At 43.5% G+C, this 72089-nt stretch overlaps 1 protein-coding gene across 1 annotated transcript; it reads left to right on the top strand.

Moving 5' to 3' along the window:
• Positions 1-27251: 27251 nt before the first annotated feature.
• LOC137519463 (piggyBac transposable element-derived protein 3-like) lies at positions 27252-53789 on the top strand. The gene is made up of 3 exons (XM_068238418.1): positions 27252-27463; positions 30416-30544; positions 52001-53789. The coding sequence occupies exons 1-3, from the start codon at positions 27252-27254 to the stop codon at positions 53787-53789; spliced, it is 2130 nt and encodes a 709-aa protein (XP_068094519.1).
• Positions 53790-72089: the final 18300 nt, after the last annotated feature.

Below are 72089 nucleotides of genomic sequence, written 5' to 3'. Positions count from 1 at the left end.
CGCTTTGTGAATCAAGCCCATGGGGTTTCTAATGTGTGTAGGTAGGTACCTTAAATCCACAGAAGAACTCTGACTAGTTTACTCAAGCTACATGCACACCTTAGATTATAGTCAATTATTGGGGACTAGTAAAAAGGCCCGCCCGTTAACGGGTGCTAGGCCACGTCTGCTAGCCCCCCATCACCCACCCAATGCGTGCACACATCCCAATTGCCCATCCACCATCACTGTCCAAAGTATATACAGACACGGAGATGTTGCTTGCTCGGCAGTTGGAAAAAGCTGTTCTTTCCCACAATGCAATGAGGTTCACAGACAGCAAACTGTCAGGTCTGGCAGCAGGGACTCACACACAGGGACATGGGACGCAGAGACACTTGCAAATTGTTATATAGGATAGGGGAATTATGCCTGGGGTGACAATTTTTATGCCAGATGGTCTACAGAAACATTGCTAGCTTTCAGGCTAGAGATGTGTTCTGTTGCAATGTAGGGGAAGTAGGAATAATGATCGTCATATGATGAAATTTAGGACATCTAGGGAAATCTATGGGCTCTCCAACCAGACTGCCAAGCTTCATTCTCCAATTTTCAAGAACCTGGCTGTCAAGATGCCTACCATCTCCCAGGTAACATCTCTACAACAGGGAGGGTGAGTGACAGCTTGGCACACACCATGTAATGATTGTGGAACTTTCTCCGTGATCAGCGCACAACGCGTGCACTGATACGGCGGAAATCCTCCACAAGCGTATATTTGCAGGCACCCAGCAAAAGGTGCTACGCACCCGTAGAGGGAAATTCCTGTCGGCAGATGGTGCTGGGGAGTGCAGAGGAACCAATCCTCTGTACCTCCACAAATGCCAGACAGGAATTGTACGAAGCGCAGAACGCAATCGCAAGAGAAGCGATTGCGAATGAGAACGAGCAAAGGGACAGATTGTATGTGTGTGCGCCAATCTAGTCGCCACCCCGCGACCGCGCACACACAACAGCAGATACGAAATAGGAACGCGATCGCGAGAGGTGCGATCGCCAGACGTGACACAAGGCAGATCAGAACAGAATACGAGGATAGCAAAGGCACAGCAAATCATACAATGAGGAGATACGAAAAATAACAAACGCTAGCTAACCGCGAACACTGCACTCATTCGCAACAGCGCACGCGGTTATGCGCGGTCTCCACATGATAAGCACAATAGAGACAAGCACGCCTAACTAACCATCGACAGACAAACATGAAACAGAGGACGTGAACGCTTGCTTAACGGTTACCTCACCGAGCCTCCAGCAAGCGTCCGTAGCAGACAAGACAGACACACGAAAACAGGGACAAGCGAGAGATAGGATCCACAGCACTAGCGAAAGTGGCTAGCACGATCCAGGTACAGAGTAGCAGAACAGAAGGATCCACAGCACTAGCGAAAAGTGGCTAGCGCGATCCCAGGAGACAGAACAGAAGGATCCACAGCGCTAGCAAAAAGTGCCTAGCGCGATCCCAGGAGACAGAACAGAAGGATCCACAGCGCTAGCGAAAAGTGGCTAGCGCGATCCCAGGAGACAGAACAGAAGGATCCACAGCGCTAGCGAAAAGTGGCTAGCGCGATCCCAGGAGACAGAACAGAAGAGATAGCTGGTAGTAACTGCTGCACCAGCTATACTCCAAGAACAGAGATCAGAACCATTTCCTGTCGTCCACCGCTGGGACATGACAACAGCAACAGAACAAACAAACAGATAAACAATCCTACCTGCATTAGGGAATCTGCCTAGCACAGTTTCCAGGAATTACTCTAGGCTGATCTTCAAACAAAGAGCATGGCTGACACTCTCCAGAGTGTTTCACAGGAAGACTCCTTATGACCAGCGAAGCATTGTGGGAAAGACATAGTACTTATAGTACACGCCTCCAATGAATGTGGCCAGGCAATTTGCATGACAACGTATGCAAATTCCTCTGCAAGCACAAGCTGCAAAACTGACAGAAGCTCTTCTTTCCAGAGTCCTGCAGCATGCAAACCTACACAATGGTCAAAAAACTGCCTGCCTGCACAGGCAGCTGAGCAAATCATCACACCCCATGGGACAAATAACTCTGCAGGACAATGAGAGCCCCGGAAAAACACATCTTCTTTTGTGAAATCCAGACAGTGTCATGTCTAATATAAGTTTAGGTTTTTAAGTCAATTTACTCATTATTTTCTATTTTGTATATTAGCACAGAACTGTTCTACAAGAGACCTGAAGGGCCCATATGCAATAAGTTTTCTTCTAAGTGATAATTTTCCATCTTCTTTTTAAAACAACGTTTCAGCATTTTGCAATTTAAAAATAAATAAATACCAAAAGTAGTAGAAAAAGTACAGTCAGAAAGATGCATTTACTTGCTTGCTGGGGGTTTACTGGGCATTTTATTGACAAGGAGTGAAAATATCCCCTATGAGAAAATTTAGGAGAAAACATGAATTTGATAAGGCCCAGAGAATCCTCAAGATGACATCTTGAATCACTAAAATGCACCACAATGACTTCTTGCACCACCTGAGGAAGGGCTCCGCCCGAAACATTGGCCGCAATTCACTCAGCTTATCTCCTGTCCTTAATAACGTTTCTAGAGTTATCACCATGGTGATAAGGCATATAGTATTCAGGAAACATTTTACCTCAGGCAAACCTAAAGTTAACTCTTCTGTCTTTAAGTTAAGGTTAGATCTCTAAGGAGGTAACTTAAGGACTGAAGAGATAAGATAACTCTCTCACTGTTAAAAACTAGAGATGGCCCGAATGGTTCACCCGCGAACGGTTCCAGGCGAACTTTAGGTGGTTCGCCGGCGAAGGTGAACTTTTGCAGAAGTTCGAATCGCCCCATAATGCTCCATTGAGCAGAACTTTCACCCTCTACATCACAGTCAGCAGGCACATTGTCACCAATCAGACTACATTCACTCTTGGAGCCCCACCCCCCCCTTATAAAAGGCAAGGTTCTCCTGTCGTTTTACTCACTCGTCTGCCTACAGTAATTAGTTAAGGGACAGCTGCTGACAGACTCTGGTAGGAAGAGTTTAGTTAGGCTCTTGTAGGCTTGTTCCTAGCTGATTGTTATTCCTTATATTACCCCCACTCCCTCTCTCTCTCCTCTCATATTCCAGGGAATTGTAGTATTTCAAAAGCCAGCTTACATACCATGGCTGGGAATTGAACCCAGGTCTCAGTGTGTAGCTGGTAACTCACTTAACCACTATACCACCACCAACACTACATGCTGAAGCCAGCCTAGCATGTACCATTATGATCAATCCAAGAGAAAAATTAGTTTGCTTAAGGATTTGTAGCATGTCAAAAGCCAACTCACATTGGCTGGGAATAGAACCCAGGTCTGAGTGTGTGTGTGGTAGGTAACTCACTTAACCACTATACCACCACCAACACTACATGCTGAAGCCAGCCTAGCATGTACCATTATGATCAATTCAAGAGAAAAATTAGCTTGCTTAAGGATTTGTAGCATGTAAAAAGCCAACTCACATTGGCTGGGAATAGAACCGAGGCCTACCGCTCTGTAGGCTGCTATCCTAACCATTATACCACCAACACTACATGCTGAATCTTCTTGGAGCAGACTTACTTCCTTCCTCCAAAAGACACACATACATCCCCATAAAATCATTCAACAGCAACTGCATGCACAGTCTTTGTAGTACACAGTCAGTGTGGCACAATTGGTTAGTGCATTTGGCTGTTAACTGCAAGGTTGGTGGTGCAAGCCCACCCAGGCATGGCCTGGCCTTTTGTGTTCAACAGTTGTCCGAAGAGAACCCCAGATAGCCAGGTAGATTCATCTCTCTCTCTCTCTAGTAGGGATGGTCACCGCTTTCTGCGGAATTGTATTTTTCGCAATTTTAGGTGGAAATTGGTCATTCTGTTCCATTTGGTCGGAATGGAATTCCTTTTTCAATCTGGCGGAATTCCAAAATTGCCTGTGAAATTCTGCTGGTATCCATTGATGGTTTTAAGCTGAAAATTCACTTCAATGGCATCAAGTCCTACAGAGAGAGAGAGAGAGAGAGAGAGAGAGCTTATTTTTCTCTTGGGTATATCATAATGGTACATGCTAGGCTGGCTTCAGCATGTAGCATTGTAGTGTGTTATGTTGGTGCTATAATGGTTAGGATAGCAGCCTACAGAGTTGTAGGCCTGGGTTCGATTCCCAGCGAGTTGGCTTTTGACATGCTACAAATACTTAAGCTTGCTAATTTTTCACTTGGATATATCATAATGGTACATGCTAGGCTGGCTTCAGCACGTAGTGTTGGTGGTGGTATAGTGGTTGAGTGAGTTACCTACCACACACTGAGACCTGGGTTCAATTCCCAGACATGATATGTAAGTTGGCTTTTGAAATACTACTAATTCCCTGGAAGACAAGACCCTCCTCCCTCCGGGAGGGAGTCCTGATGTCATAAAGCAGTGTAGGCCTGCAATTGAACATTCAATAAGATTTCTGACCTTAAAACACTGCTTTGTATTAAATCCAGATTTTTTTTCTGGGACTTTTGATGTGTATTTCACTAAGCTATGTCTTCCTCCAGGTATTAGACCCCTTGAAACATCGTTTCTATCATTTTTCCAGTTAGCAAAAAATTTTCAAAATTTTTAAGTTCGCCTCCCCTTTGAAGTCTATTGCGGTTCGCGAAAGTTCGCGCGAACTGAACTTTCCGCGAAAGTTCGCAAACGGGGTTCGCGAACCAAAAATCGGAGTTTCACGACATCTCTATTAAAAACGTATCTCTACATCTTAATAAGGTAAGATGGATGTGTGGTGGTAAGTTTTTTTTTGCCTTATTATCACCAGCATGATCTTAGTGAATTGAGGCCGTTGTGTGTATAACCCGTTACTCCAATACAGCTTGTTGCGGTTCACAGCCTTTTGAGTGCCATGTCCTGTGTTCAATTTGCATGTATTTCCACCTTTGGTGAAAATGTCACTGTAAAAAAAAAAGTCCTTAAAAAATGCCTCTATAGTAGCAGTTTTATTCATTATGTTATTATGGATACAATTCCTCTTTAGTTGTTGAATTATGACAGGGCTCTATGGTATACGTCTCCCACATTTATTGGGCTATTGCTTATGGGCCAAGCTGAGGCCTGAAACATGTTATGTCATCCATTTAGTCTGTTGTGGTGGTAGCAATAAACATTGTTATCTGAGGTGGGCTGTAGCAAACTCTTTGGATGCTGTTTAGAATATCACTGGAGACTGACGTAAAGCCATATGCAAAAAATATATAGTAATAGAAAAAAAAAATAAATAAATAAATAAAAGATACCCTACCTTAACCTCTTGAGGACCGCAGTGCTAAACCCCCTAGTAACCAGGCCATTTTTAGTAAAACAGGCCATTGCAGCTTTAAGGCCAAGCTGCAGGGCCGCACAACACAGCACACAAGTGATCCCCCCCCCCCTTTTCTCCCCACCAACAGAGCTCTCTGTTGGTGGGGACTGATCTCTCCCAATGTTTATTTTTGTTTAAATAAATATTTTTATTATTTTTTTTTAATAAAAATCCCTGCTACTTTAAATATTTCCCCTCCCTCTCTCCCCACAGCCGGCCAATCATTGCGATCGGCTGTCATAGGCTTCTTCCTATGAGAAACATGTAAAGGACGTGCTTGCATGAGACGCCGTCTCCTCCCGCAGCACCCGCCGCGGCCTTCCTGCATAGGACTTGTTCGCTTTTCCCAGCCTGGCCATAGATTGACGTCCACTCCTGCAGGTAATCTGCATCTTTTGGAGCCAGTCTCTGTTCACATGGACTGCAAATGTCAGTTTCCATACAGCCAGCAAAGAGGGAATCTGGAGACTACTCCTCTGGTTGGTCAGATGTGACGGTGGATTACAGCGCAAAGGGATCCAGGGAGTTTCTTCATTACATGTGGACTACTCAAGCTCCTTTCCCAAGACGGTGGAGTGGTGAGATAATCCTGTTGTGATTTCCAATGATGGGAACTGTTGCCTATATTAGCTGCTGTATCTAACTTGAACCCTGCTTGTGCTGCTTTGCTTTCTAACCCACACCCATAGCGGCTGCTGGATTGAACTGCACTATCTATCTAACATATAGATTTGGAAGAGGCTATAGCAAGTTAGTTCATGTTGTCATCTACACAGTTCTATCCTGGCCAGGAGCATGCTTGTTGGTATGGGTGACTGGTGCTAGCGTGAGGGGATGGCCATCTCATGGGTTTTTAACATACATTCTTTCAGTATTTATGGTCTTCAATAAACGTTATTATTTTACAAACTTCCTTGAGATTTTTCAGATTATTCCCGTAGATTGGTGAGCACCTGTAGTCCAAAGATCGCCCTATTTATGTGTAGATTCTTCCTATGAGAGCCGATCGCTCTCCAGTGTCCCAGGGGGACACGGCTGTCCCCAGTACAGCACTGCTGCTGAACAAAGCGCTGTGCAATGTAATTAGATGGTGATTCCGCTGTTTAAAAGTCTCCCGAGCATCGATGACCGCTCGGAGACTGAAGGAGGGGCAGAGCTCCGCCCCCCAAGCAGGAGATGCGCACACAGCGCGTGCGATCTCCTGCACTGCGAGCCCCAAGGACTTTATGCCAATCGGCGTTAGGCGGTCCTGGGGCTGCCACTGCGGCCACGCCCATGGACGTGACGCAGTCGGCAAGCAGTTAAATAAGTAGTTCTCACATATTAATTTTTAAAAAAGATTATTTTCTTTATTGTGCACTTATAGACAACACATTTCATGGTGTAAGCCGTTTCCTCAGGTCAAATGTCATGCCTTTCGATAAGAAGAGTTGTCCTGTCCCTGTGTTCTTTTGTCTCCACAAGTGTGAATCTACTCTAACGACCTTCTGATAATACACCAGATTGGGCTCCTGGTGTCCCTGTGTTCTTTTGTCTCCACAAGTTCGATACTACTCTAATGACCTTACGATAAAACACCAGTTTGGACTCCCGGTATCCCTGGGTTGTCTTGTCTCCACAAGTTCAAATGTTCTCTAACGACCTTCTGATAATACACCAGATTGGGCTCCCGATGTCCCTGTGTTCTTTTTGTCTCCACAGGTTGGAATCTACTCTAACCACCCTATGATAATACACCAGATTGGACTTCTTTTGTTCCACAAGTTCGAATTTGGATGCTGTTATCCTTCCGGGAAATCTGGCCTGCCCGCATCTCCACATCCCCACAGATTCCCGTACTTGGGTTCTATGAGAGGTTTTCCTTTGGAGTAATGGTGGACATACACTTTTCAAATGCCCAAAATGTCAGCTCAGGTTCACTTTTATGCTGTGAATACACCATGAGATTAGATAATTGGTTCGATAGATAATTTCCAACATGACTGATCTGGTTTTTGATTGTTTTTCTGATCGATTTCTCATAGAAGTGAATGGAAATCGATCAGAAAAAAAGATCGGAAAATTGATCGGACAGTAAATCTGCTGAAAAATCTCATTGTGTATTCCCAGCATAAGACTTAATTTTCCACTTTGATTGAAGCATACCTTGATGCATCTGCAAGTGATGGACAGTCAGATCTCGGAGAAGAGTCTAAAACACCTTGCTTAATTAAGTGTTCTTTGTGATTCAGTAGAGCAGACTGCATTCATCAACTATCATTAAGATCTGAAAGCAGATTATAATTATGTGTATTCCCTTGTCATATTGGGTAGCTAGCAGCTTTCAGTATTCTTTCTGTAGAATTGCTTATCATAATTATATAAGCAGTATTTAGACTCATTTTGAGGACGTGGAACAGAACACAACACAGCCTTTTAAAATTTTCTTACAAGATGGATGTTGTGTTTCATGCTCAGATACAGTCCTTAATTTACCAGGATGAATAATGTTACATCTTTTTAAATGTTGAAGCTGAAGGCAACAATTTTGGTAATTTATCAGCAAAGCGGTTAAGTTTTCTGTGTATATATCATATGTAAATATCATAAAACAAAATGCAAAGTGTAAATCTTACAGAGTCATTCTGTACTCGCCTGCTATTGCTTCAGTTTTTCATTCATGAGACGTAATGGGGTTTATTTACTACGGTTTGAAAAATGCTGCACATAAGCAATTCAAAAATTTTACAGTGGATTTTTTTTTGGTTAAAGAGGAACTTAAGTCATGGACTAACTTTATTCCAATCAGTAGTTGATACCCCCTTTCCCATGACGAATCTTTTCTTTTTTTCAATAGATCATCAGCAGGGTCTGTGAGGCTGATATTGTGGTGAAACCCCTCCCACAATGTGATGTCATGAACTGACAGTTTGCTATCTATGACCCTATTTGCATTATGGGAAATAACAGCTTTTTCCAACTGCCAAGCAAGCAATATGTGCATAGAATTCTCAGTAACGAACATTCCATCAGACACGTGCAGGGTGGAGGGGGGGGGGGTATCTCTGGGTGCCCTAAGCATCCCCCTTTTTAAATTCACATAAAAGCCCCGGCTGCTGCCCATGGGAAGCCCCACCCACCCCCGCAGAAACCCACCCCTGCAGAAAGCTTCTCCCCCTTCTTGGACACTTTGGAGTAAAGAGGTGCCATACAGGAATCCTATTGTAACCAACCCTATGTGGGAGCAGGTAAGATAGTCCCCCATCCACCTAGGACCCGCACTGACCTCTCCCTCCACAGCACCCACACAGACCTCTCCCTCCCCCACCACCCACATTGACCTTTTCTTCCCTTAGATGCCCCAGCAGAACCCATAGTGACAAACCCAGTATCTAAACTGACTTCTCTCTCCCCCAGCACCAGTGACTTCCCCTTCCTGCTGCACCCACACTGATCTCTACTTCTCTCAACATCCACCAACATCCATTCCCCCATAGCTGGCACCTGCACTCAGGCCTGACTTTGCACCCAGTGCTCATACCTGCACACAGCCTCCGCATGGCCCCCACTATCTGCACCAGGCACCCACTTAACCAGAACCCACACCCAAAGAACCTGCATTTAAAACTCACGTGACACCCAGTGCCCACCCATATAGCCAGCACCTAGTACAGGCATGGAACCGAGAATTCTCACCCATGTCACACCCAGTACCTGCACCTGGCACCCACATGACATCCAGTACACGCAATCAACACCTGCATGACATTCGATACTCACCCATAGTCAGAACCCACATGACACCCTGTACCCATAGCCACTAGCCAGAACCCACATGACACCCTGTACCCGCACCCAGAACCCACAAGGCACCCAGCACCTGCATTCAGCAACCACGACATGTCAACCAATACCCACTAGCCAGAAACAAGGAGGGGGAACCATGCGGACACCGGTGACAAGTTCGACTGACTCCACACCAGGAAGTGCAGCCAGCTCTCTGTGAATAAATGTATGTGTTGAGCAGAGGAGCTTGGGTGATGGTTTGGGACAGTTGGAGAGCCAGGGAGGAGAAAGGGGGTGTGAAGGTCACAAGTCATTGTAGGGAAAGCGGGTTGGGGGGAAGGTCCCCCACCATTCGTGTAGGTACTACTGAGCATTTCGGGGGGTGGGAGTTAGTGATGTCGCGAACCTCCGATTTTCGGTTCGCGAAAAGGGTTCGCGAAAAGTTCGGTTCACAAAAAAGTTTGCGAACCGCAATAGACTTCAATGGGGAGGCGAACGGAGGAGGGAGGAGGGTCACTTCTGCCAGGGAATTCCAGTATTTCAAAAGCCAGCTTACATACCATGGCTGGGGATTGAACCCAGGTCTCAGTATATTGTAGGTAACTAACATATCCATTATACCACCAACACTACTAGCTGAAACTAGCCAAGCATGTACCATTTATGCTCAATCCAAGAGAAAAATTAGACAAGACAAGTAACATTTATATCACACTTTTCTCCTGGCGGACTCAAAGCACCAGAGCTGCAGCCACTAGGGCACGCTCTATAGGCAGTAGCAGCGTTAGGAAGACTTGCCTAAGGTCTCCTACTGAATAGGTGCTGGCTTACTGAACAGACAGAGCCGAGATTCGAACCCTGGTCCCCTGTGTCAGAGGCAGAGCCCTTAACCTTTACACCATCCAGCCACTGCTTAAGGATATGTAGCCAGGCATGGCCTTGCCTTTTGTGTTCAACAGTTGTCCAAAGAGAACCCCAGATAGCCAGGTAGATTAATCTCTCTCTCTCTCTCTCTCTCTCTCTCTCTCTCTCTAGTAGGGATGGTCACCGCTTTCCGCGGAATTGTATTTTTGAGCATAAATGGATTGAGCATAAATTGTACATGCCAGGCTGGCTTCAGCATATAGTACAGTGCCACTGTACCACCAACACTACATGCTGAAGCCAGCCTTGCATGTACCATTTATGCTCAATCCATTCATGCGCAAAAATTCAATTCCGTGGAAAGCGGTGACCATCCCTACTAGAGAGAGAGAGAGAGAGAGAGAGAGAGAGAGAGAGAGAGAGAGAGAGAGAGAGATGAATCTGCCTGGCTATCTGTTGTTCTCTTTGGACAACTGTTGAACACAAAAGGCAAGGCCATGCCTGGCTACATAGCCTTAAGCAGTGGCTGGATGATGTAATGGTTAAGGGCTCTGCCTCTGACACAGGAGACCAGGGTTCGAATCTTGCCTCTGTCTGTTCAGTAAGCCAGCACCTATTCAGTAGGAGACCTTAGGTAAGTCTTCCTAACGCTGCTACTGCCTATAGAGTGTGTCCTAGTGGCTGCAGCTCTGGCGCTTTGAGTCCGCCAGGAGAAAAGTGTGATATAAATGTAATTTGTCTTGTCTAATTTTTCTCTTGGATTGAGCCTAAATGGTACATGCTAGGCTAATTTCAGCTAGTTTCAGCTAGTTTCAGCTAGTTTCAGCTAGTAGTGTTGGTGGTATAATGGATATATTAGTTACCTACCATACACTGAGACCTGGGTTCAATCCCCAGCCACGGTATGTAAGCTGGCTTTTGAAATACTGGAATTCCCTGGCAGATGAGACCCTCCTCCCTCCGGTAGGAGGTAGAAGGTAGGAGGGAACAGGGAGGAGGGAGGAGAAGTCTACAAGAGGCTAATTGTACTCTCCCTAGCAGAGTGTGTGTAGCAGATGTCCCTTAACTAATTAGTATAGGCAGACGAGTGAGTCAAATGGCTCAAGGACCTTGCTTTGTATAAGGGGGGTGGGGCTCCACCAGTGAGTGCAGTCTGATTGGAGACAATGGGCCTGGTGGCTGGATTGTGTAATGGTTAAGGGCTCTGCCTCTGACACAGGAGACCAGGGTTCGAATCTCGGCTCTGCCTGTTCAGTAAGCCAGCACCTATTCAGTAGGAGACCTTAGGCAAGTCTCCCTAACACTGCTACTGCCTAAAGAGCGCGTCCTAGTGGCTGCAGCTCTGGCGCTTTGAGTCCGCTAGGAGAAAAGCGCAATATAAATGTTATTTGTCTTGTCTTGGTGACTGTGATGTAGACGCAGTGTTCCCCAACCCTGTCCTCAAGGCCCACCAACAGTGCATGTTTTGTGGAACTCCACAGAGGTAGTTAATCAGCTCTGCTGAGACACTAATTACCTCACCTGTGAATATTTGTGGTTTCCTGCAAAACATGTACTGTTGGTGGGCCTTGAGGACAGGGTTGGGGAACTGTGATGTAGAGGGTCAAAGTTTTGCTCCATAGAGCATTATGGGGCGAATCAAACTTCCAGGAAAGTTCGCCTTTGGCAGGCAAACGCGAACCACCAAAGTTTCCCGGGAACCGTTCGCCAGCGAACCGTTCGGGACATCTCTAGTGGGAGTAAGGCACGGCCCCTTTTTAAAGTGTAAGCACTTAAGGACCCCACTTAAGGACCCTCTGCACGGCCCTGCATGCCATACAGATCACCTTCCAGCAGTAAAAATGTCACCATATGGTAAATGTCAGAATGTAAATCAGGGAGAGGAAAGACTTTACAATGGGCAAACACTGATTAACCTCCCTGGCGGTAAGCCCGAGCGGAGCTCGGGCTATGCCGCGCCGGAGGATTTCTCAGGGACTGCTGGGGCGATTCGCCCCATTCAAAGTGCTGTGCACGCAGCCAGCACTTTGCTAGCCGCGCGCACAGCTCGGCGACGATGCCGGCGACGATCGCACTAGAGGGCCACATGCGCCCTCTAGTGGTGTTTCATGTAGCTACCACTCTGGTAGCTTTACATGAAACAAAAAAAAAATACAAAAAAAAGGATTTTTGCCCATTTTTAAAAAAAAATTAACCGCCAAGGAGGTTAAATACTCTATAAATTATTACTATAAACATGTATATACCAGGAGTCTGACAATATTCCCCAGGTGCTGAAATCAACAATGTACTAATGTACTATTATTAATTAATATTCCACTATCAGCTATTCGTCCCTAACTCCTCCTACCTACACCTCACAATAACTTTATTTTATGTCACTTTACATTCTAAAAGTTTTTCCTAAAAGACTCGAGAAATTCCATTCTCTTCTGGGTTTTAAAAAGCCGTTTCCAAAGTTTAACTTACATTTTCACACAAGCTACTTTTTTTTTTACATTTTTTAAACTTGACCCTACAACTCCCCCTGATCTCTATAGCAAACCTGGTGGCAATACTATGTCTGAGGGCCAGTACCACAAACCTCAGTGCAATATCCTTAGATCTCAGAAGCATGAAAACTATAAATAACCAAAAAACATGGTACATACAGGTAGTCCCCGGTTCTTAACCAGAATCTGTTCTTTAGTCGGAACATTGTGCCATCTCTGTCCCCTGTACCTCCTCTGTGCCCCCTGGGCCTCCAGTGTCCCCCTCTGTGTCACTTCTACCCTCTGCACTCTCTACCCTGCTTATACAAGTTTAAAAGCCATTTTTTCTTTGAATTTTTTAAAATCAGTTTTCTCAAAAACTACAAGTCCAATTTGAAAACATTTTTTTTTTACTTGTTCCCATGGAAACACAGAATCTATTCCGCTGGTATCGGCGGGTCGTTCGTAAGTCAGGCGTTCGTATGTCAGGGACTACCTGTATTTCAACTCACAAATAGTGATTTCCGCTCGGAGAATAGATGCAAACACTACCATCCACTACAGTGCACTCACAGCTGCATATTGAATACATTTTGTTTACAATATTAATCTGTAAATTATTTAGTCAGTGTTTGCCCATTAATTATAAAATACAGTTGTTCCTCCCCCTGATTTATTTACTGAAATGTATCACAGGCACCTACACCTTTAGTACTGGCAGGTGCATCACTGCAGAATGTTCATGTATTGAGAGTTCTAAAGCTAAAGAGGTCTTTGCTCTCCTAGAATGCCGATGGGGGGGGGGGGGGGATTCCACATAAATAACAAGCTAGGCTGCACATTGGGGGGGGGGGGGGGGGGGGCAGGGCTGTATTCAACATACAGCAATATATAGCTATAGAAAGTGTTTCTGATGCTGAAACCAGAGTATTTAATATAAAATCCAGTCTACAGAATCATTTATTGCATTCTACTATGTGTTGTTACAGTTAGCTGCCATATTATTTAGAGGCGTGCAAGTGCTCTAAGCCAGTTTATTTTAGCACTTATTTTATGTCTTCTTTGTTAGATTTCCTAGCTTCTAATTAGTATTGCTGTAATGTGTATTTATTGCTACTTGTCACTTGGAGGCAGTGTGAGAAAACAATTTCTATGTTTTCTGCTTGGAGAGTGGGGTATTAAAGCATTCCAAGAATTTACAGCTCAATGAGTTGACAAAAGCAGTGCATTATCTTAAAGTGAACCTCCAGACTAAAAATCTACTCAGCAGCACTGAAAAGGCTTGGTGTTTCTTAAACAGTTTCACAGCATCAGTACTTTGTTTTTCATACCCAAGCCTAATTTTTAGCTGCTTAGAAGCTGAGCTCCGCCCCATCAAAGAAAACTGTCCGGGCATTTTTCCCCTGATGCTCTGCAAAGCATGATGGGATTTCTGATGTTGTTGTTCTCATTGCCTAGCAACTGGGAGGGGTGATCAGGACACAGGACAGTTGGAACTGTGTCTCATGCTCCCTGTCACCTCCTCTCAACCAAAAAGATAGCTTCCCTCATGAAATCACAAACCTTTGCCTGTTCTTTTAAAACAGGGTGGGTAAGAGATTACTGTATATTCTGGTGTATAAGACTACTTTTTAACCCTTGAAAATCTTCTGAAAAGTCAGGGGTCGTCTTATATGCTGGGTGTCATTGAAGCCAGGTTATACGCCCTATCCTGTTACTGAATTCCAGATCTCGCTGCTGAGGACTGTAGTGAAGCAGCGCAGGCCACATGTGATGTGCGAGATCTGAGAGGCAGAGAAGGGGTAAATAGGATACAAGGGTGGGCCAGAAGGGTGAAAGAGGCGTGTTTTATTGGCACAGCGCAATTCCTTCTTCCATACCGCTCTGATAAACAGGGAGAGGGAGAGCTCACCAATCCAAGCAGTCATTCGTCTATATACTGTTATATACTGGGTACCACATACAGTAAAGCACCAGTATCTGTTCATACATAGCACCAGTTTATGATGTTTATTAATTTTTACTTGGTGTGCGTTGGAAGAGGGGTAGTCTTATACGGCAAGTATATCCCAAACTCTATATTTTAACTGGAAAAGTTGGGGGGGGGGGGTCGTCTTATACGCCCAGTTGTCTTATATGCCGGAATATACGGTATATTACCTATCTATTTTAATTAATATAACTAATGTGACTTAATGACAGTATGTTTGTTTAGGCTGAAGTTCCTCTTTAAAGTGTGATAACTCATTTGTGACTTTTAACAAGTTAACAGTCACAAAACAAGGAACACATTATACTATGAATTACATAAAATAAGATCTGTATTTGTTCCCACTTGCTGGAATAGTGACCAGCTACTAATCAGGCACATTAAAGTGAAACATACACCATTTTTAGCACCCAGGGCATCACAATAGCACATTAAAAATGCACGGCAACAATATGTCTTATTATTTAAAAAAATGACCATGTATTTTTACATTTCAAGTTTAGCAGAAGTTTTATTACCCTGCTTCAGCAGGCCTGCCCGTCCGACCCATCCACAGAGATTTCAGGCAGCTAAGTAATTGTTTTATTGCACTTAAAGGACTTACGAGACGAAATAGGTTAAAAAAGGTAATTACCTGCATGAAATATCAATGCACGGAGGACGCCATCCGTGCCCTCCATGTCTTTCCGCTGGGTCCCTGCAGCTGAATGTCCCCCCCGGGCTGGTCCCAACCCCACAGACCGGGTCGGGCTCTCCTGCCTCTTCCAATATGGCCGACGGAGCTAGCCGCGGCTGCGCAGTCCGCATATGCGCGAGTGCGGCTGTGCAGATCTAGGGCCAACCCCACGATCCACGCAACAGAAAATAGCCTGTAGTGTGGATCGGGGGGTTGGCCCTAGAGCTGCGCAGCCGCACTCGCGCATATGCGTACTGCGCAGCCGTGGCTAGTCGGCCATATTGGAAGAGGCAGGAGAGCCCGACCCGGTCTGTGGGGTCGGGACCGGCCCGGGGGGATATTCAGCTGCGGGGACCCAGCGGAAAGACATGGAGGGCGCGGATGGCGTCCTCCGTGCATTGATATTTCATGCAGGTAATTACCTTTTTTAACCTATTTCGCCTCGTTAGTCCTTTAAAGTGAACCAGAGACAAAGCACCCTCATGTATTTTACCATATAAATCAGTGGGAACATTAGAGAAAACACACCATGCTTTCTGTTTCATTCTGCACTGCACAGCTTGTTTTGTATCAGACCTGATAAAATCCCCCTCTTAGCATTCATTTTGGCTTTGCTATAATGACTCGGCTATAATGATTCCTGAGCAGAGCCAGCAGGGGGCAGGCTTGGACTTGAAAAGACATGAGAGAACACAGACAGAGCTATAAATATTCCTGAGAAAAGCCAGACTGAATGCTCAGTCGGGGATTTTATCAGGGCTGATTAGAAGCAAGCTGTGCAGTGAAGAATGAAACAGAAAGCATGGTAAGTGTTTTCTCTAATGTTCCCACTGATATATATGGTAAAATACATGAAGGTGCTTCGTCTCTGGTTCCCTTGAATAGCAAGAAGCAAATAATACCTTTTCATCTACAGATCGGGGTGGGTAATTAGGACAACTGCTTCAAATAACTTATCCAGAGAGAATGTGTGAAGATAGCATCTGTGACTTCTGTAAAAAAAAAAGGGACTGCGAGAAGGGGCAGGGGAACATGGCAGCTCCTATAGCTATTCATTTCAGGGAAAGAAAGGGTGCTTAGTTCTCTTTAAGAGAGGTGAGAGAGGGCTGAAATCATACTTCACATGACTAGCAGATCAGGAAGTCTCATCTGTCTTATCAGTTTAGCATTGAGGCATGACACAATGTAATCAAAAGCAAGGGTTGGGCGGGGCAAGGCCATCCCTCCACAATATAGAACAGGCAATATTTTTATGCATTTTACTCACCACAATAACACAACATGATGTTGTTAGTCTATTTTTTTCCCCCTAATACAAAGTCTGCTCTAATTTATGCAAGCTAGCATCTCATGGAGTGTAAGGAGGCAGATTGACAGTCTTGATCACTGACACCGGAGTGTAAACAACAAATGATATTTATTCAGGAGGAAATTACATCTGATACTCTGAGAGCATAATACATTACATACTGTAAATCCCAAATTATATTTATACAGTGAATAATTACATCTCTGAGCTTACATTGCACACCAGAGATCATACATCTGCCGGATTCTCTTTGAGTTTGCCGCGGAGGAAAATGTTACTCCTTATTAATGGTGTCAGCTTCTTTGTTCATCATCACTTGTATTGTAATGGGTTTTACCAACAACAAGAATGAAAAACAGACAAACAGAGTATTAAAGCAGAACTCCAGCCCTGCCATGGGCGTTTCACTGGTTCTTTGAGATTGTGTTTATTTTAAACAGGCATTCATTTTGATTTGGTGCTCTATAGAGAGTAATGCCTGGTACACACCATGCAATTTTAGATTATTGATAAATTAAATTGATTATTACTACAGGTCCAATCTGATTTCCGATTGTTTTTCTGAACAATTTTGTATAGAAATGATCAGAAAATCGATCAGAAGAAACAATCAGAAATTTGATCAGACCTGTCGGAAATCATTGATTCGATACATCTGTCTGACGGGAAATTGCATGGTGTGTACCATAAGTACCTTAAGATTTGTACCCTACAGGTAGTCACTGAGGATGTGTACCCTACAGACAGTCACTAAGGATTTATACGCTACAGGCAGTCACTAAGCATTTGTACCCTACAGGTTGTCACTCTGGATTTTTACCCTACAGGCTGACACTACGGATTTTTACCCTACAGGTATTCACTAAAGTTTTGTACCCTACAGGTGGTCTCTAAGGATTTGTACCCTACAGGTAGTCTCTAAGAAATTGTATGGTACAGGTAGTCAGTAAGGATATGTACCCTAAAGGTAGTCTCTAAGGATTTGTACCATACAGGTAGTCACTAAGGATTTAGACACTACAGGCAGTCACAAAGGATGTGTACTTTACAGGCACTAAGGAATTGTATCCTACATGTAGTCACTAATGATATGTATGCTACAGGCGGTCACTAAGGAGGATTTGTACCCTACAGATAGTCACTAAGGATTTGTACCCTACAGGTAGTCACTGAGGATTTATACACTACAGGCAGTCACTAAGGATTTGTATCCTACAAGTAATCAAAGAGGATCTGTACCCTGCAGTTAGTCACTAAGGATTTAGACACTACAGGCAGTCACAAAGGATGTGTACTTTACAGGAACTAAGGAATTGTATTCTACAGGTAGTCACTAAGGATATGTATGCTACAGGCAGTCACTAAGGATTTGTACCCTACAGGTAGTCACTAAAGATATGTATGCTACAGGCAGTCACTAAGGATTTGTACCCTACAGGTAGTCACTATGGAGTTGTATCCTACAGGTAGTCACTAAGGATTTGTACCATGCTGGTAGTCACTAATGATATGTATGCTACAGGTGGTCACTAAGGATTTGTAACCTACAGGTAGTCACTAAGGATTTTTACCCTGCAGGTAGTCACAAAGGATGTGACCCTTCAGGTAGTCACTAAGGAATTGTACCCGGCAGGTAGACTCTAATGATTTGTACTTTACGGATAGTATCTAAGGATTAGCACTCTACCGGTAGTCACTAATGATATGTATGCTACAGGCAGTCACTAAGGATATGTACTCTACAGGTAGTCACAAAGAAGATGTACTCTACAGGTAAACTCTAATGATTTGTACCCTACAGATAGTCTCTAAAGATTTGTACCCTACAGATAGTCTCTAATGATTTGTACTTTACAGATAGTCTCAAAGGATTTGTACTCTACAGGTAGTCATTGAGGTTTGGTCTCCTACATATAATCACTTAGGATTTGTACCCTGTAGAAAGGGTTGGCAAGAGTGATTAATATACACTACAGACATTCATTGAAGTTTATTACTCAGCAGTCACTACTATTATTATTATTTATTATTATTATTATTTATTAGATTTATATAGCGCCAATATATTACGCAGCGCTGTACAATAAATAAGGTTACAGACAATGATAACAGGGTGACAGAACAATACAGGTAATAGACAATAGATACAACTAAATACAGGTAATAGCAAAAAGATACACAACACAATGCAGACAGCAGTACAATGCCAGATCATAAACTGGAGTGGTAGTGGTAACAAGTTTCAAATTCTGGGTAAAGTGCACACAGTTATGTATGATACACAAGGGGAGAGGGCCCTGCCAAAGGCTTACAATCTAGAGGGAGGGGTTGGTGACACAAAAGGAGGGGGTGCAGCAAGAAGTTATTGGCAGAAAGGATTAGGGCAGTGTTGAGTTGATGTAGGCCTCCTTGAAGAAGTGAGTTTTGAGTGCTTTTTTGAAGGTGTTGAAGGTGGGAGCGAGCCTGATGGGCAGTGGGAGAGAGTTCCACAGGATGGGGGCAGCTCTAGTGAAGTCCTGCAGTCGTGCATGGGAGTGCGAGATGTGTGGGGTGGTTAAGAGGAGGTTGTTGGAGGAGCAAAGTGGGCGGCCAGGTGTATATCTGCTGACCAGGTCAGAGATGTAGCTTGGGCAGGACTTGTGTATGGATTTGTAGGCCAAACATAGGACCTTGAAGCTAATTCTGAAGTGAATTGGAAGCCAATGAAGGGATTTGCGTAGGGGAGTCGTGGAGACAGAGCGGTGGGAGGAGTAGATGAGTCTGGCTGCCGCGTTCATGATGGATTGTAGGGGGGCTATGCGGTTTTGAGGGAGGCCTGACAGGAGGGAGTTGCAGTAGTCCAGGCGGGAGATGATGAGGGCATGGACAAGGAGTTTGGCAGTGTCTGGGGTCAGGAAAGGCCGGATCTTGGAGATGTTGCGTAGGTGGAAATAGCAGGCCCTAGCTACGGTTTGGATGTGGGAGGTGAAGGAGAGGGCAGAGTCCAGGGTGACACCCAGGCAGCGGGCTTGTGTGGTTGGATGAATGATTGTGCCATTGACAGTGACGTAGAGGTCAGTGGGGGGTGAGGCAGCACGGGGTGGGAAGATTAGGAGTTCAGTCTTATCCAGGTTTAATTTTAGGAATCTGGCAGACATCCAGGATGATGAGGCCAGAGGATACCTTCTCCATGGTGGTGGTGGAGAGGTCAGTGGTATGGAGGTAAATCTGGGTGTCATCTGCATATAGGTGATAGTTGAAACCCAGAGAGGAGATGAGTTTTCCGATGGGGGTGGTGTAAATGGAGAACAGCAGGGGACCAAGAACAGAGCCTGGGGGGACCCCAACTGAAAGTGGGATGGAGGTTGAGGAGGAACCATTGAAGGAGGTCTTGAAGGAGCGATTTGAGAGGTAGGAGGAGAACCATGCTAGGGCAAGGTCTTGGATACCCACAGATTGCAGGGACTGGAGTAGCAGGGCGTGATCGACAGTGTCGAATGCTGATGAGAGGTCTAGGAGGAGAAGGATAGTGTATTTTCCTTCAGCCTTGGCAAGCGTGAGGTCATTGACGACCTTGGTGAGGGCAGTCTCGGTGGAGTGGGCTGGCCGAGATCCTGATTGTAGGGGGTCAAACAGGGAGTTGGAGTCAAGGTAATGGGTCATGCGTTGGTGGACTAGACGCTCCAGGAGTTTAGATGCAAAAGGGAGTAGGGAGATAGGGCTGTAGCTGGATGGAAGTGAAGGGTCTAGTGAGGGCTTTTTAAGTAGGGGAAGTACAGTGGCCTGTTTGAAGTCAGAGGGGAAGGTGGCCGTGGAGAGGGAGAGGTTAAACAGAGAGGTGAGGACAGGAGCCAGAACAGGGAAGTGAGGACGGAGGCAGTTGGATGGCACAGGGTCTAGGGGGCTGGAGGTGGCAGGAGAAGTGGCTAGGAGATGGCCGACTTCATCCTCTGTGATAGGAGTAAAGGCAGTGAGTGGTGGTTGGGGTGGGGGAGAGGTATAGGTGGGAGAGGAAGAAGTGGTGGAGTGGAGGCACTACCCATACATAAGCATCAGCCTATGATATTGATCAGATTGTAAGCTGTTAGGAGGGACAATTAAGTGACAAGGCTGTCCCCTGTACAGCACTGCTCTAGATTGCAGTGCTGTACACATATATTTTTGCCTTTTTTAAGTACAGCATGCCATCCCCAGGCTGATCGCAGGGCCCCGCTCTGTTTACTGCAGGGAATGCGCTCTCCAGCTCCCTGCAAATCTCGCTCCTCTTAAAGAAAACCTGAATTGAAAATTAAAAGTTAAAATAAGCATACACAAGTCATACTTACCTTCCATGCAGTCTACTCCTCAGTGTCTTTCTCCTGTCCGAGTCCTGTTTGTTCACTGTGATCAAGGGAATTTTCCGTCCTCCATTTTGAAAATGGCCATTACCCATAACAGCTTTCTGGTCAGCACACAGTTAAACTGTAACATCGCCCACTTGAGCCATAGTGAAACATGGACATTACCTGGTACATCAGTTTTCCTTTCAGCTATAACTGACAGCAACTGATATTTTACTAACAGCATCTGATATATTTCAGATCTGACAAAATATTGTCAGAACTGGAAGGGATCATTGTCAGAAGAAAATGGTGAGCTTCTGAGAGGAACTGATGGCAAGGTAACTATGTAATGTTCATTTGAAGTTATCTCATGCGTTTATTTTGAATATTTTTACTCAGTACAGGTTCCCTTTAAGTTCATGCCACCTAGTGTGATCGAGAAACAAGAGAGTCGCTCTGCCACAGCCACCCTGCGTTAGGCGGCCGCAAAGTGGTTAACACCCCCCACCTTAATTTGTGTGGCACCAGGGTGAGGCATAATTTAGCTCACCCCATGCTGAAAAGCCCTGGGTGCCAGAACCTATGTTCTCCTTGCCCAAATGGTAGAGCAACAAAGCTCTCTCTACAATACACTGCCTGAAATTCATCATCCCCCAAGTCCCCAAGCTGAAAAATAATGATCAATCCAAGAGAGCTCATCTGGCAACTAGGTAGAGAGAACCTTTAAGAATTATTAGAACTTTGGCAGCTAAAAACTCTTAGTGAGCAAAAACTTAAATAAAGGTATAAGGAACAAATGTTCTTTTGAATTGATACCCAATCCAAAATCACCTCACCAAGTTATTTTATTTTTGGAAATACTTATTTCCAGACTTGACTTTTGTCAAAATTACACCCACTCAGACAAGAAGAAAAAAAACTTGGAGTTGGCAAGCTGCATCTCACTAACATTATTCCTTACATTCCATCTCATCAAGGCCGTTAAATACTTCTGACCTTGACAATCACTGAAAAGAAAACTCTTCTTTTTTTTTCAACCATGTCTGTTCTGTTCTTACGCCGTGATTAATTTATGGCCAGCAGTAAATACCAGTAGCACAAATTCAATCTTTTTTATTAGCCTTTCATTGGCTCTTTACGGCCTACAGAAAGTAGCTACTAATGTATTAATATTGAATTAGGAGCGGGCAGGAAGGGGGGAACGATGAAGCGTACCACCCAGTTATTACAGGCTGAAAAATAAATAGCTGCTCGCATTCAGAGACCTCATAAATCTGTCGGGATAATATTTTGGTAAGAGGTGGGAGGGTTTTTTTTTTTTTGCCTGTGTGTCAGGAAAAGGTAGATCCAACACAAAAGAAATATTCGCTTTAATGGATGAACAAGCAGCCCAAACGGTTATGTAAATGTGACCTTCACAAGAGTTGGTGCCTGGGAGAGGACATGTGCTCCGCCGGTGAGAGTGCTGCGGCTTTTATTCCTGAACAAAGAGAGGGCCTTCATGCTTTTCAGCTCTCGTGTTTAATCAGCAAAATAATATCTACTTTTGTGACTTAAAAGCCGCGTTGGAAAATGTCATTTTTGTGGTTATGTGAAATTCACAGCACAAAACAAAGTCATGTAACCATCCCTGAGGCTTCACTGAGATCTCCACCGGTTCAAAGTTTTGCACGGAGAGGAAACCAAAGGGCAGAACTTCAATCATTGGACCTTTTCGAAAAAAAATATATCAGTCACTGTGAAGTGTTTTTTTTTTTCTTCACAATTTAAAATGTAACTGGTAATTCTTGTTATCTACATGCTTACTGGAGTTTTTGGGATGACACTAAACGGACAAATGTGTCCCTCATATATGTTAGATCTTTGAATTCCATACACTGGTTCCCACCAGAGGTTAGCTTTAGCTTTCTGCAAAATTTTGGGTTTATATTATCTAACCTTTCAAGAAGCTCCCCTACACTGATCCGGAGGCCTAGATTACCCCACCTCCTCAAACTTTGTGAACCAGGCTGTTTGGTTTTCCAGTAACAATCGCATCCAAATCCTGAAATTATCTTGATAGAAGAAAATGAGCCTGAGATGCCAGGTTGAAGATCATGTGAACATACTTTGTATCCACATAAGTACGCTAATAGCTAATAGACCATCCTTGTTCTTTTCTCTTGAAGATGTACTTTATATTCTTTGTTTATTATGTAAAAATTGTAATTATTAAAATACAAATGGTGGTACAGAAAATGGAGCAGGTAATCTATAGTAAAGGTCACCGAGCTCCCAGGAGGCCACTACAAGTCGGGCTTGGTGTTAACACTCTGATCTTCGGTTTTCTGCCCCCAGCCTGACTCGGGGTTACCATCAGGGAGGTTAAAAGAGGAATGTTATACAATTACACTGAGGCCACAGAGATGGAGGGGGGGGGGGGGCTACAGAGCTGGAGGCTGGGCTTTGAAGGAGGTATCACAGCCTCCAGAAAAATTTCCATTGCATTCTATCATAAAGGGAGAGGGCCCTTTTACCTTCTATGGTGTAACATGGGCAGGGCCGGGTTTACAGCTCAGGAACCTACAAGCACATAAGCTCTGGCGCCCTAAACCCTCCTCAAGCCATGCCCTCTGGTCTACCTGATGTGCCCCATTGAACAGTTGCCCCCAACCAGATGTGACCCCCATTCCCCCTCCCCTCAACCAGTACAATTGGCCTCCCCAATCCCTTCCAATGCCAGTGAGTGTCTTCATTTACATGCTGCTTGTACTTTGCAGAGGGAGAGAAGAGGAGCCCTTGGGGTGGCCAGTGAGCCATCTTTTACACATGGGCGCCTCTAGGCACTTGCCTACAGTGCCTATTGGTAAATCTGTCCCTGAACATGAGTGAAGCAGTTGAGCAAGTAGAACTGTAGCTATTGTAATTCAATACACTAATTGTATAGTTACACTGAATTTCAGCTTGACGTGCTTAATATAATCCTTTTTATCTGTACAGTGAACGCAGTATCTAGTTAGCGCTGTAACCAAGCTTGTGTTCAAGTCAGCATCATTTTGATATGAATAAAGCTATATAAGTTGAGCAAAGGCAGGGTCTTTTTTACCACACAATCATACACAGATACGATACCATCTAACTAGGTCAAGCAGGTTAAATTGATACATTTGTCTCCTATCTAACAACAGTTAGGAATTCAGTTCTTGAATTACTGTACTTCTCATGTCAAAGGAAAGAATGCAATTCGGAGATGAATACGAGATCACACGCACCATTTCTTAGGGCTCAGCCGAGACAAGATCAAAATATGTTCAAACTATTTTTTTATAGATATTACATCTAGAATGATAAAAAAGGCATTTCCAGAGAACTGGAAGGGCTCTCAGAGATCTGTAACTGCCGTGATAAGGAGAAAGAGACCTTTGAATTGTAAAAGATATTGTTGTTAAACTTGTTTTATTCACTTGATCTGGCAAAGAAAAAAAAAAAGAACTGATATCAGGCTAAAAGTTAAGCTTGAAATGCCAGGGGCAGAATGAAGTCAAGGAAATCTGTCCAGATATATATTTGACGTAGTTCTAGCTGAGAGGTGGCGCACTTTATTTAGGCAGGATGTGATGGTGGATGAGATGTTGCTTGTTCCGGACTGTCTGGCTGCTAGACCTTGCTTGGTAATCTGAGTCTAAGGGAGACACTGTTGGTAGGCGGATCAATTCCTCCCACAGGGGAGGAATTATGATTACCTATAGGCATATATAAACGGGAGAGGTGCTATGACCACTAGCTATGACTAAGAGCCATGGTGGTCCAAAACATGTAAGCTGATGGTGTTGCAGGTTGCTGTCTCTTATTGGATATGTCCATAATAAAGGATTTCCTCCAGACATTCTGGGGTAAGTGTGGACCCTTTTTTCATACGAGAGTAAAAAACATGACTACAAGCTTAGTTGATTTAAAAAGAAAACAAAAACTGAGAACTAAAGTCTCTAGATTTCACTGGACAAAAAAAAAAAAAAAATAAAAAAAAATAAATAAAAGAACTTTAAAACAAACCTTGGTTACAATAAATAAAATAAAAATATGCTAGTATGCATGATTTTCTCCCCACATTTCTTGTACTCCTTCTTCATCACTATTGGAGGCCCCATACCCCCCCCCCCCCCCACACACACACACACACTCCCTCTAATTTCCACATAAACCAACTCTTATCTTCAACCAAAAATGTAATTTAGGTGCCGGGATCAGCAGACATCTAATAGATACCTGTGTTAACTATTGGTGATTAAGCAGCTAAGCAGGGATTTAGGTGCCCAATGCTGATCAGCTACTTCATAGAAATGAATGGTTGTAGCTGATCAGATGATTGGCTAAACATTGCAGTTGTTTATGCACTGGGTAGTTTTAGACATGGCACTGGGGGGGGGGTAGGGTTAGGGATTACTTTAGGGGGTTCTTGTTAGACACTTAGAGGAGAGGGTTCAAGTAAGAATAGATGCATAGGGCTTGATTCACTAACCGGCGCTAAGCCGGTTAGTGTGCCCTAAGTGTTAGTGTGTGCAAACCACGGCTTTAGGTGGTTTGAACCCACACAGTTGAAATAATCCCGCAGTGCGCGCAGAGCGCAGCGCGGATAATAGTGCGCATTGCTGGCCCTTAAAAGTCACACCCGATGCAACGAAAATGACACATCGGGTGCCCGTTAAGCAGCGCTATGATGCACCACTTCGGGGCACCCAATGCGTTATTTTCGTCGCATCGGGTGCAACTTTTAAAGGGCTAGCGGGTGCAACGTTATCATCGCACCGCGCACTAATATCGGCGCACCCGGGCTGCTTGCAAAGTAGGTTTGCGCACACTAGCGGCCAAAAAGGGCGTTTCACACCGGCACTAACACTTAGCGCCGGTTAGTGAATCAAGCCCCTAGTGCATAGGAACATGTTGGTACACTGAATTACTATTTTTTTGAACCTACCTCTACCATGTTGGGAAAACTATCAGCTGCCAGGGGGGATGCAACCAATACTACAGATGCTTATGACCCAAACAAACCCTTACCACCCATACCCTCCTTCATTGGGACACCGGTCAGTTGCCTGCTGCTTCCCATAAACCCCTCCGCCACCTTGTAAAATAGCTCCCATTTTTTTTTATATTTTTTTACATTAAATAGTTCTTGTATTTTACCTCCCAAGTGCACTTACATAAAACATATTTTACAATCAAAAAGAACAAAAAGAAAGAAAAGAAGAAAAAAAAATATCAATGTAAGTGTTTGTTGCTTTTTTACATTTCTGTTCTGGAGATTTTCATAAATTTATCTGTCAGGGATGATGCAGTCCCCTCAGAGGCACTTTATAAAACATTTTGTTAGGCCAAAAAATCAAGACAGAATTGATGGCATGCAGTTACGATTTTTTCTCCCCGGTATGCTTGAATGAAGAATTATGCAACAGATGCTTAGATCACCTCCAAAGAGCACTGCCTGCTGCTACTGCCAGGGATATCTTGGCAACGGCGGAAGAATATTGTGCTATACGTATTTCTGATGGTTGCCATAGTTACCGTTGTTGCTTTGACTGGGATAGAAAGTACATTTTAACCAAAATGTATCCATTGGCATGATCTGCAGAAATCTGTATTCCGCGTTTGGTGGGGAGCAGATGGTCGCATGATCAAAGTGTCTGAATTTAGTCGTTAACCACCTAAACCTCTATTGACGGTAAATAACACTTTTACCGCCATTATGCATGTTAAACCCAATATGGCAAAATAATTCTCTAATTAAATCTAGTAAAAAGAAAAAGGTCGATTTTAGCTTGCCTTTGTCTTCTAGAAAACGTTTCACCTCTAATTCCAATGGCTATCCAGTGATAATATTAGCATTTACATATAGGCAATTTCCCCACCTGACCATTACATATAGAAATAACATGTTGCAGTTGCTGTATTTCCTTAAAGTGAACCCAAGGTCAAAAGAAACTGATGAGATAAACAATTGTATTTATCCTCCTACTCCTAAAAATGTTTTTTTTTTTTTAAATTTTAGGTATCACAGGGTTTTATTTTATATTTAAACATTTACAATGTAATTTGAATGTTTTGTTGTCTCTGCTCAGTGGCAGCCTATTAAGTGTCCCTAAATTAAAATACATAAACTATTGACCTTTTTCAATCCCTCCCTGCTCTCAGAAGTTGTATTCTGCTTGGAATACTTTTATGGCTGTATTTTGCTTATCAGTGATGATTACTATATTCCCGGCAAAGTATCGACAAGAGAGAAGCTGTCACTTCCATGCCTAAAAATTAACTCTTTGAGGCAGCAAAATAAAACAAGTAAAACAGCCTGCTTATTAATATGGTTTGCACTGTACATACACATGTTTATCTCATTATGTCACACATTGCCTCGGGTACACTTTAAACCCCTTGGTGTTATGATTCTTTCCAGATTTTAGGGTCTAAAAACATGGCTTTAGATCCTAAAACCTGGAAGAAATCATGCTGCTAAGGAGTTCTGCAGTAGCTCAGCTCTCACTCACCTCCATGGGATCCAGTGCTGCAGTTTTCCCTCCATCCTCCAGGTGGCGCTGTAACCCTTTAGTGAGATTGCCTGCTGTCATATTGACGACAGATGACAATCTCACCAAGGGGAAGCAGAGCCTCGGAAAAGAGGAAGTAGAATGGAGGCCGACATCGGGATTCACCGGGAGGTAAGTTAAAACGCTCTGCACAGACCTCCCAATGGCTACCATGAGTTCAGCTGGGGGATACCACTCCTAGCATGTTTTTCCTACCCCGAGCTGAAATCGTGATTATCGCTAAGGAGGTTAATATATTTTCAAACTGCACAAAGTTCCACATATCTACTATAAAATTTGCATCAATTTACAATTATTTCATTTCAAAGAATTAACTATGTATATGTTACAGTTAGAACCCAAAGTGTGGCCACTGGCCTCGTGGGGATGTGGCCATCCAATGGGAGAAGTGGCTGGCTTATATGACCAATATGCCAATCAATATCCTTCCCTCCACTCTGTGTCTTCCTTTCTGCACTTGGCTCTCCGGTTGTCTCCCCCCACCCAGTTGTGAGTTGACATATTCCAGCAGTGGAGAAGGAAGCAGAGAAGGAGAGGGACAGAAGAAAGTCAGTTTCAAAGGGTGAGACACATTGGAGGCAGGGCCGTTTCTTGGGCAGTGCGGGCAGGGCAACCGCCCTGGGCGCAGAACAGCAAGTAGAAGAAGGGAGGTGCAGACAGAAGGACATAACCGCTAGGGAGCTGGTGACACGCGGTGCAGCCAAATGGAAGAAGAAAGAAGATTACCAGCGTAATCACCTTCCTTCTGCTGCTGCATCCGACATCAAGTCATCATCCCGTCACCACCGCATGATGACACCTGATGTCCTGTAGCGGTACTGCAGGCTGTCAGTGCGCAGCACCCATGGAGGAGTCCTCTTTCCAGGCTCTCTTTGCCTGTGTGGTTTCCTGGTTACAAAGACTCCACTATCCTCTGGAGGAGGGTTACTATTAAAAATAATAGCATGGTAATAAAAATAGATGCAAAAAAAATTGACCGATTAGCTTTAGGTAGGAGTTCATACTTTGTTTCCTCATGTCATTAACTAATGAATAGGTGCAGTATTATTGCACTACATCCTACACAAAGGTGTACATGCATAGCTATCTACACTGAAGCCTCATAGTATAACAATTAAAATGGACCTGTACACTATTGGGTAAAGCTAAAAAAATGCAATTGTTTGAAGCACACCCGAGACTAAAATAAACTGATTAAATAAACAATTGTATCTATCTTCCTTCTCCTAAAAATGACTTTTTAAGATATTCCACAGTTTTATTTTATGTTTAAATCTACTTTTTAAGTTTTAACTGTTTTATTGTTTTTGCTCAATGACACATTCATTGAAGTAAGCCAGAGCTAAAATCTATAAACTATTGATCCTTTTTATCTCTTTACTGCTCTCAGAAGCCAGTTTCTACTAGGAAAGTATTTTATAGTTGAAATTTCTTATCAGTGAGGGTCACACTGTAGTCACTTCCTTGCTGAAAATGGCTTCTGAGAGTAAGAAAGAGATAAAAAGGGAAAAAATCTCATCAGTAAGGGTCACACTGTAGTCACTTCCTGTCTGAGTCAGGAATGAGTCGGCCACTTACATACCTGATATTTAACTATTTCAGGCAGAGAAAGGAAAAAAGGAACACAGCATAGTAATTAGTGTGCTCAGCACTGAACATACCCATGTCTATCTCATCATGTCACATGTCACCTCGAGTATCCTTCAAAAAATAAACAAGTAGAAGAAAAAAAAAATAAAAAAAATAAAAAAAAAAATATATATATATATATATATATATTAAAGGGACACTGAGCAGTAATCTAAAATGGCCTAATAAACTTACCTGGAGCCTCCTCTAGCCCCTCGTAGTCCTTGAGGTCCTCTGAGCTTCCTCCGTTCTTCCCACAGCAGCTCCGTTAGAGCGGTGACTTCAGCCAAAATAGTGCACAGTTGTGCATGTGCGGCCCCCATGTGGCTGTGAGTGTTCTGCACACGCGTGGTTCTGGAAAAAATGAACTGCACACATGCAGATCACTCACGCCAACAAGCGAGTGAGCAAGACGGCCGCGTGGAGGGGCCACACATGCGGAGTTGTACACGACTTCTGCTTAAGTCGCCGCTCTAACGGAGCCGCCTTTGGAAGAATGAAGGGAGACTGGAGGATGCTGGGGGACCTCACAAACTACGAGGAGCTGGATGAAGCCCTAAACCTCTATTGACGGTAAATAACACTTTTACCGCCATTATGCATGTTAAACCCAATATGGCAAAATAATTCTCTAATTAAATCTAGTAAAAAGAAAAAGGTCGATTTTAGCTTGCCTTTGTCTTCTAGAAAACGTTTCACCTCTAATTCCAATGGCTATCCAGTGATAATATTAGCATTTACATATAGGCAATTTCCCCACCTGACCATTACATATAGAAATAACATGTTGCAGTTGCTGTATTTCCTTAAAGTGAACCCAAGGTCAAAAGAAACTGATGAGATAAACAATTGTATTTATCCTCCTACTCCTAAAAATGTTTTTTTTTTTTAAATTTTAGGTATCACAGGGTTTTATTTTATATTTAAACATTTACAATGTAATTTGAATGTTTTGTTGTCTCTGCTCAGTGGCAGCCTATTAAGTGTCCCTAAATTAAAATACATAAACTATTGACCTTTTTCAATCCCTCCCTGCTCTCAGAAGTTGTATTCTGCTTGGAATACTTTTATGGCTGTATTTTGCTTATCAGTGATGATTACTATATTCCCGGCAAAGTATCGACAAGAGAGAAGCTGTCACTTCCATGCCTAAAAATTAACTCTTTGAGGCAGCAAAATAAAACAAGTAAAACAGCCTGCTTATTAATATGGTTTGCACTGTACATACACATGTTTATCTCATTATGTCACACATTGCCTCGGGTACACTTTAAACCCCTTGGTGTTATGATTCTTTCCAGATTTTAGGGTCTAAAAACATGGCTTTAGATCCTAAAACCTGGAAGAAATCATGCTGCTAAGGAGTTCTGCAGTAGCTCAGCTCTCACTCACCTCCATGGGATCCAGTGCTGCAGTTTTCCCTCCATCCTCCAGGTGGCGCTGTAACCCTTTAGTGAGATTGCCTGCTGTCATATTGACGACAGATGACAATCTCACCAAGGGGAAGCAGAGCCTCGGAAAAGAGGAAGTAGAATGGAGGCCGACATCGGGATTCACCGGGAGGTAAGTTAAAACGCTCTGCACAGACCTCCCAATGGCTACCATGAGTTCAGCTGGGGGATACCACTCCTAGCATGTTTTTCCTACCCCGAGCTGAAATCGTGATTATCGCTAAGGAGGTTAATATATTTTCAAACTGCACAAAGTTCCACATATCTACTATAAAATTTGCATCAATTTACAATTATTTCATTTCAAAGAATTAACTATGTATATGTTACAGTTAGAACCCAAAGTGTGGCCACTGGCCTCGTGGGGATGTGGCCATCCAATGGGAGAAGTGGCTGGCTTATATGACCAATATGCCAATCAATATCCTTCCCTCCACTCTGTGTCTTCCTTTCTGCACTTGGCTCTCCGGTTGTCTCCCCCCACCCAGTTGTGAGTTGACATATTCCAGCAGTGGAGAAGGAAGCAGAGAAGGAGAGGGACAGAAGAAAGTCAGTTTCAAAGGGTGAGACACATTGGAGGCAGGGCCGTTTCTTGGGCAGTGCGGGCAGGGCAACCGCCCTGGGCGCAGAACAGCAAGTAGAAGAAGGGAGGTGCAGACAGAAGGACATAACCGCTAGGGAGCTGGTGACACGCGGTGCAGCCAAATGGAAGAAGAAAGAAGATTACCAGCGTAATCACCTTCCTTCTGCTGCTGCATCCGACATCAAGTCATCATCCCGTCACCACCGCATGATGACACCTGATGTCCTGTAGCGGTACTGCAGGCTGTCAGTGCGCAGCACCCATGGAGGAGTCCTCTTTCCAGGCTCTCTTTGCCTGTGTGGTTTCCTGGTTACAAAGACTCCACTATCCTCTGGAGGAGGGTTACTATTAAAAATAATAGCATGGTAATAAAAATAGATGCAAAAAAAATTGACCGATTAGCTTTAGGTAGGAGTTCATACTTTGTTTCCTCATGTCATTAACTAATGAATAGGTGCAGTATTATTGCACTACATCCTACACAAAGGTGTACATGCATAGCTATCTACACTGAAGCCTCATAGTATAACAATTAAAATGGACCTGTACACTATTGGGTAAAGCTAAAAAAATGCAATTGTTTGAAGCACACCCGAGACTAAAATAAACTGATTAAATAAACAATTGTATCTATCTTCCTTCTCCTAAAAATGACTTTTTAAGATATTCCACAGTTTTATTTTATGTTTAAATCTACTTTTTAAGTTTTAACTGTTTTATTGTTTTTGCTCAATGACACATTCATTGAAGTAAGCCAGAGCTAAAATCTATAAACTATTGATCCTTTTTATCTCTTTACTGCTCTCAGAAGCCAGTTTCTACTAGGAAAGTATTTTATAGTTGAAATTTCTTATCAGTGAGGGTCACACTGTAGTCACTTCCTTGCTGAAAATGGCTTCTGAGAGTAAGAAAGAGATAAAAAGGGAAAAAATCTCATCAGTAAGGGTCACACTGTAGTCACTTCCTGTCTGAGTCAGGAATGAGTCGGCCACTTACATACCTGATATTTAACTATTTCAGGCAGAGAAAGGAAAAAAGGAACACAGCATAGTAATTAGTGTGCTCAGCACTGAACATACCCATGTCTATCTCATCATGTCACATGTCACCTCGAGTATCCTTCAAAAAATAAACAAGTAGAAGAAAAAAAAAATAAAAAAAATAAAAAAAAAAATATATATATATATATATATATATTAAAGGGACACTGAGCAGTAATCTAAAATGGCCTAATAAACTTACCTGGAGCCTCCTCTAGCCCCTCGTAGTCCTTGAGGTCCTCTGAGCTTCCTCCGTTCTTCCCACAGCAGCTCCGTTAGAGCGGTGACTTCAGCCAAAATAGTGCACAGTTGTGCATGTGCGGCCCCCATGTGGCTGTGAGTGTTCTGCACACGCGTGGTTCTGGAAAAAATGAACTGCACACATGCAGATCACTCACGCCAACAAGCGAGTGAGCAAGACGGCCGCGTGGAGGGGCCACACATGCGGAGTTGTACACGACTTCTGCTTAAGTCGCCGCTCTAACGGAGCCGCCTTTGGAAGAATGAAGGGAGACTGGAGGATGCTGGGGGACCTCACAAACTACGAGGAGCTGGATGAAGCCCTAGGTAAGTTCATTTGGCCATCTTAGATTACTGCTCAGGGGTAGTGATGATCGTAATTAGATAATTAAGATTACACAAATTTTCACGTAATGTTTCACAATTTCGCATATACATAATTAGGATTTGTACATTTAATTGATTTCCTGTAGTCATTGGTAATTGTACATAAAATTTTACAGAATTTTTGCGTAATTTCATGCCGACAATGAATCGCAAAGCCCCTATACATGCTTATTGACACCCAAATTGCTACATAAGTTAACCCCCTTGGCGGTATGAAAAATACCGCCAGGGGGCAGCGCAGCAGTTTTTTTAAATTTTTTTTAAATCATGTAGCGAGCCCAGGGCTCGCTACATGATAGCCGCTGCTCAGCGGCATCCCCCCAGCCCCGCCGATCGCCTCCGGCGATAGGCGATCAGGAAATCCCGTTCAAAGAACGGGATTTCCTGGAGGGCTTCCCCCGTCGCCATGGCGTCATTGGGAGACCCGATCCACCCCTTGGCGCTGCCTGGCACTGATTGGCCAGGCAGCACAGGGGTCTGGGATGGGGGGGTGCGTGCGCCGCACCGGATAGCGGCGATCGGGCGCGGCGGCGGCGATCGGGGTGCTGGCGCAGCTAGCAAAGTGCTAGCTGCGTCCAGCAAAAAAAAATTATTTAAATCGGCCCAGCAGGGCCTGAGCGGCACCCTCCGGCGGCTTACCCCGTGTAACACACGGGGTTACCGCTAAGGAGGTTAAGGAGAATAGTGGGTACAAGGTAAAAAAAATAATAATTTTCCAAAAAGACTTTGCAGTTTTTGAGAAAATTGATTTTAAAAATGCAAAGAAAAATTGTTTTTAAACTAAAAAAAAAAAACATTTAAAAACATTTTTCTTTGCATTTTTAAAATTGATTTTCTTAAAAACAACAAGGTATTTTTGTAAAATTATTTCTTTGACTTGTACCCACTGTTCTCCATAACACATGTAGCAATTTTGGTGTCAATAGCCAGTATGGGGGCTTTGCTATTAACCTCTAAAGTCGACACAAAATTAGGAGAACATTTCACGAAAATTACGCAAAACATCACGCAAAATATTTATTTATTATAATTACTATTACATACGAAATTAAGTATGATTTTCCATGAAATTTTGCATTACGATTACGATGCGTAATTGCAAATTTCGATGCAAAATTTCACATATGCAAAATTTCAGCCCGCCACTGCTCAGGAGCCCTTTAACCACTTGATGACTGTAGTGCTAAACCCCCCTAAAGACCAGGCACTTTTTTTCTGTACTGGGCTGTGCAGGCGTTTCAGCCTCCTGCACAGCCCAGCTAAGGAATATGGCGATTGGACTCACCTCCTATTTTCGTCCTTAAGGGGATATGCTGCCTGAGGGGTCCGATCACCGAGGTCACTTTTATTTTATTTTGTTTTCAGCCTCTTAGAGGCTCTCATTGCCGCTGGTGCCGCCCCTTTGCTTCCCTCCTCCCCTCTGCCTAAAGAATTGAGCAGGACGGCGATCCGTCCTGCTCTCCGCCTCTCATAGGCATCCGCCTATGAGAGGACGGCGATCCCCGGCCAATCAGAGGCCGGGAATCGCCGATATCATACAGCGCTGCCGGAGAATGCAGCGCTGTACGCATGTAAACAAAGGATTTCATTCTCCTTTCATTTACAAGCAGCGATCGCGGCTAGCAGGCTAATCACGGAACTGCATTCCGTGAAGTGACAGGGAACGATCAAGCATGTGCGCGGCCGTTCCCTGGGAAACTGCAGCTACAGGACTTGACGCCAATGGGCGTTAGGCGGTTCTGGGGCTGCCGCCGCGGTCACGCCCGTTGGCGTGAGGCGGTCATAAAGTAGTTAAAAAAAAATCTGACCACTGCTTGTATAAGGCTACTTACACACCAGGACGTTATAGGGCACATAACGTGCTCCTAACGCAACGCCTGGTGGTGTTGGAGCAGGACGCTACCAAGAGCCGCGTTACAAGCAGCTCTTGGTGCGCCTGCTCTGTTGGAGGCACTGCGGAGACCACGTGAGCGGAGCTCTCCACATCACGTGGTCCCGCCAGCCAATCCGCTGCCGCTCCAGGATGTACACACTGCAAGTGCAGTGAATAATAAGTAGCCATGTGCCTGGCTGCGTAGCGGCCTCTCCCCGCCTCCTCTCCGCCCATAAAATGAAAAAAAAACCTACTGAGCATGTGCAAACAGTCTAACGCGGCTTAGCCGTGTGTAAAGTACTGCATGCAGTACGTTATGTATTTGCTCTGTAGTTGAAATCGCACTCATTGGCTGGCCGTCCAATCAGGAATGGCTGGTGTGCTGAAAAAAACAATTCTGGGCACCACAGGATCAAAACTAGAATTCAGATGTAGTAACCCGCACCACCTGCAGTACGTTATGTAGACGTGCTGCGTTACAATGTAACGCAACGTGGGCACTGTGAACAAGCCCATTGATTCTTCATTGCTGTGCGTTGGGGTGCGTTACAGGCTGCTCAAACGTGCACCTGTAACGTCCCACTGTGAAACCAGCCTAATAGTATATTATTTCTGTAAGTGTCAGTAAGATTAATTATAGGTGCTATCAATGCTTTTGATAGCTGTACCATCATTAACCTAAATAGATTATTAGCAGCTCTGTTGACGTGAATAGTGGAACAGATTTCTTACCTTGAGCATTACAGTATTTCTTGCTAGTAAAAGTAGCAGTTCGCATCCCACCGATTTGCACTCAAGCAGCTCACCACCATTTTTATAAGTAGCGTTCTGCAGCAAATAAGCAAACAGGAAGTTCTGCATCGTAGATTAAGACGTTCTCCACTTCTATAGCGGACTACGCTATTTAGCAATCTATAAGCGCCAATCAGCTGATTGGCGCTTTATAAATATAGACGTGGCGGATTTTGATTGCACATCTCTGTTAAAATTGGTGATAAAACAAAAAGTGGCGATTCCGCATAAAAGTCGCAATCATTTAAGCTAATCGTCACCTCTCTACATATGAAAAATACCAATATTTCAAAGACATGCTGGTGCTCTGTGGCTGATTGCCATCTTTATGAATGGGTTAAGCACGTACATATTTCTTTTGTTTTTACAAAACATATATACAGATACAGGTATATTTATATATATTTTTTACTTTTAAAGCAAACCTGAACTGAAAATAAAACTTGTAAGATGGGTAACGTATTTTTGAACCATAAGACACACTTTTTCTTCCAAAAACATGTGGGGCAAAAGCCAGTGCAACTCATGTTGTCCTCCTTTCATGTCTCATATGTCCCCTGGTGCCCTTCTTTGTCCCCCCCTCCCTCCGTGGAACTTATGTTCCCTTGTCATCCTGTATCGCCTCTGTCCCCATGTCCTTCCAGTAGGTGATATACATGACAATCGGCATGAATGATGCAGAAGGAGTCCCGCAACGAGCTGCTGAGCAGATTGGATGCAGGGATTCCTTCCATGGGCATGCCACGGCTCTAGTTTAACCAGACTTGCTTCAGCCTCAGATGCCGTGCGGCCAATCTAGCGGGGTTGCTGCAAGAAAACTATCCAATCCCTGGCACCTGTTGTTCTAACTAGAGCTGGTGGTTCTGCGGGTGGGAACATGCCTCTATTATTGAGCCAATCACTGCACTCACTGCTTCTGAGCGAGTGCAGTGATTGGCCCAATGATGGAGCCATGGTGCTGCCACATCGTTCACTCTGATTGGTAAGTATGCCACCTACTGGGAGGATGCAGGTACAGAAGGTACCAAGGAGACATGGCACAGAGGAAAAACAGTGGGACAGAAGGAGACAGGAGGACACAAGGAGCCAGAGGAGGACACAGAGAGTAAAGCAGGACACAGGGCAAAAGAAGAGGCACCAAGGAAAAGAAAAGACACAGGGGAACAGAAGAGACATGGGTACAGAGGAGACACAAGAAGACAGAAAGGACACAGAAGGACACAAGGGGACAGAGGAGACACAGGAGGACACAGGGACAGAGGAGGACATAGGAGGGACAGAGAATGACTCAAGAGGTACAAGGGTGAAATAATTGGGTGGGATTGATGGGAGAAGATCCACAAGATGCCTCTGCACCATGGATGCTCCAGGTTTGGTTTTTATTTCTTTTACCCTGGTTTGTGTCCTCTAAACCTAGGTGCATCTTATGGTCAGGAGCGCCTTATGGTCCAAACAATACAGTAATTGTATGTGTGGTACTATTTTCTGCTTAGGTGCTTCATTTTTAAGATTATATTCTAAACAGTGGTCATGATAGTCTGATGTAAAATCCGCTTTATTCAGTTACAAAACAAACAGATGTAATGACCCGTTGCCCCTTTGAACATTCCATACTATCATTTAGAGATTTCCCAGCAAGCTCAGGGTGATCCAAAAACTACAAAGAGTGTGCAAGTGGCTAAAAAGGACCAGAAAGCCCTCTTACTAAAATGCAAAACAGAATAAAGCCACATTAATCCATGCCATGCACTGATGAAGACCAACCAGTCTGAAACAGTTTGTATGCATATGGATTATTGTGGCTCTGTACAATTAGCAAGCTAACACACATCATTGTTTCCCAGCAGTTCTGGAGGTGTGTTCAGGGACAACAAAGGGATGATTTGCATATTCAGCAGTGATGCATTGTGGGACACCTCATATGCTCACTCCAACCTGAATAATAGCAAATACCTTCTGTTTAAAATGCAATCAGTAGACTTTTCTCAGCCAAATTCAATGATTTTGCCTTTTATTTACTTGTCAGGAGACCAGGCTGAATTCCATAAACTGTTAACCAAGCCTATTTGCATAGATATCTACTTGCTTTTTATCATTTGCTGTGCAGGAAAACAGAAAGGGACTTTTTTTTTCTTAGGACTAGTGCTATGTGCCTATGTTTATCTCATCGTGTCACATGGGACTTCAGGTATGCTTTAAACATAATTACAATTCTGTTAAATGTATATAAACCAGGGCCGAGGCAGAGGCAAGAGAGGCTCCAGCCTCAGGGCGCAGTGTAGGAGGGGGTGCACAACTCACTCAGCCATCATTCCCCTATTGTGTTTGAAGCAGAGATAAATAAGAAAAGGGGATACATGGCAGTGACTGCAAGCCAGATAACTAGAGATTAAGGTGTTGGGGGCCCTAGGGCTCCTCTTAGTCTAATAGCAATCAGTGTGTAACGGCTGGGGTGGGAGGGGTGGAGGGGCGCAATTTGGTGTCTCAGCCTTGGGTGCTGGAGGACCTTGTCCCGCCTCTGATATAAACAATATATATAAACAAAAACTAACAGAAGAAAACCTGCCTGAGGACTCTTTTACATTACATGCATTTCCAATTTTGATGTGATTTTACATGGGATTCCATTATGATTTTTTATACGATTCAAAAAGTCCTGCATGCTGTGTTTTTTTTCTGTGTTTTTCTTCTTGTGTTGCTAACACCCAGTGAAAATCGCAAATCAGAATTGCAAAACTTAATCAGAAATCTGATTTGAGATTTGCGATGTAAAAAAACAAAAACTATAATTGAATTTAAAGAGACTCTGTACTAAGTAAAAAGAAACCCCTAGGGGGTACTCACCTGGGTAGGGGGAAGCCTCTGGATCATATCGAGGCTTCCCCGTCCGCATCTGTCCTACGGTGGTCTTGCTCTGGCCCATAGAAAGCACAGACGACAATTTGTCAGCTTGCAATATTTACCTTTCCCTCAGGGATGAGCAGAAACTATGCCAGTGCGAATTTACGCATCGTAGTTCGCATCTACGCATTGTAGTTCGTAGGTGACGTTTCAAAACTACGCTTACGAATTTACGTGTAGCAAAGTACCACTACGCGTAGCTTACACCCACTATGCATAGTTAACATGTGTATTGCGTAGTGAACTACAAATGTGTTACTCGCATTGTATGCTTACAAATTTACGTATTGGAAAGGGGAATGTACGCATAGAAGAGTTCCCGGTACAAGCATTTAAAGAGAAATGAATGCGTAAAATGTTTTGCATACGGGCATAAGCATCCGCACACACTACGCTTCGCACTACGCGTAATTGCGTATTTTAACACGTAGTCTACGAAATGCATATGAAGCGAATATTTGATTTCGAAGCCGTAGTTTGGCGAAGCATAATTGCGTAAAACTACGCGTACTTCCAGCGTAGCGAAGTTGGCTGATTACGACCATCCCTGCTTTCCCTGTTCCAGCGGGGGCACTATTGTGGCTCTCCGCTCAGAAATAGGCGGAAATATCCAATCTCAGTTGGGTCTGCTCTACTGCGCAGGCGCAGGAGACTTGCGCCTGCGCAGTAGAGTGGACCCGACTTGGATCGGCTATTTACACCAATTTCCGAGGCGAGAGCCGCTACTGCACCTATGCTGGAGCCGGGAAGGCAAATATTTACATCCCCGTCATTCAGGGAGCTTTATCGCTGCCATCATGGGACGAAGGAGGACGGGGAAGCCTTGATAGGACCCAGAGGCCTTCCCCTCCCGATGTGAGTACCCCGAGGGGCATTTTTTTCTTAGTGCAGATCTTCTTTAAGCTCAGATACCAGTTCTTTTTCTTACTCCCAGTCTGTTCTTGTCACCAAACGAAAAATGTGAAACAAGATCAGACTTCACATTACGCTGGAGGTTATATGAAAAAAATAAGAGATCAAATGATGTTATTACCTATGCAAAGCCAGACGCAACCTTTAAATGTCTTATTATACGTAATGGTATGGTGTACAACCAAGAGGAATCAATTTGTCACGGGATGTTTTCCATGCATAGATCCATCACTCCAGCACTGTAATATTTTTGTTAAATTACCCAAATAACAGATGCCTGGCTTTGGGTATACATGAGAAATTGAAGCGGAGAGAATAGCAGGCGGCGGGATGATTGATAGTTAACAATATCATTATTATTCCCCAAGAAAATGTGTTTCTTTAGGTGACGGAGTGACCCTTGCTGGTGACCTGTAATAACAAATCAGCATTGGGATGTGGCGAATAAATAAGATTGTGACAAACAGTCCTCTACCTGTCTGCCTACCAGAAGACATGACTCACTAGTCAGAGAGAGTCTGTACAGCCCAGCATGATGAATGGTCCTCTTCATAGTATGTGTTTTATAGGATGAACTGTCATCACACCGAGAAACAAAAGCGAAAAAAACAAAAGGGGGTAAAAAAAAAAAAGGACACACACCTGGAGATTCACAGGAAAGAAAATGTGACATTGGACAGTTGGAGACGAAACGGAGATGACAAATAGAGATGGAGCTCAGGAGAGAATTAGGTTATTCCTAATCGCGCCCCTGAGTTTGTTCTCCGCGTTGTTTCATCAACATACTGCGTAATGAGAAACAGCCGAAATTTGACACCCCATCTCATTCAATTTAGGCTCTTGTTATCCAGCGGCAGACGTTGGGTCTAGAGCATTAAGATGCGGTAGAGATTGGCTAAGTGGGATGTTTTCTGAAAGAAGAATTGCAATGGTATCGACCCATGAATTTTACCATTCTGTGATCACATCCATTTTCACGTTCTATTTGAAGCACACTTGAAGTGAAGTGACTATAGAGGCTGACTGTAACGATTGTGGAATTCTCTCCGTGATCAGCGCACAGGACGTGCGCTGACACTGCAGAAATCCTCCACACGCGTATAATTTGAGGGAACCCAGCAAAAGGTGCAACGCACCTGTAGAGGGAAATTCCTGTCGGCAGGTGGAGCTGTGGAGTGCAGAGGAACAGCTCCTCTGCCCTGCCACAGACGCCAGACAGGAATTGTACGAAGGGAAGAAACGCAGGGCAAGATAGCCCTGAAAGAGAGAGATCAAAGCAACAGAGGGTATGTGTGTCCACCAATCTAGTCGCCACCCTGCGACGATGAACACACAACCATGAAGATCAGGTGAGAAGGCAATCGCAAGAGATGGAGATTGCTAACAGCGACACAAGACTGAATAAGTACAGATGCGGAATGTTTGTATGTCCACCAATCTAGCCGCCAACCTGCGACGGTGGACACACAACAGAGGAAACCAAGTGAGAACGCAATCGCAAGGGAAGTGATTGCGAATGAGGATGAGCACAGGGACAGAATGTATGTATGTGCACCAATCTAGTCGCCAACCCGCGACGGTGCACATACAACAGCAGATATGAAGTAGGAACGCAATCGCGCGAGAGGCGATTGCCTGAGGTGACACAAGGCTTAAGCAAGACAGGGGACGAGAGTAGCAAAGGCACAGCAAATCATACAATGAGAAGATAAGGAAAATAACAAACGCTAACTACGCACGAACACCGCACTCATTCGCAACAGCGAACGCGTTTACTGCGCGGTCTCCACGTGTTAAGCACAACAGAGACAAGCACGCCTAACTAACCCCCGCCACCCAAACATGAAACAGAGAACACGAGCGCTTACTTAACGGTTACCTCACCGAGGCTACAGCAAGCGTTCGTCTCAGACAAGACAGACAGATGAACGGGAAACAGGATAGGAAAGATCCACTGCTCTTTCCACCAGAGCGAGTGCGATCCAGGTAAAGTAACAGAGCTAGCAGGATCCACTGCTCTTACCGCCAGAGCAAGTGCGATCCAAGTATCGAAACAGGGCAATGAGATAGCTGGTAGCAACCACTGCTCCAGCTATACTCCAAGAAGCAGATCAGAAGGATCCACAGCCGCTACCGCTAGAGGCTAGTGTGATCTGAGCATAGCAAGAGAGCTTAGCAGGATCCACTGCTCTTTCCGCCAGAGCGAGTGTGATCCAAGTATAGAAACAGAGCGAGCTGGATCCACTGCTCTTTCCGCCAGAGCAAGTGCAATCCAAGTACGACAGACAGATGAACAGAAGGGCCTACCAGTAACAACCGCTGGTCTGGTTAGCACCCCACAGACAGACAGAACAGGCAATACAAATAATACAATCCTGACTGCTCTTGCAAAGATGCCTAGTGCAGTCCCAGGAATTACTCTAAGCTAATCTTTAAACAATAAGCATGGCTGACACTCCAGGAGTGTTTCACAGGACAAACCTTTATGACCAGCGAAGTACTGTGGAATCACATAGTATATATAGAGCCAGCCTACAAAGGATGTGGCTAGGCAATTTGCATGACAAACGTATGCAAATTCCTCAGCAGCAGCAAGCTGAAAAACTGACAAAAGGTCTCTTTTCCAGAGACCTGCAGAATGCAGATCTGAACAGTGGTCAAAAAGCTGCCTGCCTGCGCAGGCAGCTGAGCGGATCATTACACTGACATATTTATTTCCTTTTAAAGGGTTACTTAACCACTTAATGATATGCTGGCTTATAAAAAAAAACGTCTTGCTAGAACCTGTTAACGGCTCCAGGATGTTTTTATATGTTTCAAAGCTGTGCAGAAGGGTCTGAATAAGGACAACAACTTTCTATATTGGTATGAGATTGATGATATATGAACTGTCTCAGCCACCCTAGCTGAACTTGTGAACTAAGAATTTACGATACCTCTGGGTCAATCCTAATACCAGGTCTGTGAGCAATAAAGTAAACAAGGATCCTTATCTTACCCCATTTAGATGGTCTGTTTGTATTAAGGCATCTTAATGATGTATTTATGCTTGAAAAAAAATATCTGTTTTTCCTTTTGATGTTGCATGTATATAAGCTGTCTGTACCACCAGCTTGCAAACTAACAGGATGTAAACCTGACGAAGGCTGCAAGGCCAAAAGCTTGTTCTTATTCATTTGTAGTTAGCCAATAAATGGTATCATCCTGATTTAAAACTTCTTGCTTTTATAAGTCAAACAGTGCTGCCGCCGCTGTGCGCGTGCGCATACGCGTATACGTTCCCGCGCGTACACGTGCATTCACGTGCATGGGAAAATAGTGGGAAAAAACACCATAGAAAAAATACACCTTTATTTACAAATGATATATTGTCACCATACTTTGCACTAGGGACATAACTAAAATCTTGTGATAACCAGGACACGCAGGCAGATAAAATGTGTTTTTTTTTTTTTTTAAACTATAGGGGATGAAATTGGAGAAATAGGCCTCGATTCATCATTGTGAATGCATGTAATAAATAGGTCAGTTGCTCATAGGTATAGTGAAAGTAGAAAAACTGGCTTTATTAAATACATTGTGCCGTGCACAGATCTGACCAATAAAAACATTTAAAATAGCCGTATGGGAACTTCTGCCACACACACACTGTTCACACATACCACCCCATTCATATCTCCCTACTGGTACCGGTACCAAGAATAGTCTGGTCTTCAGAGAGGGGGAGAGGGGATGTTTGCTGGATGTATGCAGCGTGAAATGCGTTCTTCCCGTGTGGTCTGCCACTTGCGTGTGGAGTATGTGTTTGGAGCGATCTCACCACTTCAGTTGTCCACAAATCGATTGGGTTGAGTGGTCCTCTCCTCTCAGATTTGCCTCCGGGTTTTCAAACACAACCCTTTCTTGCCGTCAGGAAAAGTCCCCAGCTCAACCCGCCCAGCCGATTGCACAGGCGGGGAGCTTTCTGATAATCCTGCTGTACGTACAGCGGCAGGCTCTCCAAAACCACGCTGTTCAGCTGCAGTCTCACACAGAGTTTTTTTTTTTTTTTTAAACTATAGGGGATGAAATTGGAGAAATAGGCCTCGATTCATCATTGTCTTTGCGATTACTTTTTCCAGTTCGTTAAATTACTGAATTTGAAGTTTATCGATTTCTAGTTGTATTCATCAAGGTTTTTCCGCATTCGGTTTGAATTTGATAAAATATCAATAACAATGCAGTACCCCTTTGGTAACATGTCGATGTTTCCATTTTACAGCGGTAATTTAACACAAGGCCATAAGATTCCCATGGAATTGTGGGTAAAAGGCAGTCCTTTGGTCACCACGTAGCAACATTCCGAATAGGGCTTAACACCTGGACCGGGATTCTGGAAGTGGCATGGGACAATCCCACAATTTTACCAGCTACGGCTTGATAGGAGCCTTTTCTGAAAACATTTATTGCAGCCAGCAATTTAGTTAACTCTGGCACTGCCTGTGTTCTCTTAGAAGATGATTCAAGAGAAATGCCGATGTCCTGGTATTGCAAATAAATCCATTCTCTTGCAAATTGATGTGGTTCTAGACCTTATTCGTGTCCTTCTGCGCCTCAGCTGATACATAACCACTTCAAATGGCTCCATCTTCTCCGTCAGCAATGATCTGACAGGAATAACGACAGAGCAGTGAAGGAGATAACTAATCCTAAATGTAACGCTAAACCACGCCCACCTTCATTTTCATGAATTGCACTTTCTTCCGTTTTATCGCATCATTATCGAATGATTACCGAATGCTCGCTAACAGCTGTAGATAACTTTGATGAATCCTGAAATCAACTTATCGAGTTCGGTATTTTACCGAGCTGTCAGTAATTGATTCGATAAGTCTTCATGAATCAAGTCCATAGTGTATTTTTTCATTTTTTCCCTTGTTTCCCTTTAAAGTGCATAGAAAAGAAAGTAATTACTGAAAACTATTGGCAAATGAAAGGGATGAGCACTGAAAGGTGAAAATCTCTCTTGTCCGTTAGGGTAAAAACAGTTTTGGGGTGAAGTGGTTAAGCCAAATTAAAGAATTTGTTTAACTTATCTGGGGCTTCTTGCAACCTCCTGTGCCCACGCCGTCCTTACATGGTTCTCCAGTGAGCAGCGGTGACCCCCCAAAAGCTGGCCAGTAGCCGCCTGTTGATCACTAGACCTTGATTGCGCTCTGTTGCCGGGACCGCTCTGCACATATGCAGTAGCGATGTTCACATACTGCGCATGCGCAGAACGCTGCTGGCAATAGGGATGCAGCGAGGAAACACATGGCTGGCTAACTTTTTGGGGGTCCATGCTGCTGCTGGCTGGAGGGCCTAAAAACAGATTGTGCGAGCACAGGATGACTCCAGGGGGCTGCAAGAAGCCCCAGGTAAGTTAAACTGTTGTGTTTTTTTTTTTCTAATTAGGCTTCAGATTTCCTTTAAACAATGCAGATTGCCTGGCTGTCCTGCTGATCATTTTCCTCTAAAACTTTTAGACCTTGAACAAGCATGCAGATCAGGTGTTCTCAATGAAGTCTGACATGCTTGTTTCAGCTACTGTTTGGGATAAAGTTCAATCCTTGGTTATGATTATGTTATATGCCTTGACAAAGGGGCCCCGAAACGATCGTTGGTGACTGGAATGAACATATTGTGTGTCATGGCAATAAACCACATTGAAAATTGATTGAGTGTGCAGACCCTTTGGATTTTTGTACTTTGAAGAAGTTTTGGTCAAGCACCTTGAACCTTCGTATGGGGTGCAACTTTCTCTCTGATGTGGACAATCCTTAGCTACAGTTCCTCTTTATAGATTTTTTTCTCCCTTCCTACAAAGACATAAACTTACGTATTTACAACATTTCTTTTTAGCCACTTGGCAACATCCATGACAACTCCTGGATACCTCCGATGACAATATCGGCGCTCAGTCAGGCTAAATAAAGTTGAATGCAACAGCTGTGCTGCCTCACTCTCCGCAATGTACTGTTCTATTCTGCTGAAGTTCCTGCGGCGGTGGTGGAAGATTAATGGGAGGTTACGAGCGCAGATGCTCAGTGGCCCGGGCAGCCTTAGCTCCGACGTTTTAGACTTATCAAGAAAGATCATTTCAAATCGTTACAAAGCGGTGAACGCCATGTACCCACTCTATCCTTCTCAGGATGGTGATGAATGGGTAATGGAAGCATCGTTTTGGGTAGACCTACTGCACTTTAATAGCAGGCAGGCTGTTCAATGGCGGCTGAGGTTCCACTAAATCTTACTAAAATGTTTCTGGCCTGACATTTTCCTCTGTTAGTTGAAGAATTTTAAACTCACTCTGGTCTTTTTTTTTTTTATGATGTTTTTACATGGAAGAGGCACACAGTTTATAAAATGGATAGTTTAAGCTTTTCATTGCAGGGCTGGAGATCGTACGTGATCTGACAAAGCCAGACTGGATATTTAGTAAAGGAAACCTGCAGGGAAAGAATTGCCTAAAACAGGTACTCACCTTGGGAGAGCAAAGCCTCTGTCCTTCTCCACCAGCCCATTCCAGCGATGTCCCCTTTGCAAAACCATTGAGAGGGATTTGTTGATGGCCTCTGCATGAGCGGTAGGCCCGCAGGCCCACTCAAGCTAGGCTTTCTCCACCAAAGCGTAAAGAGAAACCATAACCAAAAATTGAACTTCATCTCAATCAGCAGCTGATACCCCCTTTCCCATGAAAAAAATATTTTCCTTTTCTCAAATGGATCATTACATTAGGGGGTCTGTATGGCTAATATTGTGGGGAAACCCCTTCCACAGTTTGATGTCAGGACCATGGTCCTGACAGTTTCCTGTCTGTAAACCTCATTGCATTGTGGGAAACTGTTTCCAAACTGTTTCCAACTGCCAAAAAAGCAAGGAGCATCTCCTTCCACTGTCATCACCTGCCAGCAGTAAAAATGTCACCATGTGATAAATGTCAGAATGTAAATCAGGGAGGGGAAATAATTTACAATGGGCAAACACGGACTAAATCATTTTTACATAATTATTGTAAAAATGGAGCACTTTTGTGCAGGCATGGTGGAGCCGCACTTCAGGGGTTCCGGTTGGTGGAGGCCTTTGGAGGATTATTATTATTAATATTCTTTAGTATTTATATAGCACTATATCTTTAGTTGTGCTGTACAGAGTATATAGTCTTGACACTTAAAGTGATATAAAACCCAGCATTTCCTCTTTGCTCTAGATCAGTGCTGTCCAACTTCGCGGGCATGGAGGGCCGTTTTTTTTTCAGACCACATGGTGGAGGGCCGGCAGACAGACAGGGATTACAGCAGATTTCACCACATAATGCAATTAGAGTGATAGCAGAATCCCCACAAAGTACAACCAGATTGGCTGCAGATTCTCCACAAAATGCACTCAGATTAGCTGCAGATTTACCCACAAAATGCATTCAGATTGGCTGCAGCTTTACCCACAAAATACACAAAGATTGGCTGCAGATTTACCCACAAAATACACATTCATATTGGCTGCAGCTTTACCCACAAAATACACAAAGATTGGCTGCAGATTTACCCACAAAATACACAAAGATTGGCTGCAGATTTACCCACAAAATACACAAAGATTGGCTGCAGTTTGACCCACAAAATACACAAAGATTGGCTGCAGCTTGACCCACAAAATACACAAAGATTGGCTGCAACTTGACCAACAAAATGCATTCAGATTGGCTGCAGATTTACCCACATAATACATTCAGATTGGCTGCAGATTTACCACCAAAATTCATTCAGATTGGCTGCAGATTTACCCACATAATACATTCAGATTGGCTGCAGATTTACCCACAAAATGCATTCAGATTGGCTGCAGATTTACCCACATAATACATTCAGATTGGCTGCAGATTTACCCCCAAAATTCATTCAGATTGGCTGCAGATTTACCCACAAAATGCATTCAGATTGGCTGCAGATTTACCCACATAATACATTCAGATTGGCTGCAGATTTACCCCCAAAATTCATTCAGATTGGCTGCAGATTTACCCACATAATACATTCAGATTGGCTGCAGTTCTGCCCACAAAATGCATTCAGATTGGCTGCAGATTTACCCACATAATACATTCAGATTGGCTGAAGATTTACCCCCAAAATGCATTCAGATTGGCTGCAGATTTACCCACAAAATACACAAAGATTGGCTGCAGATTTACCCACAAAATGCATTCAGATTGGCTGCAGATTTACCCACATAATACATTCAGATTGGCCGCAGTTCTGCCCACAAAATGCACTCAGATTGGCTGCAGATTTACCCACAAAATGCACTCAGATTGGCTGCAGATTTACCCACATAATACACTCAGATTGGCCACAGTTCTGCCAACAAAATGCACTCAGATTGGTCGCAGTTCTACCCACAAAATGCACTCAGATTGGCCTCAGTTCTGCCCACAAAATGCACTCAGATTGGTCTCAGTTCTGCCCACAAAATGCACTCAGATTGGCCTCAGTTCTGCCCACAAAATGCACTCAGATTGGTCTCAGTTCTGCCCACAAAATGCACTCAGATTGGTCTCAGTTCTGCCCACAAAATGCACTCAGATTGGCCTCAGTTCTGCCCACAAAATGCACTCAGATTGGCCTCAGTTCTGCCCACAAAATGCACTCAGATTGGCCTCAGTTCTGCCCACAAAATGCACTCAGATTGGCCTCAGTTCTGCCCACAAAATGCACTCAGATTGGCACTGAATTTGAAAGTAGCCACGAGGTCGCGTATGACAGCGTGAACCAGTAAGCAGCAGAGGACAGGGTTTGAAGTGAGCTGGTGCAGTGTTTGATCACGTTACACTGCACCGGCTGAAGATGGAGAACGCGCTGACTACAGAAGATGGGCTCAGAGCGTGAACCAGGAGACGGCAGAGGACGGGGGTGAAGACTGAGGACTCGCGCTGGCTGCAGAAGACAGGCTCAGAGCATGCTGCTGTTGTGTGGAATTTGACTCACCTCAGCTCAGCTCAGATCGGCAGGCAGGAGATCGGAGCCAGTCAGACCAGACATGGCAGCCGCGCGGTGAATTTGAATGGAGGAAGTGACATAATCGGTCACGTCCTGCACTTAAAGTCCCCGTGCGGCTGCCATGCGCTGATGAGACTGGTTCCTATCTTCTGCCCCCGCCGCCGCTGCCGATCTGAGGTGTGTTAGAGGCGGCAGAACAGGGGAACAAAGAGAGGGAGGCTGTAGATATTTAGAGTCTGCAGCTGCAGCATGGGGAAAAGGTTTTTTTTTTTTTTAAGTTGCGCTGCCACAGAATAGAGCAGGCGGCAGGGGGGCCGCAGCAGGAGGCCTGGCGGGCTGGATGCGGCCCGCGGGCCGCCAGTTGGACAGCACTGCTCTAGATGATTATTTGCAGCATATAATATAATATCACATATTTTTTTTTTTTTTTTTTTAGCAGAACAGCATTTAAAGAATTAAAATACACCAGTTATGAATAAAATGCAATGGCAGCATTCAGAGCAAATAAAACTGTACTTTGGGAAATTGTAATTTCTAAATGAATAATAATATGTATGCACAAAAGCAAATAGGATAACTGTATGGGATATAAAAAAGTAGGACAACACATTTTTATTGAATACTAGCTGGACGCCCGGCGTTGCCAGGGTATGTATTTGGCTGGTGTTGGCTCAGCCCACTTTTCCTAGCCCTAACACACAATTACTCAATTACTTAATGACCAAGTTTGTGAGGTTTGCGGTCTTTGACATTAATAATTTGCATTGAAATAAAATAAATCTGATTGGATGTGGCTCCACCCCTTTTCTAAATTTGAACCCCAATCACCCAATGGCCAACTGTACCAGGTACAGGTGATTAACAGTGCAAGAGGCTTGTGCCATTAACAGTGCAAGAATGGCAGCAATTAAATATTCCCCTTAAAAATCAATAGGTGAATTTTGATTGGCTTTTGTAGGCTCCACCTACTTTTCTGAATATTAATCCCAGTCACCCAGTGACCAACTGTGCAAAGTTTGAGAACCCTACCATTAACAGTGTAAGAATTGCTGCAGTTTACATTTTCTCAGTGAAATTTGTACTTTTCTCCACCTACTGATTTCCTGACATTGTTCGGGTATGTATTTGGCTGGTGATGGCTCCGCCTACTTTTTCTAACCCTAACACACAATTACTCAATGACCAAGTTTGTGAGCTTTGCGGTCTTTGGCATCAATAATTTGCATTGAGATTAAACAAATCTGATTGGCTGTTTGTGGCTCCACCCCCTTTTTCTGAATTTGAACTCCAGTCACGCAATGATCAACTGTACCAGGTTTAAGGCTTGTGCCATTAACAGTGCAAGAATGATAGCAATTACATATTCCCCTTGAAAATCAATAGGTGAATTTTGATTGGCTTTTGTAGGCCCCACCCACTTTTTTGAATATTAATCCCAGTCACCCAGTGGCCAATTGTGCAAAGTTTGAGAGCCCTACCATTAACAGTGTAAGAATTGCTGCAGTTTACATTTTCTCAGTGAAATTTGTATTTGTCTCCGCCTACTGATGACCTGGCATTGCCCGATTATGTATTTGGCTGGTGTTGGCTGCGTCCACTTTTCCTAACCCTAACACACAATTTAATCAATTACTTAATGACCAAGTTTGTGAGCTTTGTGGTCTTTTTTTGCATCAATAAGCTGCATTAAAATGAAAAAAAATCAGATTGACTGTTTGTGGCTCCATCCCCTTTTATAAATTTAAACCCCAGTCACCCAATGATCAGCTGTACCAGGTTTGAGACTTGTGCCATTAACAGTGCAAGAATGGCAGCAATGAAATATTCCCCTGAAAAATCAATAGGTGATTTTTGATTGGCTTTTGTAGGCTCCACCCACTTTTCTGAATATTAATCCCAGTCACCCAGTGACCAACTCTGCAAAGTTTGAGAACCCTACCATTAACACTGTAAGAATGGCTGCTGTTTACATTTTCCCAGTAACATGTTGTATTTGTCTCCGCCCACTTATGTATTTGGCTGGTGTTGGCTCTGCCCACTTTTCAAACCCTAACACCCAAAAAATAAATTACTCAATTACCAAGTTTGTGAGTTTTGCAGTGTTTGGCATCAATAATTTGCATTGGATTGAAACAAATCTAATTGGCTGTTTGTGGCTCCACCCCTTTCTGAAATTGAACTCCAGTCACCCAATGATCAACTGTACCAGGTTTGAGGCTTGTGCCATTATCAGTGCAAGAATGGCAGCAATGTAAATATTCCTCTTGAAAATCAATAGGTGAATCCCAGTCACCCCCGTGACCAACTGTGCAAAGTTTGAGAACCCTACCATTAACAGTGTAAGAATGGCTGCAGTTTACATTTTCCAGTGAAATGTTTATTTGTCTCCGCCCCTTTTTGGTTATGGGAATAAAAAGTATCCTATACTTTATTCCAGGTAATGTACTATGTGTGTGCCAAATTTTATTCAAATCCGTTCAGCCATTTTTGCGTGATCGAGTCACAAACATCCAAACATCTGAACTTTCCCATTTATTATATTAGTAGGATTATGTCAAAGTTTAAAAAGTAACCATAACCAAGAACTTCATCCCAATCAATAGCTGATACCCCCTTTCCCATGAGAAATATTTTCCTTTTCTCAAGCGAATCATCAGGGGGCTCTGTATGGCTAATAATGTGGTGAAACCTCTCCCACAGTGTGATGTCAGGACCATGGTTCTGACATCACACCGTGGGAGCCTTGTTGCATTGTGGGAAATAACAGCTGTTCCCAACTGTCAAAAAGGCAAGCAGCATGTCTCCTTCCAGTGACATCACGTGCCAGCAGTAAAAATGTCACCATGTGATAAATGTCAGAATGTAAATCAGGGATAGAAAAGGTTTTACAATGGGCAAACACTGACTAAATAATCTATACATAATTGTAAAAATGAAGCACTTTTTTTTCATCATGTTATTTTCACTGGAGTTCCTCTTTAATACCACTTTATCTGTCCCTCAGATGGATCACAATCCTATCCCTACCATTTGTTCAAGCACAGTTTAAAAAAAGACAATGCATTTCACAGATCTCTGCCAACTTCCTCAGGTCAATTAATTGCCTTAGGAGATTCAGTGTATAGTGGGTGCCCACACTATAAACAGAATCTCCTAAAGCACTTTATTGACTAGAGGAATCGGGCAGAGACCTGTGAAGCGCATTGTATTTTTTTAACCCCCAGAGACCCAGTGTTGTAATATTACAACATCACATTTAAGGCTACAAAAATAAACCCTCCCCCATTTTTTTTCTTTTTAAAACTTCATGTACATTACTAATAGAACCTATTGTTCAGTTCTGCAACACCATTGGATGGTTGAATGTGTAAATAGGTCTGTTTATCTGGCCATGAAGTCATACAACCCTGTTGCCTGCTTTGGAGTACATCACCTTGTTGTTTTGGACGGGATACATCAGGACTAAAGTAAGTAAAAAGCTTAAAATATTTTTTTATGTGATCAATAATATGTGTAGATCATGCAGATTTTATGACATCATTGAATATACTGATTTTAAGAGATTTAGAGCTGGTTATTTCTATGTTGTAATTTTACAACAGTGGGTCAAAGTGATAGCAAGGTTTTGTCTGCACTTTAAACTTGAGAAGGTGATAAATCTCTAGGAGGTGAGGATTAAAGTGTTTGCATGTCTAATTGAACAATAGGTCTACTTGATAGAAGTTGTGGAATGGAAAGTGTGAAGTTTTAGGAACATGTGCATCTTTGCATTAGAATAATTAGTTAATTTGCTTTGTAGTTACTTAGCTTTTCTTTCAACTTTCAGAATGTCTGAAACCAAGAAAAACCAAATCATGTATAGTGTGCAGGATGTAATTGAGGCCATCCAGAATGGGGACAGTGACTTGGAAATGCCCTTTGACACAGATTCAAGTGACAAAGAGGAATATGGAGTTATCGGTAAAGCGGACAAGGAAAATAAATTACCCGATGACCACCTAACTTCTGATGTTCAAATCATCCCAACAGGGGCAGAACATCCTGATGCCAAGACTGGGCCCCGTGACAGATATCGATGGCTGAAAAAGAATTTCATCTCTCCCAGTACTGATTTTTCTGGTCAGGATGTCAGTAATGATGTCCATTCCCTCTGCACACCACTGGAGTACTTTCAGAAGTTTGTGACAGAAGATATGATCAACGCTCTGGCAGATAACACAAATCAGTACAGTTTTCAGAAGAAAGGATCATCTATAAACACAAACACAAAGGAAATAGAGCAGATTATTGGCATGTATCTGAAGATGGGTCTTGTCCAAATGCCTGGAGTCCGTATGTACTGGGAAGCAGACACAAGATACAGTCCTGTCGCTGATGTAATGTCACGAAACAGATTCCAGTCTCTGTTGACATCATTACATTTTGTGAACAATCTAACCGTGTCTGAGATGGAACAAAAAAGTGACAAACTCTGGAAACTCAGACCATGGCTTGATGCTTTCAGAGAGAAATGCCTAAAAGTGGTCCCTGAAGAACATAACTCTGTTGATGAAATGATGATCCCTTTCAGGGGGAAATTCAGCAGCATCAAACAGTACATGCGTGGCAAGCCAAACCCATGGGGGTTCAAGCTGTGGGCAAGGCCTGGAATCTCTGGTATACTTTGTGATTTTGATGTGTACCAAGGCAGTGTGAATGGAATACGGGCAAGATCTGAACTTGGACTATCAGGGGATGTTGTGATGAAACTTGCTTCCACACTTCCACATAGTCACAACTACAAGATCTACGCAGACAACTTTTTCACCAGCATCCCATTGATAGTTAGGCTGCTGGATTGTGGAATTCATTACACAGGAACAGCCAGACAAGTGCGCCTTCCAAACTGTAATCTTGAGGATGAGAAAAGCTTGAAGAAAAAGGGTAGAGGAAGCTCTGATGTCAGAGTGGAGTCAAATCACAACATTTGTGCTGTGAAATGGTTTGACAACAGACAGGTTACACTTGTGTCTTCCTTTGCTGGCCCACAACCAGTGGAGAAGATTCAACGCTGGGACAAAACTGCCAAAAGATTTGTTGAAGTTGAGAGGCCTTATATCGTGGCTGCCTATAACAAATTCATGGGCGGAGTGGATTTGTTAGACTCATTTGCAGCAAAATACAAGTTTCCACTGAAGTCCTGCCGCTGGTACCTTTACATCTTCTGGCACACCATTATCCTAGCTGTGATCAATGCTTGGCTCCTGTACAAAAGGGACTGCAAAGCTTTGGATATCCCAAAGAAACAGATGCTAAACAGGAGAATGTTTCAGGCCCAGTTGGCATCTTCTCTTATCCTGATCGGAACGGCTGGGTCAGTGTCAAAGCGAGGGCAACCATCTGCAAGCCCAGTTTCATCAAGAGGGGGCACCTTGACTTCCCAAAAGAGGCAGTTTACAGATGATGGAGGTTCTTCAGCTGCCATGACAGCCAAAAAGTCAAATGCACACCCTCCAAAGGAAGTTTGCAAGGACATGATTGGACATTTTCCCATCAAAGCCGATAGAGGACGGTGCCGACACTGTGCAAAAGGCTATACCAACACACTTTGCAGGAAGTGCAATGTTCGCCTCTGATTTTCAGAGCAAAATAACTGTTTTTGGAACTACCATAACTGAATAAATGAACAAATAAAACATGCACATATAGGGCTCGATTCACAAAACCGTGCTATGAAGATAGCACAAGTGCTATTTTTGCACTAGTGCTATTTCATAGCGTGGCCGTTTTTGCCCGTATTTGCGCTAACATGAAATTTTTTGTGCAAAAACACGAAATTTCTTGATTACCGCTGATAGAAGTCAATGGGCGCTTCACAGGGAAAAATTTGCGTTTTAGCGCTAAGCGCAAAAAAATAACGTTTACACACAAACAAATTCACGTTAGTGCGAAAACTCAAAAAAAGGTGTGAAAAAGGCTGTGCTATGTGTTTTCATGGTTTAGTGAATCAAGCCCATAGTCTGGGTCCAATTTTTTTATATGATACTCATTTTTTGTATTAAATTGATAATAAAAATTACTTTTTTCTTTATTATACTATTGTTATTGTGTATATACATAAACTTAGGTGGGTCTTTATAAACTGTAAAGTACAAATAAACTTTTAATTATTCCTTACATGTGTTCAGAGAGAGTGTGACACTATTGAAATTCTGCTACCTTACAGGCCCAGCGTTGCAATCTTACAACATCCTCCCCAAAAGTTACTAAAATGTCAAAATTAAAAAAAAACACTGATTTAGGGATCACAAGCCTCCTATAACAACATGTGAATGTTCGAAAAAAATTTTTTACGTTTTTTTCTATATTTGGGTCTCTGGGGGTTAAACTGTGCTTGAATAAACCTTACCAGGGTGCCTCCACCCCTCTATATTTTGTACTACGCCTCCTTTGGAGTTGTTCATCCCACTAGTGTAGCGCCATCCACAGCTAGTAAGGTCCCCAGGAGAATGAACACCCAGTTTGGGCAGGACCCAGAATACCGAGCGGAGACAGTGATTTTCCTGTAAGCGAAGTATGTGGTTACAGGTTCTGCAACCCAACTTTGTAAATATAATTACTATTGAGCTACACCCATATCCCATGCTAGGTACACACGATGCGTTTTTTTCGGGATCGATTTTCCGTCTGATCGATTCTCCGCTCGATTGATTCTCTTATATTTTCTTATCAATTTCCATTCACTTCTATGAGACAATGAGCGGTAAAATGATTGAAAGTAATATCGGACATTACGGAAATTATCTATTGAACAACACATCTATTGAATGCAAAAACGTATCGTGTGTAGCCAGCATTAGGATACTGCACCATTTGGCTCCTGGTCTTATCTCTGTCAACACAGGCTACCGTGGTTCCCCCACAGTGACCGTCCCTACGTCTATGTAAAAGATAGTAGTCAATAAAACGTACAGGTAGATATTGTATTCTGATGTCTTGTGTAGGCAGCATCCTTTTCGCCCGATGCTAAAAGAGATGATGTCACCAGGCGATTCAAAACTATTTTAAGGATAGGGTTTTTAAACGTTATAAAAGGAATCTGGTCTTGGGAGGGTCAGGTATGCATATGGAATATTTTCAAAGACACGAGAGTTCCTCTGTAACGGCTTCCTATTTGTTGAGCTCTGCGCTGTGCTGTCTTCATTTTAACAAAAGTTAAAGCTCAGCACTCTCATCACCTCCCGTTCCAAGAATACTCTGAGCAGAAATGTCACAGAGAGCTGAGACATAAAAGGTTGTTTCCTCTTAGACTCCTTCCTGCACGTCTGCCCTACTTAAAGCCTCCTTTGAGGGATTGTCTGGAGCGATCATGTGAATTCTCCTACAGTTTAATGTGTTCATTTCATTTGCTATTGCTTATGAAAAAAAGTTTATTTAAAATGTTCTTTCTTTTCTTTTTTGTTGTTATTTGTTTGTATATCAGGAATAGAAATAACTCATTTGATTATTTTCAGGGTGCTCAACTTATTACGGAATGTCCAATCACCGAGGGTGACCTTGACTAGGCATCAGAGGCGTAACTAGAGGGGAGCAGTCCGTTTCATCGCAGGGGGGCCTAGAGCTGTAAGGGGTGCCAACTACTAACCTTCCCTTCCTCCGATACAGGGGACTGTACCTCAATTCAGGTGTTTTGTGGCTACACTTGTTATGGGTGTGAAGATCATGAGGGCCGCATTTGTTTTATGACCCTTGTGAGATGGGCCCCAAGGCCATGAAGGGAAGACAAGGGAAGGGGTGTGAACTTTGAGGGGGCCATCAAAGTTTCATTGGGGGGGGGGGATGAATTGTCCTTATGGCACAGCTAGGCATGGGCAATAAGAGCATACATTTAAAAATGGCATGGCTAAATTTTTGCGCAGAGTGAAGCCAAAGTCATCTCAACCTAACTTAGCCATTCTCCTGCCTATTTACCAACCTTTTTCCCTACTGACTACCCAATTATTCATCTTTGGCCACATAAAACATGATCTGGCTTTTGTAGTCAGCCACATGATCCTGCTTTTATCGTAATTTGGGCTCTGACTATTGCCGGTGCCCAAATTAGTCAGTGGGTGCTGCTATAACTGCTTGGAAGAACAAAGAGAGATTGAGAGCCCAATATGGTGTAGTATTGTTAAGTTGGTTGTGGTTTAAAGCAAACAATCTTAGATATACTCACCAACATGGTTACCCATAGGAAGCCACTTCAAGTGCAGGTGGGGAGTATTAGAACCTGACCCCACTCAGGTTATTAAGATGTCACTCTCTGTAGATAGGAAACGGGGTAGCACTCCTCCACCGAGGGTGGAATCAAGATTTCAGCAAAGCTTGGTGTACAGAGGCGCCAGAGTAGAATAAAAACGTTTAAAAACCGTCTAAATGAGGGGGATGTTCAGGTGGACTTACCTCCCTCAAAAATTTAAAACTCAATTGAGCCACAATATATCAATAGAAAAATGTTTTATTTAACTCCACTTGCAACTCCAAGTGCAACGCGTTTCGCAGGTGTGGTCCCGCTTCATCAGGCAAACAGGAGTATAACTCAATGGGTCTAAATGCAGAAGTGAGCGCCTCACTTTCTGTATTGATATATTGTGACTCAATTGAGTTTTATATTTTTGAGGGAGGTAAGTCCACCTGAACATCCCCCTCTTTTAGACGTTTTTTAAACGTTTTTTTATCTACTCTGGCGCCTCTGTACACCAAGCCTTGCTGCTATAACTGTTATCCACATTACAGCTTATGGCAGCTCACCAATCCCAACACATAAATTAACTGTTTCGCAATCAGATGCTAATGATTTTATACTTATGCAAATTTTAGAATAACTGTATTGCAAAAGTATGCAACCTACAACTGGAACAATCTAATGCAGCAGCTGTGGAAACTTTATTGTTCTAGTTCAGATCTGAATGGTTTTGCATAAAATTAGCAAATATTTTGAATTATTGACATCTCATTGATCATCCCCGGTCTTAACTACAGATGATAGTGAAACTACAGATGATAGTGAAATGATAAACAATCCTGGGAATGGAAATTGAATGCAAGTAGTATGCAGATTGGAGTTAAGCCAATTAAAATGCAAAAAATATTAGCTTATTGACCATGTGTGGTTTTTACTCATAACTGCCAGTTCCATAGCTCCCAATAGACCCTTTTTTGAGGACTTTTACTTTTTTGGGGTTAGGTCCCCTATCCAACTTTCCTCCTCAGTTATCCCTCTATAAGGTTTTATATACAGATCTGGGCAACAAAATGTGCTGTTTGACTAACTTTTGAAATCTTCACATACAACAGGATCTGAAGATAATCTTTTACTTTTTAAAAGTTTTCTGATTTATGGTTGTCCTTCCTATTTTGATAAAGATCTGGGCATCTTCAAATGCAAAAGAAAGTCTGCATTTTGCTAAAGAATATTTAAAGAGGAACTCCAGTGAAAATAATGTAATAAAAAAATGCTTAATTTTTACAATAATTCTGTATAAACTATTCAGTCAGTGTTTGCTTATTGTAAAATCTTTCCCCTCCCTGATTTACATTTTGAAATTTATCACATGGTGAAATTTTTACTGCTGGCAGGTGATGTCACTGAAAGGAGATGCTGCTTGCATTTTTTGGCAGTTGGAAACAGCTGTAAACAGCTATTAATTCCTACAAGGCTCCCACAGTGTGATGGCGGTACTTCAGTGCTGTGAGGCGTTGACATCACACTGTGGGAGGGGTTTCACCACAAAATTAGCCATACAGAGCCCCCCCCCCCCATGCTCTGTTTGAGAAAAGGAATACATTTCTCATGGAAAAGGGGGTATCAGCTACTGATTAGGATGAAGTTCAATTCTTGGTTACAGTTTCTCTTTAAGGGTTCTACATGACAACTCACTGCCCCGTACCATGCTATAGATCTGTTTACATCTCCATATTGTAACATATAGCATTATTCTAACTCACTGCATGCAGACTTTGGATTAACATCTATGGCCACAATTTACTAAGCTCATCTCCTGTCTTTAACAATGATTCTGTGCTGTTTTTTACTGTTATCACCATGGTCACCAGGTAGTATTCACTAAGCAATTTACCTCAGGCAAACCTTAAAATAAGGATTATCTTTTTTTTTTTTATTAAAGAGTGAATTCTAAAGTTAAAGATAGGGGGCCATATGCAATTCTCTTTTTCTCCTGAGTTTTCACCTAGGAGATAATTTTTTACCTTCGATTTTAAATAACTTTTCAAATATAAAAGTACCAATAAGTAGGTGAAAAAGTACTAACAAAATTATTTTGAGTATTTTCTTGGTTTCTGGTGGCTTAAAATACATTTTATTGACAAGTTTAAAAATATTACCTAGGAGAAAACTCAGGTGAAAAAGTGAATTGCATATAGCCCGGGATGTTAATTCACAGAGAGAAATGCAAGTGTAAAGTGTGTGAGGCATTATCACCTGGACTGGACTGAGCTGTCATGAAGTGGAGTGTTAATATAAACTGCAATGTGAAGTGAAGCATTCTGAGCTGTGTGCTTTATTCTTTACTAGTTTATGCAGAAAGGGACTCTGTATAGAGATAAATATACACAACAGGCACAGAGAGAAAGAGAGGGAGGGAGACGGACTAAGCATACACACACACACACACACACACAAATTCACACACAAACACAGAAGCACACACACAGATCCAGCCACACACACTCAGCCTCTGTCTCTCCTCCCCTGGATGTCCTACACAGTCTAGCTGTAATCGTCCTGGCAATAGGAGGGGTGGAGCTACATCCAGCCTGTGGGTGGTGCTCCTCCCCTCTTACCTACTACATGTGTTAATAACTACAGAGGTGATAACTTAAGTACTGGAGTGATAAGACAACACTCTCACTGTGAAAGCTTATCACGACAAAAAACAATTAAAAAACCGTGTCAGTCATTCAAATGTGTCCATCGATCTACAAGGTAAGCCCGGGTTCGCAGGTGTGAGATTCCAGATGAATGGCAATATTATTTAGTACTAGTAGTTCCACCTGCGCTCACCACAGCTGAATATTGGTGCCTAAAAAGTAACAACATAAACTGACATAGTGTAAATGCTTCAAAATATAGCTGACAGATGAGGAAGACAAAAAGAGAAATGCATCAGGTGTCCTTAGAAGAAAACTAACCCCGTTTTACCCACAGTGACACATAAAGCCCCCAACCAAAAGTGAAGGGGCTCACCAAATTATTACCACCTCAAAGCCAGGTGGGTCTAGCGCTTATGTTTAAATCCCCAGGCTATTTCAGCATATGACAAATAAAACAGCTTCTCTTCATAGATTCATAACATAACTTTAATCCAATCTCATAAAAGACAGACTAAAAACACCATAGCGTAACTCTGTTACATCTAGCGCCTCCTGCCTGCGATGTACAGAAATGCACTCAAGTATCAGGAGGGTTAAAGAGCATATCAAAATGCAGAGCTGTCCACCCGGGCACTTCAGGAATCTGCTCCATGGCGTCACAAAGAAGCGGCGTAACAAAGAAATGTTCTTATTTAAAAGTTATTAGGCTGTTACGTACCTTTTAAAGCAGAGAAGAACTTCTGAGTTCAGGTCCGCTTTAAGATGAAAATATCACCTGGATAGAATATAAGGATTTGCCTGTGTGTGTTTTTTTTTTCTCGTTTTTTTTTTTTACTGAAGACATTTGTTTAACAATGCAAAGACATACCTTTGAAGAAAAAAGCTGACCTCAAGTAAAGAATATCCAGCACAGATGTGTGGGGTCATCGGATAACTTTTCTAAAGAGCTAATTAAAATTGATAGGTTCAAAAGGTTGCCTTCATTTTTGCCTGCTCATCAAGCCGTCTCCTTGTAATGACACAAGTGATGAGCTCAAGTGGACGCATTGACCAGTCATTAAAACTCAAGTGTTCATCAGCTATACATTTTTCATTCTGTAACATTTTCTGATCTAAAGGCCAACTCACTCATTTCAATATTTTAGTTCATAAATACATTTAAAGAGGAACTCCAGTGAAAATAATGTAATAAAAAAGTGCTTCATTTATACAATAATTATGTATAAATGATTTAGTCAGTGTTTGCCCATTGTAAAATCTTTCCTCTCCCTGATTTACATTCTGACATCATTCATTACATGGTGACATTTTTACTGCTGGCAAGTGATATAGCTGCTGCTTGCTGTTTTGGCAGTTGGAAACAGCTATTTCCCACAATGTAACAGGGTTCACAGACAGGAAACTGCCAGAAGTACCTCGGTCCTCAGAGTTTCTTGTGGGAGGGGTTTCACCACAATATCAGTCATACGGCGCCCCCTGATGGTCTTTTTGTGAAAAGGTATAGATTTTTCATGTAAAAGGGGGTATCAGCTACTGATTGGGATAAAGTTCAATTCTTGGTCAGAGTTTCTCTTTAAACTTAAAGAGGATCTGCAAGAAAAAAAGTGCCCCCATTGGGTACTTACCTCGGGAGGGGGAAGCCTCTGGAACCCAATGAGGCTCTTCCCCATCCTCCACCATCCCTCCATTCCAGGGCTGTCAGTGACCAAAAATTGGTGACGGTGCCGGGCTCTGTTACAATTTAACCCCCCTACGACCGCATCACACCAATGGTCGTAATCACGTCGGCAGCCCTAGGACCACCTACCGTTAATTGGCATCCAGTCCGGGGGGGGGGTTTGCAGGAGACCGCACGGGCATCTCTGCTTGAATGAATGAGCTCCGCTTCATCATCAGTCTCCCAGTGGGGAGACTGTTAGATGGTGATACCACCATTTACAGTATTTACAGTGTACAGCGCTGCAATCTATGGCAGCGCTGTACTGGGTCAACCGTGTGACACGGTTGTCTCCTCTGGAGGCAGGAAAGCGATCCACTGTCATAGGCTGCATATGTATGGGCAAACCCACCCCCCACACCAGCACCATAATATGTTATGCTGGGCACCCTCGCAAAACAGACGCACCTATTGTCTCTACCCCCACCCTTTAGATTATAAGCCTCCGGCAGGGCCCTCCCCCCTAGTGTTTCCAGCTTCATTATGCAATCTCACTGTCTGAAACCACTCTCGTGGACTAGAACAGACTCTATTTTGACCAAAGACACTGAACTACTGTAAACAAATACATTTGCATGATCTTGTTTTGTTGTGACTGGGTTGAAAATTTGGGGAGGCACCCAATCTATATATATAAAATCGGATATGTATGTGTGTATGTGTGTGTGTATGTGCCGCGATCACTCGAAAACGGCTTGACCGATTTGAACGATCCCTTACTACCTGGATGATATGTTCTGGGGGTCTTGCATCCCCCCCTGCACACCTGGGCGGAGCTACAAACAGCTAATCAGATTTCACCCATTTATATCAATGGAAAAAATGTAAAAGGCTGCCATTCTCACAGTAATCAAGCCAGAGTCCCCACACATGGCACAGGTGGTCACTTGGTGACCGAGGTTACAAATCGAGGAAAAGCAGGTGAAGCATAAAGCAGCCAATCAAATTTCAGCCATTCATTTTAAATAGTAAAATGTAAACTGCAGCCATTCTTACACTGTTAATTGCAGGGTTTTCAAACCTGCCATACTTGGTCACTGGGTGAATGAGATTAAAATTCAGGAAAGTGGGTAGAGCCTACAACAGCCAATCAAAATTCACCTATAGATTTTGAAGGTGAATATTTAAACGACTGCCATTCTTACACTGTTAATAGAAAAGAGATGAGGGTAGTGAAAACCCCCTGGTGCGATCAGGCCCCCACACTCCTATGCTCGGCGGCTCCCAATTGATCACTGCAGGATAAGAAAAAAAAAAGAAGGGGCGCTCTGAGCCTTCCGTCTTCCACAAGTAAATTCCCCAAAGGACAGGTCTCACCTGAATTCACAGGGCTGGCACAGCGTACACAGCCTCGGTTTGCCTTGTCCCCCTTAGCCGAGCCGGGAACTGAGCTCCCCACAGTAGCGGGGCGGAAGTGTCGTCACTCACTCTGAAAACTCCTGTGATCATTGCCTAGAGATGCCAGGACACATAAAACTAAGCGTCCTGGGTGGCGTATAGTATTGCAAAATCCCTGTGGGGATAAGGGAGGACTATAGGTAAACTATAAAGGTATAAATGTATTAAAACACAACGTGTTTCGCGGAAAAACAGCCTCCGCTTTTCAAGTTAATATACAAATGTACAAGCAGTCAATTTGTGTATAAATACCCCTCCCACCCTATACAGACAATTCAAGGTGGCCAATCCGCTTTGCATAGGCGAGGTCCAAAACACCATATTGCTCCTAAAACGTGCAACATAGCTTAGACCATCTAATAGAAGGGAAGTATATGTAAAATATAACACAGTCCATGAAAATCCTATGTGTAAGAGGAACCATCTGACCCTGCAAACCACTGCATGCAAAAGACAGAGGGAAAAATGGAAAAAAGGGAAAAAACAGAGCAAGGAGCATAGATCTAGAGCAGACCCATGCATATGTCATATCTATAAGAGGACCAATGTAGACACCTATAGGGTTCAGGAACCTATACACATGCAATGCCGATTGGCCTTACATATCTGTCAGTCATAATCATAACGATAAACAACCCTCAGCATAAGGGAAGGGAAAGAAAAAGAGAGGGGGAATAGGGGGGAAGAAGAAAGGTGAGGAAGACTAGGGCAAGGAACAAAAAAGGGAGGAGGGAGAGAATGGAAGGGGGAGGGGAGAAGAGAGAAAAGTGAAAATAACAAAAAGAAAAAAAGAAAAAGGATGGGGATGAGAGGATGGGGAAAAAAATAGGGATACATAATGTTAATTCCATTTACATTAACCCAAAATGATCACAGTACAAAACACCTCCTCACATCTCACTGGAAACTAGGTTGGGGTGACTCATCTCCACCAAACACTTATTAAGCCCTCCTGGCTCAAGTGTTCCCAATTTCAAGATCCAGTACTACTCTCGCTTACATAGGGTGTGATATTGTTCATACTTGTTTGGATGTGATATCTGTTCGATAATAGTAGCCCTCAATAGTTCAAAATCCCTGTTATGTACAAGGTGAAAATGTTTAGAGACCCCATGTTTAAGTTCACCCTTGTTGATGTTTGACCTGTGTTTGTTAAAGTGGACCCAAATTAAAAATACAAGATTTCAGAAATAAAATCTATTTTCTAAATTATAATAATAAATTGCAGCCTTTTTTCAGCTGCATGATGACATAAAATAAAATATTTTACATTTATTGGAGGAACCCCTCCCTTCCTTTCAAATTGCCGGCATTTTTCCGGCAAACTGGTGGAGTAGATGGTGTCCAGCAATGGAGGAATTGCTAATGGCTGCCCCCAGTATAACCCTAGTTATGCAAAGAGAAGGGTGAAAAGCATGCACTGAAATGCTCATATGTTTGAAGGAGTGTTTATTTATCTTTGTATGTGTCAGAGTGGTGCAACTAAATCTTTTTAATTAAAAAAATGTTTGGTTTGGGTCCGCTTTAAGTCTGGCCTGGAACTTTTGTGTAGTACGCCCCACATATGAGAGCCTACATGGGCAACTAAGTAAATCAATCACAAATGTACTCTGACACGTTACATAGCTTTTTATTGGGTAAATTACTGAGGAGTTAGTTTGAAAAGTACATGCCCCATCATTTAGTGTTTTACATAAGAGAGACACCTTTTGGATCCGCACAAAAACACCCTAATTTATCACCTTTGCCCACCTGGCCCGCATATATTGTGTCGGGAGCAACAATGGACAGTCTACTAGGCACTATGTGTCCCCTGATGGTCTTACCCCTTCTAAACACCACCGGGGGTCTAGGGGGGAGGGATTGCTTAAGTACTGGATCACTAAGTAATACAGGCCAGTATTTGCCAAAAATATTTCTACATTCGTCTGCCTGTCCAGAGTAATTCAACACAATAGGCATTCGATTAGAGATGGATTTAACTGTCTCCACATTCGGTCTTTTTGTAGTATTTTTGGGGACTAAACATTCTTGTTGGGTCAATACAGCAGCCCTATCATAGGCTGATTCAACTAGAGGAGCAGGGTAGTGTTCCTCTAAAAATCTGGACTTCAAGATTACTGATTGCTGCTGGTAGTCCTCACGGTTGGTGCAATTACGACGCAATCACTTGAATTGGCCGAATGGCACATTCCTCAACCACGGTTTGTAGTGGGCACTGTAGTAGTCCAGATACCCATTCCTATCTGTGGGCTTAAAATAATTAGTAGTTTTAATAGTGGCACTATATGGGTCTACCTCTATATTCAAATGCTTTTAACGTATCCATCTCCATAGTGAATGATAGGCCCAACTCATTTCCATTGAGGTACTCAACATACCCATGGAGCTCCTCCAAGGGTCCCCTCCACACACATAAGGTGGACAAGGCGAACCGAGGCTGTGTACGCTGTGCCAGCCCTGCAAATTCAGGTGAGACCTGTCCTTTGGGGGATTTACTTGTGGAAGACGGAAGGCTCAGAGCGCCCCTTCTCTCTTTTTTTCTTACACTGTTAATGCCAGAGGCTTCAAACTTGCTACAGTCGGTCTTTGGGTGACTGGGGTTCAAATTCACTAAAGGGGCAGGGCCACAAACATCAAATCAGATTTTCTTGGTGGATAAAATGCTCCCATTCACACATTTTTGATGCCAGGAACCTGGGAGCTCACAAACTTGGTCATTGAGTGACTGTGTGTCAAGATTACAAAAAGTTGGCAGAGCCAAAAACATATTTTACCGGGAAAATATAAACTGCAGCCATTCTTACACTGTTAATGGCAGCAGGGTTCCCAAACTTTGCACAGTTGGTCACTGGGTGAATGAGATCAAGATTTTGGAAAGTGGGTGGAGCCTACAACAGCCAATAAAAATTCAAATTTTGATTTTCAAAGGGAATATTTAAACTGCTACCATTCTTATACTGTTCATAGCAGATGCCTCAAACCTGGTACAGTTGGTCACTGGGTGACTAGGGGTTAAATTCGGAAAGGTGCGGAGCCACAATCAGCCAATTAGATTTATTTTTTTTATATGTCAATATACAAAGTATTGATACCAAGGACCACAAAGCTGATAAACTTGGTAATTGAGTGACTGTATGTCAAGGTTAGAAAAAGTGGGCAGCGCCAACAACTTAATTTTTTACATGGCAGGGTTCCCAAACTTGACACAATTGGCCACTGGGTAACTGGGATTATTATTCAAAAATGTGAGTGGAGCCCACAACAGCCAATCAAAATTCACCTATTGATTTTCAAAGGGAATATTTACATTGCTACCATTCTTACACTGTTAATGGCAGAGGCCTCAAATCTGAGACAGTCAGTCACTGGGTGACTGGGGTCCAAATTTACTGAAGGGGGTTTAGCCACAAACAGCCAATCAGATTTGTTAGATTGATTTCAGCCATTCTGTTATTGGCAGGGTTCTCAAACTTGACACAGTTGGCCACTGGTAGTGTTGGGCGAACATCTAGATGTTCGGGTTCGGGACGAACAGGCCGAACATGGCCGCGATGTTCGGGTGTTCGACCCGAACTCCGAACATAATGGAAGTCAATGGGGACCCGAACTTTTGTGCTTTGTAAAGCCTCCTTACATGCTACATACCCCAAATTTACAGGGTATGTGCACCTTGGGAGTGGGTACAAGAGGAAAAATTTTTTAGCAAAAAGAGCTTATAGTTTTTGAGAAAATCGATTTTAAAATTTCAAAGGGAAAACTGTCTTTTAAATGCGGGACATGTCTGTTTCCTTTGCACAGGTAACATGCTTTTTGTCGGCATGCAGTCATAAATGTAATACATATAAGAGGTTCCAGGAAAAGGGACCAGTAACGCTAACCCAGCAGCAGCACACGTGATGGAACAGGAGGAGGGTGGCGCAGGAGGAGAAGGCCACGCTTTGAGACACAACAACCCAGGCCTTGCATGAGGACAAGAAGCGTGCGGATAGCAATTTGCATTTTGTCGCCATGCAGTCATAAATGTAATACAGATGAGAGGTTCAATAAACAGGGACCAGAAACGCTAACCCATCACAGATGTTCATTGTTCATGTTACTTGGTTGGGGTCCGGGAGTGTTGCGTAGTCGTTTCCAATCCAGGATTGATTCATTTTAATTTGAGTCAGACGGTCTGCATTTTCTGTGGAGAGGCGGATACGCCGCCGATCTGTGACGATGCCTCCGGCAGCACTGAAACAGCGTTCCGACATAACGCTGGCTGCCGGGCAAGCCAGCACCTCTATTGCGTACATTGCCAGTTTGTGCCAGGTGTCTAGCTTCGATACCCAATAGTTGAAGGGTGCAGATGGATTGTTCAACACAGCTACGCCATCTGACATGTAGTCCTTGACCATCTTCTCCAGGCGATCGGTGTTGGAGGTGGATCTGCACGCTTGCTGTTCTGTGTGCTGCTGCATGGGTGTCAGAAAATTTTCCCACTCCAAGGACACTGCCGATACCATTCCCTTTTGGGCACTAGCTGCGGCTTGTGTTGTTTGCTGCCCTCCTGGTCGTCCTGGGTTTGCGGAAGTCAGTCTGTCGGCGTACAACTGGCTAGAGGAGGGGGAGGATGTCAATCTCCTCTCTAAAGTCTCCACAAGGGCCTGCTGGTATTCTTCCATTTTGACCTGTCTGGCTCTTTCTTCAAGCAGTTTTGGAACATTGTGTTTGTACCGTGGATCCAGAAGGGTATAAACCCAGTAATTGGTGTTGTCCAGAATGCGCACAATGCGTGGGTCGCGTTCAATGCAGTCCTAGGCCGAAGAGGTCATAGCCTAGGGTCACAAAACCTGTTTATTTGGGCAATTTCAATGGTGGCGAGTCTGACGTACATAAATCGCAGCAATGGCCGTTAGCAACGTCTGAATCTCACGAAATGTCTCATGCAGGTAGAAGACATATTGTTAGACTTGGGCTCCAAAGATGGGTTCCCTACATCTCTGCAAACCAGAGTTACAGGGCTCCAAATTTGGTAAAATCCCCCATAGGCTTTCATTGGGCCTCCTATTTACAGTTCCAAAATCTCACATCTTTTCAAAGGGCAATTACTCAGCAGTACCAAATTTTCTAGCATTGTAGGGACCCTTAGGGGGAACATGACTGGTGAGTTTCGGGCCCCTAGGCCGAAGAGGTCATAGCCTAGGGTCACAAAAACCTGTTTATTTGGGCTATTTCAATGGTAGTGATGGTGGCGTACATAAATCTCAGCAATGGCTGTTAGCAAAGTCTGAATCTCACGAAATGTCTCATGCAGGTAGAAGACATATTGTTAGACTTGGATTCCAAAGATGGGGTCCCTACATCTCTGCAAACCAGAGTTACAGGGGTCCAAAATTGGTAAAATCCCCCATAGGATTGCATTGCCTCCCTATTTCACTTTCCAAAATCTCACATCTTTTCAAAGGGCAATGGCTCAGCAGTACCAAATTTTCTAGCATTGTAGGGACCCTTAGGGGGATCATGACTGGTGAGTTTTGCCACTGCTGACTGAGCCATTGCCCTTTGAAATGGTGTGAGATTTTGGAACGGTAAATAGGAGGCCCAATGAAATCCTATGGGGATTTTACCAATTTTGGACCCCTGTAACTCTGGTTTGCAGAGATGTAGGGACCCCATCTTTGGAATCCAAGTCTAACAATATGTCTTCTACCTGCATGAGACATTTCGTGAGATTCAGACGTTGCTAACGGCCATGGCTGCGATTTATGTACGCCACCATCACTACCATTGAAATAGCCCAAATAAAAAGGTTTTTGTGACCCTAGGCTATGACCTCTTTGGCCTAGGGGCCCGAAACTCACCAGTCATGTCCCCCCTAAGGGTCCCTACAATGCTAGAAAATGTGGTACTGCTGAGCCATTGCCCTTTGAAAAGATGTGAGATTTTGGAAAGTGAAATAGGGAGGCAATGCAATCCTATGGGGGATTTTACCAATTTTGGACCCCTGTAACTCTGGTTTGCAGAGATGTAGGGACCCCATCTTTGGAATCCAAGTCTAACAATATGTCTTCTACCTGCATGAGACATTTCGTGAGATTCAGACTTTGCTAACGGCCATTGCTGCGATTTATGTACGTCACCATCACTACCATTGAAATAGCCCAAATAAACAGGTTTTTGTGACCCTAGGCTATGACCTCTTCGGCCTAGGGGCCCGAAACTCACCAGTCATGTTCCCCCTAAGGGTCCCTACAATGCTAGAAAATTTGGTACTGCTGAGCCATTGCCCTTTGAAAAGATGTGAGATTTTGGAAAGTGAAATAGGGAGGCAATGCAATCCTATGGGGGATTTTACCAATTTTGGACCCCTGTAACTCTGGTTTGCAGAGATGTAGGGACCCCATCTTTAGAATCCAAGTCTAACAATATGTCTTCTACCTGCATGAGACATTTCGTGAGATTCAGACTTTGCTAACGGCCATTGCTGCGATTTATGTACGTCACCATCACTACCATTGAAATAGCCCAAATAAACAGGTTTTTGTGACCCTAGGCTATGACCTCTTCGGCCTAGGGGCCCGAAACTCACCAGTCATGTTCCCCCTAAGGGTCCCTACAATGCTAGAAAATTTGGTACTGCTGAGCCATTGCCCTTTGAAAAGATGTGAGATTTTGGAAAGTGAAATAGGGAGGCAATGCAATCCTATGGGGGATTTTACCAATTTTGGACCCCTGTAACTCTGGTTTGCAGAGATGTAGGGACCCCATCTTTGGAATCCAAGTCTAACAATATGTCTTCTACCTGCATGAGACATTTCGTGAGATTCAGACTTTGCTAACGGCCATTGCTGCGATTTATGTACGTCACCATCACTACCATTGAAATAGCACAAATAAACAGGTTTTTGTGACCCTAGGCTATGACCTCTTTGGCCTAGGGGCCCGAAACTCACCAGTAATGTTCCCCCTAAGGGTCCCTACAATGCTAGAAAATTTGCCACTGCTGAGTAATTGCCCTTTGAAAAGATGTGAGATTTTGGAACTGTAAATAGGAGGCCCAATGAAAGCCTATGGGGGATTTTACCAAATTTGGAGCCCTGTAACTCTGGTTTGCAGAGATGTAGGGACCCCATCTTTGGAGCCCAAGTCTAACAATATGTCTTCTACCTGCATGAGACATTTCGTGAGATTCAGACGTTGCTAACGGCCATTGCTGCGATTTATGTACGTCAGACTCGCCACCATTGAAATTGCCCAAATAAACAGGTTTTGTGACCCTAGGCTATGACCTCTTCGGCCTAGGACTGCATTGAACGCGACCCACGCATTGTGCGCATTCTGGACAACACCAATTACTGGGTTTATACCCTTCTGGATCCACGGTACAAACACAATGTTCCAAAACTGCTTGAAGAAAGAGCCAGACAGGTCAAAATGGAAGAATACCAGCAGGCCCTTGTGGAGACTTTAGAGAGGAGATTGACATCCTCCCCCTCCTCTAGCCAGTTGTACGCCGACAGACTGACTTCCGCAAACCCAGGACGACCAGGAGGGCAGCAAACAACACAAGCCGCAGCTAGTGCCCAAAAGGGAATGGTATCGGCAGTGTCCTTGGAGTGGGAAAATTTTCTGACACCCATGCAGCAGCACACAGAACAGCAAGCGTGCAGATCCACCTCCAACACCGATCGCCTGGAGAAGATGGTCAAGGACTACATGTCAGATGGCGTAGCTGTGTTGAACAATCCATCTGCACCCTTCAACTATTGGGTATCGAAGCTAGACACCTGGCACAAACTGGCAATGTACGCAATAGAGGTGCTGGCTTGCCCGGCAGCCAGCGTTATGTTGGAACGCTGTTTCAGTGCTGCCGGAGGCATCGTCACAGATCGGCGGCGTATCCGCCTCTCCACAGAAAATGCAGACCGTCTGACTCAAATTAAAATGAATCAATCCTGGATTGGAAACGACTACGCAACACTCCCGGACCCCAACCAAGTAACATGAACAATGAACATCTGTGATGGGTTAGCGTTTCCGGTCCCTGTTTATTGAACCTCTCATCTGTATTACATTTATGACTGCATGGCGACAAAATGCAAATTGCTATCCGCACGCTTCTTGTCCTCATGCAAGACCTGGGTTGTTGTGTCTCAAAGCGTGGCCTTCTCCTCCTGCGCCACCCTCCTCCTGTTCCATCACGTGTGCTGCTGCTGGGTTAGCGTTACCGGTCCCTTTTCCTGGAACCTCTTATATGTATTACATTTATGACTGCATGCCGACAAAAAGCATGTTACCTGTGCAAAGAAAACAGACATTTCCCGCATTTAAAAGACAGTTTTCCCTTTGAAACTTTAAAATCGATTTTCTCAAAAACTATAAGCTCTTTTTGCTACGTTTTTTTTCCTCTTGTACCCACTCCCAAGGTGCACATACCCTGTAAATTTGGGGTATGTAGCATATAAGGAGGCTTTACAAAGCACGAAAGTTCGTGTCCCCATTGACTTCCATTATGTTCGGAGTTCGGTCATGTTCGGCCCGAACCCGAACATCTAGATGTTCGCCCAACACTACACGTGACCCGTTCGGCCAATCACAGCGCTAGCCGAACGTTCGGGTAACGTTCGGCCATGCGCTCTTAGTTCGGCCATAGGGCCGAACAGTTTGGCCGAACACCGTCAGGTGTTCGGCCGAACCCGAACATCACCCGAACAGGGTGATGTTCTGCAGAACCCGAACAGTGGCGAACACTGTTCGCCCAACACTAGCCACTGGGTGACTGGGATTGATATTCAGGAAAGTGGGTGGAGCCTACAGCAGTCAATCAAAATTCACATTTTGACTTTCAAGGGGCAGAGGCCTCAAATCTGGTACAGTCAGTCACTGGGAGACTGGGGTTTAAATTCTGAAAAGGGAGCAGGCCAAAAACAGCTAATCAGATTTGTTTAATTTCAATGGGAAAATGCAACTTATTGATGCCAAAGACCTCAAAGCTCATAAAATTGATCATTGAGTGGCTGTATGTCAAGGTTAGAAATAGTGGCTGGAGCCAAAAACAACTAAATTTTACATTGGAAAATATAAACTGCAGCTATTCTTACACTGTTAATAGCAGGGTACTCAAACTTGACACAGTTGGTCACTAGGTGACTGGGATTATTATTTAGAAAAGTAGGTGGAGCCTACAAGAGCCAATCAAAATTCACCTATTGATTTTCAAGGGGAATATTGAAACTGCTACCATTCTTACACTGTTAATGGCAGAGGCCTCAAACCTGCTACAGTCGGTCATTAAGTTACTGGGGTTCAAATTCACTCTAGGGGCGGAGCCACAAACAGCCAGATTGTGTTGCCTGATAAACTGCTTCCATTAGCACAATTTTGATGCCAGGAACCCAAAAGCTCACAATGCAGTCAATTTTTTTTCTGGGAAAATGTAAACTGCAGCCCTTCTTTATTGTTAATGGCAAGGTCCTCAAACTATGCACAGCTGGTTACTGGGTGACTGGGATTAATATTCAGAAAAGTGGGTGGAGCCTAAAGCCAATCAAAATGCACCTGTTGAATTTCAAGGGGGATATTAAATTACTGCCATTCTTGCATTGTTAAAGGCACAAGCCTCAAACCTGACACAGTTGGTCATTGGGTCACTGGAGTTCAAATTCACAAAAGGGGACAGAGCCACAAACAGTCATTCAGATTTGTTTAATTTTACTAGGAAAATACAAATTATTGATGCCAAGGACCCCAAAGCTCACAAACATCGTCATTGAGTGATTGTGTGTCCAGATTACAAAAAGTGGGTGGAGCAAAAAACAAATTTCACTGGGAAAATATAAACTTCAGCCATTCTTACACTGTTAATGGCAGGGTCATTACCTGGGAAAATATAAACTTCAGCCCTTCTTCACTGTTAACGGCAGGGATCTCAAACTTTGCCCAGATGGTCACAGGGTGACTGAGA

This window comes from Hyperolius riggenbachi, chromosome 5 (assembly GCF_040937935.1).
Source record: "Hyperolius riggenbachi isolate aHypRig1 chromosome 5, aHypRig1.pri, whole genome shotgun sequence".
NCBI classification, from domain to species: Eukaryota; Metazoa; Chordata; class Amphibia; order Anura; family Hyperoliidae; genus Hyperolius; species Hyperolius riggenbachi.
Note: the sequence above shows the minus strand (reverse complement) of the source record. Positions and strands in the feature narration are given on the sequence as shown.

Coding starts and splice junctions, on each gene's coding strand:
- LOC137519463 (XM_068238418.1), top strand. CDS start 27,252: ATGCTGCTAAGGAGTTCTGCAGTAGCTCAGCTCTCACTCACCTCCATG. Junction 27,464..30,415: donor ACATCGGGATTCACCGGGAG/GTAAGTTAAAAC, acceptor TCCATCCTCCAG/GTGGCGCTGTAACCCTTTAG. Junction 30,545..52,000: donor ACATCGGGATTCACCGGGAG/GTAAGTTAAAAC, acceptor TTCAACTTTCAG/AATGTCTGAAACCAAGAAAA.